At 43.1% G+C, this 72,089-nt stretch overlaps 1 long non-coding RNA gene across 1 annotated transcript; it reads left to right on the top strand.

The window, feature by feature from the left end:
• The first annotated feature begins 63,964 nt into the window (after positions 1-63,964).
• Positions 63,965-68,629, top strand: LOC121041795 (uncharacterized). Its single transcript, XR_005795852.1, has 2 exons — positions 63,965-64,085; positions 68,093-68,629. It is a non-coding gene; the product is annotated as an uncharacterized LOC121041795 (long non-coding RNA).
• The last annotated feature ends 3,460 nt before the right edge of the window (positions 68,630-72,089 follow it).

Raw genomic sequence — 72,089 nt, 5'->3', positions numbered from 1 at the left:
CCTTGAGGCATAGTGGTTTAAGACGTGAATGGGCCCGGCTGGCTCTGATTATTCAGTAAAAACTGCCCTTGGCAAGACTGAGCTTAATACAGGTGAGTTTCAGTTTTCTTTCACCCTCTGGAGAAATTCTTGTTGGGGTGTGGCATGAACCCAGGAACAGCCAAACGTTCTCATGGGTTTGTGGATTGAAGGGCAAAAGGAGAGCTTTGCCTGGGGCTGCCTCTGCCCAGGGGTGTTAAACACAGGGCACGGGCTCAGTCAGTGATGTGGGGACCACTAGGCTGGCCAGGCAGGCTTCTAGGCTTGGATTTCAAAGCATAAGAGCTACCTACATTTCTGGCAACTTTTTATCACTACTCCCACTCTCTATATAAAGAGAATGCAGGTTGGGGGAAGTTTGAGGCTGTACTGTTTTAATGATTTTAGCAATGTTTTCCACTATCTGAGAAGCATAGCCGATAGCAGTGATGAAAAAATCCTTTCAATGGTCTTTCCCTCTAGGCACACAGGTATTTTGTTCTTAACTGTATATGGCTCTGTTACATATTTTAAAAAGTTATGTGTGAACAAGACACCGTTTACTGAATATAGAGACGAACAATTTGATTGAGCAGGACAGGAAATGTAAACAATGTGTACCTTCAGGCATGAGTGAGAAAGTATGGTAGAAATAGAAAAGTCTAAATATATGAAATCAACTCACATTTATGTTAAATAGTCTGGGACCACAGTGCAAAGAATTTGGCATTAATTTAACTTAGTACTTAGGGCTGAAAACATAGGGTTTTGTTTTTAGAATGTGAGGAAATCTAGTCTCTGTTTACCTTAAAGTCCTAGATGTCTATGATTACTCATACTTTTTTGCTCAGTTTGAAGCTGGGAAAAGGTATGGGTGTTAATAGTACATGAAAACTTCTAAAAACTGATTCTAAACTTGTGGTTGTGAAGTATATTACGGCAGAGAATACATAATGCATGTGTACAGTTTGAGGAATTAATGACACCTACCCTTCAGCATTAGCAATTGAATGTACTAATACTTTGAAACACTCTGTGAATCCTCCCCTCTCCCTGACTACATCCTTTCTTTTAAGACGTAATAGTTATCTGAGGGTTGATGGGGGGTGGGAGGGAGGGGAAAGTGGGTGATGGGCATTGAGGAGGGGACCTGTTGGGATGAGCCCTGGGTGTTGTATGGAAACCAAGGTGGCAATAAATTTCATGTTAAAAAAAAGACATAATAGTTATCCTAAAATTGGTATCAGTCATTCCTTTGCTTTCCTTCACAGCTTCGCACATGGGTATGGAGACTTGTATTGTTAAGCTTTGCATGTGGTAAAACTTTATTGTAAATGGACTCACATTGCACGTGTTTTTCTGTTAGCAGCTTTTATTTTTCTTTCCACATTGCTTTTGAGGTTTGTTAGCTGCCGTCCATTCATTTTCAGTGGCACTGCATTACTCCATTCTAATTACACCATCAATTTTAACTCATTCTGCTCTTGACGGGATTTAGGTTGTTTCTGATTTTGTGAAATTACAAATTGACTTTTATGAATTTTCCTGGTGCACATTTTTTAGCTTCTCTAGGGTATACCTAGGAGTAGAAATCCTGGGTCTTAGGTATGTGCGTCTTTAACTCTATGTGAGTTAATGTTATGTGGGCGGTTCCCAGCCAACTTTTTGTGAGTGAAACTGACAGTGTGAGCCCCAGGCATGTGGCACTACTAGTAATGGCCTTCGGGGGCAAGCCTCTGACTGGTGGTGGATGAAGCCCATGGATAAATGTCTCCCCCTTTCTTTTCACCGTGTATAATCAAAGGTGCGTTTTATGCAGTTTCTCTCTCTCTCTTTTTTTTAATGTTTATTTTTGAGAGAGAACGCAAGCAGGAGAGAGGCGGAGAGAGAGGGCGAGAGAGAGAATCTCAAGCAGGCTCTGCACTAACAGCAGAGAGCCCAATGCCAGGCTCAAACTCAGAAACCGTGAGCTCATGACCTGAGCCGAACTCAGACGCTTAACTGAGCCACCCAGGCGCCCCCCTCATGCAGTTTCTCCAATGAGGAGCCAGAGCATCTCCACTAGCAGCACAAAATGCATCCTTACCCCACTCTCACTCCTTTCCTGCTTCCATTTCCCCTTCTTTTCCCCCTCCAACACCCTCTCCAATTGAATGCTTTAAGTGGGCTATACTTTCTAGGAAACCCAGGCTAAGATACTTCTATTCTATTATACACTTTTACAGCTTTAAATTTTCTTCTGCGTATGCTCATTAGTTGTATCTCAGCACGTTATGATGTGCAGATCTTTTAGGGGAACGAGTAAATTCTAAGACTTTCCCAATTTTCACTATTATTTCATCATGGACCTGTTATTTATATGTGTGTCTTTGTATTTTCAATTGCATGGATTTTAAAAGTTACACTTTTGTTATTAATCTCTATCTTAGGCACATTGTGATTGATTAGAGAATGTGTTCTGTTAGACACTGGTTCTTTGAAACTTACTGAGACTTGCTTTATGGCTTACAACATGGTTGATTTCTATAAGTGTTTCATTTGTGCTTTAAAAAAAAAGCCATTTCTTTGGTTTTGTTGCTACAGTGTTCTATATTATTGTTCTCTTCAAATCCTCTGTATACTTACTGATTGCTTTCCTATATGTCTAATCTGTCAATGATGGAGAGGGGGATGTTAATATCTCCTACTATGATGCTAAGTTTGTTACTTTCTCTTGGGCAGCCAATGTTTGCTATATGTATTTTTGCTTTATATAGTCACAAAAGGTTAGTCAGGCCTAAAGAATGGAGTGGAGGACAAGAACATGATTGCTTCAGCATTTCAAATTCTCCTAGGCTGTTTGGAAAGGAAAGACATGGGTAAGCCTTGGCTGGGTTAGTTCTTTTTTAAACTAAGTAATGGGTGCCCAGGTAAGGAAAACCACATTTGTCTGTAGTAAGTTATTCTATGTAAATACATGGATTTTCCACAGAGCTGAAGTTCAGGCCGATTAGATACCTAAACCTTTTGAAAAATTAACTGTTTTCCCTCCCCATCCTTCTGTCTTGAAAAACTTCAACTCTGTCTAAATTTGAAACCAGTACAATGAAAGCACACACATTCTTCTAAATTCACCAATTGTTAATGTTTTGTCACATCTGCCTCCCCCACCCCCTGCATATGTTTGAGTTGAGCCATTAGAAATTAAATTGCAGGGGCACCTGAGTGGCTCAGTCGGTTAAGTGTCCAACTTCCGCTCAGCTCTGCCCCTCCCCCACTCATGCTATGCCTGTCTCTCAACAGCAATAAACATTAAACAAAATTTAAAAAGAGAAATTAAATTGCAAGCCTCCTAGCTCTTCACTTCTATGTATTTTAGCATGTGTCTCCCAAGAACAAAGATATTCTCCTAAAGAACCACAATACCATTATGACATCTAAAATTTTAATAGAGTCAATAAGATAATCAATAGAATCATCTGAGATATAGTCATATTCACATTTCTCAAATCAAACTCCAAAATGACATTTGCACTTGGTTTTTATTTTTTAAAACCTGAGTATTCAGTTAAAGTCCCCATTGTATTTGGTGGTCATGTTTTCTTGGTCTCTTATTCAGATGGCTCCCTTCTCCAAACCTGTTTTTGGTCTTTCAAGACATCAATATTTTAGGAGTCTTATAGAATGTCCCATTGGCTGGATTTGTCAGATAGCTTCCCTATGCCGAAGATAGGGTATTTTTAGCAAGAATACTGCAGAGCTGATCCTTCCCATACCTGATATCTGGAAGCAATGATGTCTTAGGTTTCCATTATTGGTGATGCTAATTCTTTGATTAAGCTTATTAAAGTAAATTAACACAAAACGTAGTCTTTTTGGTGTCTATACTTCCATGAGTTCTGGATAAATATATAGGTACATACCCACCATTTCAATCTAGATATGGAGTATTTCCATCATCCTCAAAAGTTGCCTTATTCCTTTCTGTCTTCCATCCCTTCCCCACCCCCAAATCCTGGCAGCCACAGATCTGATTTCTGTCACTCTATTTTTGCCTTTTCGTGATTGTAAAATAAATGGAATCATACATTGTATAGCCTTTTGTGTTTGGCCTCATTCATTTAGCATAATGCTTTTGGGATTTATCCCTATTGTTGCATGTGTCAATAGTTCATTTCTTTTTTTTTTTTTTTAATTTTTTTTTTTAATGTTTAGTTTTAAGAGAGAAACGACAGAGCGCAAGCAGGGGAGGGGCAGAGACAAAAGGAGACACAGAATCCGAAGCAGGCTCCAGGCTCTGATCTGTCAGCACAGAGCCTGATGCAGGGCTTGAACTCACAAACGGCAAGATCATGACCTGAGCCCAAGTCGGACACTCAACTGACTGAGCCACCCAGGCACCCCCGCTAGTTTGTTTCTTTTTATTGTTGATGAGCATTTCATTGTACGGATATAACACAAGTTGTTATTCCTTAGCCAGTTGATGGACAATGAGTTATTTCTAGCGTTTAGCTATTATGAATGAAGCTGCTGCGAACATTCATGTGGAGTTGTTTATAATTCTCTAGAGTAAAGACCCAGGAATAGGGCTGCTAGGTTGCATGGTTAAATATATGCTTAACTTTGTACAAATCTCTCAAACTGGTTTCCAGCGTGGCTGTACCATTTTGCACACTGCCAGCAATGTATAAGAATTTTAGCTGCGTTATATCCTGGGTAGCACTTGGTATTGTCAGTCCTTTTCATTTTAGCTATTCTGGTTGATGTGCAGTAGAATCTCAAGACAGGGTGATGCTAAATTTACTTATGTGGCAAAGCAGTGCCCATCACACCTGTCCATTGTAAATGCTCCTTTGTCATTAATATGCAATTGTTAGGTGACACGTTGAGATCTTGCATGTATTTTCTTTCATTCAATTGTTTTGGTATCTATTAATGAAATTTGCCCGAGTCAATTTTATGATGGTGATTGCAAAATAGTGATTTAAGAAAATTTTTTATTATTTTTCTGCATTAATTGAAGCTCTTTGGAAGAAAGAGTTTCTCTCCCTTCCCTCTCACCCCTTCGGATTTAGTGTCTATACAAATAGATTTCTTTGTTATATTGTCCATCATAAGCCATTACTGCCACTATTCGTTTCGTTGCCCAGATTGTCCTGGATTTGACTATGGGACCTATTCAAGCTGGCTCCGGGGTCCTTTTGACATGTCTCCATCAGTCTTTGAGCATGCCCTTCCTTTCTAGAACAATAAGCTTTTCCAGACTCATCTTATACTTTCCTGGCACTAGTTATTTCTCTAAGGAGCCTGCTTTCTTTTATTGAGGAATGCTATTTAAACAGCAAATTCTGAACGTCCTTGTTATGGAAGTATCATTGTTTCTAAGTCTGTGCAGTGGGTAGACCTGGAACACATACTATATTTTAAAAAATAATATTGAGTGTTATTAATACCTCCAATTCAAATCCTATACCGTACGGATCTTTTTCATCTTCTCATATTTCACATTCTCCCACAGTGAGAATCTCTGTTCCCCAAAATACCAATATATTTACTTATTTTTCTACCCTACAATTACACAGAAAATAGTTTCAAAATGTTCACACTGGTTGTTTTTCTAACAACAAACCTGTTGAGTACACTCAAGATTTCTTTTGCAATTCTTTTTGCCCTCAGGAGGTTTTCAGCTCAGTCAGATTATATTGTTTTCAAGAATTACTTGGATTATTTTTTCTCGAGTGCTATGTTTGTTAGCAATTTGATATACAGTTAAATTCATGTGTGTCTGAATTTTAGAGTTTGATTCATTCATCCTTTTAAACTTTGTTTTTGAACATAGAAATACATTTTCTTGGTTTAATAATGTAGGCCTTATCTTGTTTTCAACAAGATGGCTGATAAACTTCTCCTGATAACTTCAGAGAAAGTTTTATCTGTACAACCATCCCAACCAAATATTGGAATATGGGTCAATCTAATTTCAGAGGAAGGTTTCAAGTGACAACCATAGGACCCTGTGACACTACAAAAATAGTTATCAGTACCCTTCCCTTAGATGGTAAGCTCCTTTGGAACATGGGCAATGTCTTTGAATCCCCAGAACCTGACAAATCATCAACACATAAAAGTTGTTCAATAACTCTGCATCGAATGAATGGAAGGATAAACAAACAATTGGGCAGAAGGAAAGAATATCTCAACAAACTCAAATAATGAGCTTGCACCAACTACTTTAAATTTATTAGGACTGAATGAAGTGTGACACTTACGTTAGAAAAGTAAAAACACTTGGGCGCCTGGGTGGCACAGTTGGTTAAGTGACCAATTTTGGCTCAGGTCATGATCTCACAGTTTGTGAGTTCGAGCCCTGCTTCGGGCTCTGTGATGACCGCTCAGAGCCTGGAGCCTACTTCGATTCTATGTCTCCCCCTCTCTCTACCCCTCCCCTGCTCATGCTCTGTGTCTCTCTGTCTCTCAATAATAAGTAAACGTTAAAAAAAATTTTTTTTAAAGAAAAGGAAAAACAACACTTGTACACATGTATAGAATATGGGATTCCTGGCTTAACAGCAATGTAAACAGACCTGAGAGCTTTTGTTGATGCGTTATTATTGCTTAAAAAGCTCAAAACCCTGATACATTTTTAGACCTTGTTAAAATAAATATTTGTTATACTTGTACAATATCCAGATAGTCCCACTGCCCACTGCCCTGGTCAGCTGACCCTTAAGTGCTATATCCAATTCTAAATTACTTACGTTTTAAGCAGGACAATGACATAAACAAAGGGTTTTTAGGGGGGTGACCGTGAGCATGGGGGTCTGAAAACCACATCAAGGTAGCAGATGGTGGAAGGTACCAGAGAAGCTTCCCTTGGAGAAGACTTTGAGATGAAATAACAACTCAACAAATTTGTGAAAAACATGGAAGAAAAAGATCAATTCCTCTGTGGAGCTTCAGATTGCAGAACTAAGATCAATTCACGTAGGGTCTAGAGGTTCACTTTAGCCCAGTATAAGAAAACAGTTTCTTACAGACTCGAACAGAAAGGGAATGAGTTCCCTCAATTTGGTGAGCTGCAGAGATGGTGAGGTCCGTGACGTTGGCCAACACTGACTGTGATCATCTTTTCAGAATGTTAGAGGGGCATGCCCTGCTTTGAATAAAGTACCTTTATTCCAAAGGTACTTGAAGGAACTGTCCCACTGAAAGATTCCACATCCTAATCCTTTGAGTCAGTGTCATCATTAAAGGTCATTGGTGTTAGACATCATTGGTTTGGAGGAATATTTCCAGTACGAATAGATGTGATTTCTGTGTCACTATGTCACTCTGTGGCTCCAAGCTGTTTACTAAATCTAGATCACAAAATACCCATCCTTGAGATGCTTCGTGTAAAAAGGAATACCTGATGACCAAATCCATTTCTAAATTACTGCCTAATACAGTACTCTGAGAAATTCACAATCATTCACAACATATTAGAGGATGTGAGAAGAAAGTTGTTGTAACTTGAACTCAGAATTTCCTAAAGTTAATTGCCAGTGGAGCTCTCCATTTTTAACAAAATAAATATCTCTTCTTTAAAGGTTCCTTGAGGGGCACCTGGGTGGCTCAGTTGGTTAAGCATCCGACTTCGGCTCAGGTCATGATCTCACGGTCCGTGAGTTCGAGCCCCGCGTCGGGCTCTGTGCTGACAGCTCAGAGCCTGGAGCCCGTTTCAGATTCTGTGTCTTCCTCTCTCTCTGCCCCTCCCCTCTTCATGCTCTGTCTCTCTCTGTCTCAAAAATAAATACACGTTAAAAAAGAAAATTTAAAGCTTCCTTGATAATGCTGCCTGCCTCCTTGTTTTTCTGTCTCGTCCTTCTGGGGTCATCCTCAGATGTTTAATGCCGTTTCTGCAAGCCTGAAGCTGCAAACACAATTATCTAAATCAGCCACAAGGTGGCTCTGCTTGTCTTACAAAAGAAGGCTACAAACACTTTGCCGCCTCGGGGTTTGAGTCTGTGCTACAGAAGGTGGCAGGAACCCAGAAAACTGGGGTGTTACCTGTGTACACAGGTTAAGTTGGAAATATTGTCATCTGACTTGGATGGGTAGTTTGCAGAAGAATGTTTTAATAACTGGGGTTCTCTGGTCATCTGTCCAAATTTCTATTTTTTTAGGATAAATTTCCATGAAGTTCTTGAATGTGACTCTTTTCTTCTAGGTGCCTGAACAGCGAAACGCCTGCAATCTGGGAAGAGCCTATTCCTGAGAAAGTAACTCTTTCCAACTAAGCACATTTTCATTTCCTTTTAGATATTTGAGAACAAAGGGATGTTGAAGCAGGAAGCCAGGACTGTTGGCACTGAGCTCTTTTGCATCATAACCTCCGGCTTAACCCTCTGTGCTGATGAATTCATTTTAATTAGCAACAGCAGGAAGAATTCAATGGTGCTCTGATCCTGATTGCAACCCTTTTTGAAGAATTGAATTTTGCAGGTGTATGCATTTGTGATGAATGGGAAAAATAATTGTCCTCAAGGCTAAGAAAAGGATATTTCTGACTGAGTTGAAAGAGCTTCAATGGGCTGTGTTGTGGGTGGGCAAGAAGGGTGAATGATTTCTAAGGGCGCCCAGTATCCTTGTGGTTGATAATCCTAAGGTCTTGTGTTCATGAATGATAACTTCAGATATCTCTAGAAAAATCTATCTTTTTATATCAGTTTTTTTTTTCTGTGCTGTCCACTCTGTTCTTTCTTTTAAAGTCGTCTCTCAACTTTAGGATTGCATTCATTCATTTATTTGAAAACTTTAGCACTTACTCTTTGTAAAGCGCATGTGCTAAGTGCTATAGGGGATTCAGGGATGAATTGACATGAAGGCTGGGAAGTGTGTGATAGACAAATACATAAAAAGTAGCAAGTTAGGAGCCAAAGGTCCAACAGAACAGAAAATGGATGCTGAATATGGAACTTTCAACCTGTAGATTCTAAACTAGAACACCGCATCCTGACGTGAAAGAGATCTCTTTAAAAGCGTCTCCCAGGGGCGCCTGGGTGGCTCAGTTGGTTAAGTGTCCGAATTCAGCTCAGGTCATGATCTTACAGTTCATGGGTTTGAGCCCCACGTCAGGCTTTGTGCTGACAGCTCAGAGCCTGGAGACTGCTTCGGATTCTGTGTCTCCCTCTCTCTCTGCCCCTCCCCTGCTCACGCTCTCTCTCTCTCTCTCTCTCTCTCTCAAAAAACAAAACAAAACAGAAAGCATCTCCCAGAGGGTTATCTGGGCTCACTAACCATTTATCCTGTTACATTGTCTACAAGTTCTCAAATAATTAAGGAAAGGAGGATCAGTGCTTTGTCACCTCAGGGTTCCAAGAAGGATATTACTGACAAAAAGGTAATAGTATCTGGAAGACGACTTAGCTGCTATTTTGGTTGACCAAAGACGTTTTCTTGATATTTCTGCCCAGCATTGTATGACATTTGATATAGAAATATTTTGTCTTTTTCCAAATGGCATTTTCTTTTTTTAAAATTTTTTAATCTTTATTTATTTTTGAGAGAGAGAGAGAGAGAGCACAAGCAGGGGATGGGCAGAGGGAGACGGAGAGACAGAATCCGAAGCAGGCTCCAGGCTCTGAGCTGTCAGCACAGAGCCCGACGTGGGGCTCGAACTCATGGACCACAAGACCATGACCTGAGTGGGAGTCATACACTCAACTGACTGAGCCACCCAGGTGCCCCCAAATGGCATTTTCATTCCAATTTTTTGTTAGTAAAAATTCTTAAACCTGTAAGAATAGTACAATGAATATGCATTTCCTCAATACCAACATCTAGCTGTTGCTAACATTTTACCAATATTAGCTTTATCTCTGTATATGTTTCCAAAATGTCTTGTTTTTTAAGTTTATTTACCTATTTTTTGAGAGAGAGAGAAAGAGCAGAGGGACAGAGAGAGAGGGAGGAAGAGAGTCCCAAGCAGTCACCGTCAGCACAGAGCTCAATGCGGAGCTTGAACTCATGAACAGTGAGATCACGACCTGAGCCAAAATCAAGAGTCAGATGCTTAACTGACTGAGCCGCCCAGGTGCCCCCCCAAATGTCTTTTAAAGATGCATCCCTTCAAACCAGGATCCAATTAAATCTCATGCATTACATTTGTTTATTATGTCCCTCTAGTCTCTTTTGAGCCAGGAGAGTCTCTCTTCTTTAAAAAAAAAAAACAAACTACTTTTTGAAGACAACATATCAGTGGTTTTACAGACTAGGAATGTCCCATTTTCTACATCCATCTTATGGTTTCCCGTTGATGTTTTAAGACTTGCTCCACTGTCTTCCTGTATTTCCTAAAAATTGCAAAGTTAGGTCTAAAGATGACCCTGCACGTCATCTCTCCGGCTTACATTTTCTAAAAAATACATCTTTAGTCCTTTCATCTTTTGCCTGGTTAGCACAGGGAATCTGGGATTTTCCTACACCTTAACGACGTTCAGCCAGTGATGGAAAGGACAGCAAATGTTGGCAAGGACATGGAGAAAGGGGAGCCTGATACAATGCTGGGGGAAATGTGAAATGACGCCGCTTTGGAAAACAGTTTGTTTCTATAAAAGTTCAGCACAAATTTACCATGTAACCCAGAAATTCCAGTCTTAAGTATCTGCCCAAGAGAAATACAAACATATGTCCACGCAAAGACTTGCGCGTGAACGTTCACTGCTGTGTTGCACATAATGGCCAAAAAGTAGAAGGAACCCACATGTCCATCTACTGATGAATGGATAAACAAAATTTGGTGTGTCCAGACAATGGAATATTATTCAGCAATCAAAAGTTAATGAATTATTGCCATTCTTAAACAAATAGAACTACTATAATCTAGCAATCCCACTTCTGGGTACATATCCAAAAGAACTGAAAGCAGAATATTAAAGAGATATTTGTACGCTCATGTTCATAGCAGCATTATTCACCATGGCTAAAACATGGAAGCTGCCCAAATGTCCATCAAAGGATGAATGAATAAACAAAATGTACATATACATACACATACATATACATATACACATACATATACATATGTATGTATACACACACATACAATGAAATGTTGTTCAGCTTTATAAAGGAAGAAATGTTGTCACGTGCAGTAACATGGATGAATCTTGAAGGCATTGTTTTAAGTGAAATAAACCAGTCACAGAAAGAAAACTCCTATGTGATTCCGCTTACATGAGGTACGTAAGGTGGTCACATTCATAGAAACAGCAAGTCGATTGATGGTTACATGCCTCCTCGACCTCCAGATTCTAGCTGGGTTCAGCCACTGGGAGGCAGTGGTAGGAGACTGGAAGGCAGGAGGGGAGTGAAGCAGGGTACTGATTACTCCAGGTACTTCTTGAACAGGTTGCTGTGGACTGGTGGCAACCTTCTATCCAGGCCATAGCTGTCAGGTGGCCCTCTCTATAAGGATGTTCTCTCAGGATTCTAAGACCTAGTCCTTTGCCTTGTTCTTTTAAATCCAAGAGTAGTCATTTTCCAGGGCTACTGCATTGTACCTTGCCAATTTCTTTAAACTCTGCAATCGCTCTTGCAAAAATAATTCCTTTATTAAACGTACTTAAATTGCCCAGTATGAGTGTGCAATCTGCTTCCTGGCTGGGTCCTGAGTGGTTCATTGGTTTGCACCCACATTTTGGTGGAACGCTACGTAAGTAGCTTCCTATGAAAAAGTAGAAGTATGAGAATTAAAATTTTGTAGATTTTGTGGATACGGTGTTTGGCTAGACAACATCCACTCTACTCTAGATAATTAATTAGTTCAAGACAATGATGCTAACTCCACCCTTGTATCAGTGACTAGTTCAAAAGCGAGCATGGGACCCAACCTAGGAAAATGAGATGTAAGGAGAAGTCTTTGGGCGGGGGATTCTGGTGAAAGTTTTCTTGTTTTTAATAGAGAATCACAAACAGATACATAGTACCAACTTCCTCTTGATACTGATGTGCTTGGAATGCCTGTGTTTATCTTACTAGATAGATAGAAGATAAAATAGCTGAAAGATAAAGTCAATAGCAAAGATATGAGTGGAGGGATGGAAAGATCCCATGTCCTTGATGTCATTGTTGAGCCAGTGAATTCGTGCATTCTGGAGCCAACCGTACCTCTACAATTCCTTTCTGCAGAATAATCTTTTTGAAAAGTTATTTTTTTAATTAAATTTAATTTTTTTAAATGTTTATTTTTGAAGCAGAGAGTGCAAGCAGAAGAGGGGCAGAGAGAGGGGGACAGAGGGTCTGAAGAAGGCTCTGTGCTGACAGCAGTGAGCCCAATACAGGGCTCAAACTCATGAACCACGAGGTCACAACCTGAGCTGAAGTCAGATGCTCAACAGGCTGAGCCACCCAGGTGCCCCTATTTTTTAAAATTTACATTCAAGTAGTTAACATACAGTGTAGTCTTGGCTTCAGGAGTAGAACCCGGTGATTCTTCTCTTACATATGACACCCAGTGCTCATCCCGGAAAGTGCCCTTCTTAATGCCCATCACCCATTTAACCCATCCCCCACCCACCCCCCCTTCCATCAACCCTCAGTTTGTTCTCTGTATTCAAGAGTCTCTTATGACTTGCCTCCCTCTCTGTTTTTATCTTATTTTTCCTTCCCTTCCTTTACGTTCATCTGTTGAGTTCTCAAATCCCACATATGAATGAAATCATATGATATCTGTCTTTCTCTGCCTGACTTATTTTGCTTAGTATAATACCCTCTAGCTCCATCTATGTTATTGCAAATGGCAAGATTTCATTCTTTTTCATCACCGAGTAGTATTCCATTGTATAATCTAGCCTGAATCTGTGTTTCTGTAAATGACAGCTGATTTGTTGAATGTCTAAACTTGTCTTTATTTTATCTTCAAACTTTAATGATAGTTTAGTTATAAAATTCTAGACTGAAAATTATTTTCCATCAGTATACTGTAGTAGTTTCAGACAGACTCTGAAGTGGGATTTCCAAGGTTCAGATCCTGGCTCAGTCATTAACTAGCTGTGTCTCTAGACCAGTACCCCATGCATCAAAGATTGCCAGATTTAACAAATAAAAATGCAAGATGCCACGTTACACACAAATTATTTCTAATTGCCTATGTAATGTACACAGAGGTAAAAGAAAAGTGTTGCTTGGAGCATGTTGGAACTAAAAATTATTTTTTATCTATACCAAATATCTGATGTATCTAAATTATGTGCTTCTTTAATTATATTTCCCTGATGATTTGGCTCTCCTCTAATGGATCTTTGTTTTGTAGAACTTGCTTATAAAATTCCTTACAGGCACAGTCTAAGTTCCACTGCTTTGTAAAATAGCTTCTACAGTGGTCACAGCTAACTCCTGATACTCTTTCGTCTACTGAACATTACTGAACATTAATGAGCAAACACACTCAGTATTTGCATGGTGAGTCAGTTTACTGAGCACATACTGGCATGTAGAGTTAATAACTCTGAGAACTGCTCTCCAAATTTGATTTGGTGAAACACAATACTATCTTTTCTGGTATCAGTTGCTTTTCCATTCTTCAGGATTGCATCAGATCTTTTGATGCATGACTTTTATTTTTTTATTTTTTTTTTATTTTTTTTCAACGTTTTATTTTATTTTTGGGACAGAGAGAGACAGAGCGTGAACGGGGGAGGGGCAGAGAGAGAGGGAGACACAGAATCGGAAACAGGCTCCAGGCTCTGAGCCATCAGCCCAGAGCCTGACGCGGGGCTCGAACTCACGGACCGCGAGATCGTGACCTGACTGAAGTCGGACGCTTAACCGACTGCGCCACCCAGGCGCCCCGATGCATGACTTTTAAAAATGCTCACTGACCAAAAAAAAAAAGAGTATTGTCATCAAATTTTATTTCATTCTTTAACACTGCACATGAAAATTTTCCTTGCTCCCATGCTGGAAGAGTATTTAGTAACTCTATGAAAAATAATAAAATTCTTCAAGGCATTAAATCATTTTGAAAAAGAGTCATGGCAAGAAGAAGAATAATTATCCACTTCAAGTTGAAATTTTATATATACTTTTGTTTCTTTTAAGAACAGCCTTGACATTTAAATGGATCAATATTTTGCCAATATTTTCTTTAATGTATTTTAAATGCATTCAGCAATGGAGTTCTAAAATAAAGCTGTTAATTCTTCTTTCAGCATGCATAATCCTATTGCTAAAGAGATTGAGAATTAAAAGCAAGAAATAAATAGGCTTCACACAGAGGATTTTTGGAGCCTTTTCTTTAGCTTTTAACTATTATTTCAGTGCTTGAAATAAACTGGCATTCTCACAACTATATTTGTTAAGAGAGCCAAAGGAGTTTTGAATACTAGAGAATTGAAGAACACTGAATGACAACTGTGTCTGTGTCAGGGGTATGAAAGACCACCCCTACACTCAGAAATTTACTAATAGAACTTACCAGACACCACATATAGTAGCACTCATTATTACGACTTATTATAGTGACATACTTAAAACTCTGAGATCAAGAGTCGCATGGCCTACTGACTGAGCCAGCCAGGCACCCTATAGTGACATACTAAGGATACACAGCCAGGTCATACAGGAAAAAGACACCAACGGAGGCTGGAAGAATCCACACACAGGCGGCCTTATTCTCTCTTCCTCTTATGGGGGCCACACAGAATGCACTCTTCCTCTAGAAGCGTATATATAATATTTCTTCCCAGGGAAGGCCATTGGTATCTCAGTGCCCAATGTTTTTTTTGTTTTTTGTTTTTTTTTGTTTTTTTTTAACGTTTATTTCTTATTGAGACAGAGAGAGACAGATATGAACGGGGGAGGGTCAGAGAGAGGGAAACACAGAATCTGAAACAGGCTCCAGTCTCTGAGCTGTCAGCACAGAGCCCGACACAGGGCTCAAACTCAGGGACCGTGAGATCATGACCTGAGCCGCAGTTGGCTGCTTAACCGACTGAGCCACCCAGGCGCCCCACGATGGTTTTTTGAAAGTGAATTTTTCCTTTTAGAACAGTTTCAGATTTACAAAAAAAAAAATTTACAAAGATGGTAAAGAGTCCTCATTCCCCCATATATCTATTCTCCTCTTTATTAACATCTTACACTGGTATGGTATATTTGTCACCACTAATGAACCAATATTGATACTCTCTTATTCATTGAAACTCATACTTTGTTCAAATTTACCTTAATTTTTTACCTGATGCCCATTTTCTGTTCAAGAATCTCATCCAAGATGCATTATATTTAGTTGTCAAGTCTCTTCAAGCCCTTCTTGACTGAAAGTGTCTCAGACTTTCCTTGTGTATTGATCCAATTATTTTTTTAATTAGTGGTGGTTACTTTCTGGACTTGGGACTTTGGTTAAAGGATAGTTTTTCCAATGAATAAATTATGAGAATAAAAGGCACCACACAGGGAATATAGTCAATGATACTGTCATGCATTCTGTGCTGACAGATGGTGGCTGCACTTGTGGTGAACATAGGACGACCTATACAGAGGTTGAAACACTATGTTGTACACCTGAAACTAATGTAATAACATTGTAAGTCAACTCTACTCAAACATTTTTTTAAATAAAAAGAATAGTTTTTTTTTCCCTTTCATGAATATGAAAAATAAGTGCTTTACTTGTTCCCCTCTTTTGGTCTTCCTTTAGCTAAGCCGGTAGGAGAGACCATAAGGAAATGTCCATCTCTTTGTTTGGGGTGAGAGGAGGTATATGATTTTAGTTGGTGTTACCCTTTAAGTGATGCACACACCAATAACTGGCAGAAAAGGAAAGCTTTAATTACTAAAATGTGTAATTTATTGAAAAAAAGCTGAATATAAGACATTTAGGATATTCTGACAAGGTCAACATAGGATCTGAGATAAAATCATTAAATATAAGGACATATTCTGCATATTCAGGACATCTGGGAACCCTACCTTGGGGTGACCACCTCGGACCTTCCTCTGGCCCGGGTGAGGCTTGCTCCAACCCTAAAGATGGAGACAGCCTGGGATGCCGGGGATGGGTGGCCAGCCCCGGGGCCTCCAGTGATGGTAGACTTCCTCCTTTCATCTGGATTCTGGCCCTGGTAGGAACCTTGCTGGTACCCATGGGCTCTTAATATTTTCCATTCCTGGCTGTTTTACAACAATTCACCTCACCAAAGGGTGCACCCTTCCAGTGAGAGGAACCCAGGGCTGGTGAGTGGAGGTGGCCCACTGCATTCTGGGCTCGGGGGAGCCCCAGCCCAGTGCTTTGAGAAAGAGGTGGCAGAAATGTCTTCCCAGCCAAAGGAGACAAGCTCCCTGGCCAGTCTGAGGCCTCACGGTCCCACAGGAAGCCTGGATCCACAGCAAGCAGGGGGACACCTTCTTGGTTCTATGTGGGACTCCAGCCCCATCCCTTCTAGTTGCCTTTACCTCGCTGAGCCCTACTGGCGCCTCTGCACAGTGAGGATGACGACAGTGCCCGTCTTTCAGGGTCCTTGTGAGGCTCGAATGCTGCACATTTGGGTCATGCAGGGAGCTTTAAAACACACCCGGCCCATGCCCATCAGAGATGCTGATTTAAGGATAAGGGTGCAGCCTGGACATCAGTATTTTTTAAAAGCTCTCGGTGATTCACTCCAGCCACAGCGGGAACCACTTGCTTGGATGGGAAAGCACTGTCCTGGGGACTCGTTACAGGTACAACTGCTACTTTGATGAGCAAGGGCACCACACCGCCCATTTTCTCGAACATGCAATCCCATGGATGCCTGAAATCCCCTGACAGAGTAAAGGGAAAAGCACTTTGAAAAGGCAGGTGAGGGGTCCTGCAGGTTTACTCTGTGCCTTTCCAAGTCCACCCTGCCCACAGACAGATGCCTCTGAGCCACCAGCCCGGTCCCACGCTGGAGCCCCACAGACCTGCCCTAGTGACCCCTCTGCTGGGTGGGCCAGGTCCACCCCAGAGGGACTCAGGCCTGTGGCTCCCTCCCAGACACAGGCCCTGAACCCGAGAGTGGAACCGTGAGGTGGAGGTGACCCCGCTCCCGTCACCCCTCACTGCATGTTGGGGTAAAGGGCAGCTGTCACTACAGAATTAACTGGGAAAGAGGCAGTGCCCCATACTGGGGAGGAGAGGATGTTCAGGGGCCCGGTGGGGAGAGTGACATCTGCCTTCTTCACCCGCAGAAGGTTCCACAGCCCAGAGGAAGAAAACAGCTGGAGAGCTGGGCCCCTCAGGGAAAGCAAGTGGGGAGCAGCACATCTTCTCACAGTGACCCACCCCCCAGGCCACCCCTTAGCGGCATATCCCAGAGTTAGTCTGGTCTTGGACACAGGAGGAGAGAACAGGTTCTCCCCAGGGGGGCAGCACAGCCCCTGCCTGAGGAGCTTCAGCCAAAGTCCAGGCTCCCAGCAGAGGCCAGAGCCCACAGCCTAGCTAGGCCTGAGGTTCTACAACAGGGCAGTGAACAGGCCTGGGGACTGGGGTCACAGGAGAGGTGGCTGGTTTTCCTCAGGCACTCGCTGGAGAAGTGGTTCTTCTGAGGTTTACTCGCTGTCCTGTGACCCCGGCTCCTGGCCAGGGTAGGGAAGGAGAGGGAGGGAGAGGAAGGGGGTCCTGTGTGGGGTCTTCATACCCTTATGGGGGTGACTTGTAGTTATGAATTCGCAAAGGAGATTTTATTTCCCCTTGAAAGTAGCAATTTAAGGTAGGTACTTTTCTTTGCAGTGTGTTGGGAAGTAACAGTGCCTTTTATGCCATTTGTCTATTTACTGAGGGTATAGTCCTTTTAGGTCCCAATCTTTTGGGAGAGGGGGGATAGGGTTTTGTTAGATTTCTACCTTGAGTGTCCTGGTTTCTCTCCTATCACCTCACCTCCATGAGGCTGTTCAAGTTCACTTTCAAGACCGGGAGGTGTATCACAGATTGGCTGACTTTACAAAAGTCCTTATGATAAAAGCTAGTTTCAAGGCTTAGATTATCTCTCCAGATTCTTGGGTTTGGGGCTTGAGTAGTTCTTATTTTCTTCCCAGCTCATCAGTGTATTTAAGAAAATTAAAAAAAAAAAAATTCAGAATTTGTTTTCAAGAGGAAGCTTACTCAGGGTACTTAGTCTAGTTTACCACCAAAAATGGAAGTATTCCCAGTTTCTTAATCTAGAAGTTGGGATAGCTGGACTGGAAAAGAAGGTCCTAACATTTTGGGGACAGAGTCTTGAAGACTTGAAAGAAGTTAGGGTCTGGGGACTGACTGTCTTTCCAGGAAAATGTATATGCAAATACACACAATGTATGCACGTGTGTTCCCCTGAAGGTGTTCACGGGCTCAGGGTTAAGAACTCACATGCCAACTGTTCTCTTGAGATTTTCCACAGCCTTTCCACCGACTTCCACAGCCTTGCAGTGTTCTCTGTGGGGTTGAGGGCAGAGACTTTCCATGTCTCTTTCCATGTCTCCTGATAGGTCTGAAGAGCCAGACTTTTGTTTCTGGCCCAGAGTTTCCAGCACCTTCAGGACCTGCTGGGGAAGGAATCTGCAGGCTAAAGGCTCACGCAGAGCTGGAGCAAAACAGAGCTTGTCATTCATTCCCAAAAGATTTACTGAACTTGTTCTAATGACCTATTGCTGTAAAACAAACTGCCCCCAAACTTAATGAGTTGAACCAGAACAATTATTTTTATCTTTCATGGTTCTGTTGGTGGCAGGGCTCAGCTAGATGGTTTTCACCTAGGATTTTTCATGTGGTTGCAGTCACGCAGTGGCTGGGGCTGGAGTCGTCTCGAAGACTTAGCGTGACGGCTAGACATTGATATCGTCGGCTAGAATCTCAGCTGGAGTTGTTAGTTGGAACCCCTCATGTGGCCCAGGATTCCCCACAGCAGGGTGGCTGGGTAAAGAGGGTAAGTATCCCAAGAAGTAGAAAGCTGGGTAGAAGTTCTATTACACTTTAGGACCTAGCCTTGGCAGATGCAGGACACTTCTTGATGGCAGAAAAATTAAAGAATATGCAGACATGTTTTAAAACTACCATCTACCCCTTCAGCACTAGACAGACACTGGACAGGGCACTCGGAACAGAGTGGCGAGTCATAGAAACCCTGCCCTGATGGTGCATATGGTCTAGTGGTGAAAATAAATGCTAACAGATTATTACAAATAAGCACACAACTGTAAACATTGGCGAACACAGGGAGCCATGAGAAATTATACCACACATTTGTATGATCTGAGCCAGAGACCCAAAGGAGAATTTCCTCAAAAAGAGACATAAACTGCCAGCAATTATTGTTTAGTTCTTAAAGGCTTTCTCAAATCTGTCCACTCCTCTCCAATTCCACTGTCACAAAGCCACCAGCATCCCTCACGCAGACGATCACCCCAGGCTCCTGAGGACTCCCTGTTTCTATTCCTATCCCCAACAGTCCCTTCTCATGGCAGTCAGAATGTGTTAAAAAAAACACCCCAAGTTAGATCAGGTTGCATTTTTGTATGTCTTTATTGAGTTATAGTTGACGTACAATAAATCACGCATTTTTAAGTGTAAGATTTGACGAGTATTAACATATGTACACACTCATGAAGCCATCACTACAATAAAGATAATGAACATACCCCCCAAATTACTCATGACCCTGTGCAATCTAACCCTCCCTCATCTCTAATCTCTAGGCAATCCCTAATCTTCCGTCACTACAGGCTTGTTTGCATTTTCTAGAATTTTATATAAGTATATATTTTATACGTACTCTTTGGTATGGTTTAACGATTTCATTCTGTTATCAACAGTAGTTCCTTTTTTATTGCTGACTAGTGTTCCTTTATATAGACCACACTGTGTTTCTTCATCTACTTTTGGTGTACATTTGGGTTATTTCCAGTTTTTAGCTGTTACAAATAAAACCGCTGTAGCATTCACATAGAAGACTTGTGTGGACATACGCCTTTCTTTTGGGCAAATACTGGACAGTGGAATGGCAGGGTCATATGGTTGGTGTCATGTTTAGCTTTTTAAGGAATTGCCACAATATCTCCCAAAATAGTTGTACTATTTTACCCTCCTACCTGAAGTGTCTGAGCTTTGCGATTGCCCTGCAGGCTCTCCAGCAGTGGAAACGGTCGGTCTTTTGCATACTAGACTTTCTAATATAGGGGGGTAGTGGTGTCTTGCTCTGGTTTTAATTTGCATTCCCCTGATAACTAATGACATCGAGCATCTTTTCATGTGCTTTTTGTCAAGCTCACACACAGGTGACAAAGCCAGGACTGGATGATTCAGCTTACGATACGAGCCACTCCTCAATTTAGATCATTACTTACATAGACAGTGAATAGAAGAGTCAGCCAAAGATGTCAGCTCCCCATGGGTCTTGCCCCACACAGCAGAAAGGAGGACATGGAGACAAAAGGTGCCAGATGGCCGCAATGTGACATGTGGGAATCCCTGTTGCTGAGGAGCCATTTCTGGACGACAGCTAAGAGGCTTTATATTCTGCAGCTCTATTCTGGGGGTGAGTTGGAGGGCAGAAAGCCAGATCAGAACCCAAGAGGAGAGGAGAAGCAGTCTCATGAAAGCTTCTCAGGGGAGACTGCCGTGAGCCCCTCACAAGCCTCCCATCCTCTTCTGTTATGGGAGGATCATGAGGCATTATGTCAAGATTCAGGCTGTGGTTCAAGCCTCTGTCTGTGGGGTCCACAGGGTCATGGCAAAGCTGTTCCCCAATGCTTATTTACCATTCATAGATCTTCTTTGATGAAGTGTCTGTTGACATCTTTTGCCCACTTTTATTTTTAAATTATTTTTAAAGCTTTAATTCTGGTTAGTTAACATACAGTGTTATACTAGCTTCAGGTATGCAATATTGTGATTCAACACTTCCATACATCACTATCTCTTGCACACTTTTACAACTGGGTTGTTTGTCTTGGGGCACCCGGGTGGTTCATTCGGTTAAGTGCCCGACTCTTGATCTCGGCTCAGGTCGTGATCTCACGGGTTGTGTCTGCACTGACAGTGTGGATCCTGCTTGGGATTCTCTCTCCCTCTCTCTCTGACCCTCCCCTGCTTGAGCTCTCTCTCAAAATAGATATTTAAAATAAAATAAAATAAAATAAAATAAAATAAAATAAAATAAAATAAAATAAAATTGGATTGTTTGTCTTATTATTGAGTCACAAAGGTACTTTAGTATTCTATATACAAGTCCTCAATTGGATGTTATATTTTGCAAATAATATTTCCCAGTAGGTGGCTTACGTTTCTTAGCTTTCTTAGTGGTGTCTTTTGGAAAGTTCAGGTTTTGCTTTTTGATGAAGTCTGGTTTATCAAATGTTTTCTTTTATTGCTTGTGTTCTTTGTGACATAGCTAAGGAATCTGTGCCTGGCCCAATGCCACAAAAGCTTTCTCCTGTGTTTTATTGTAGGTTCTAGAAATATTATGGTTTCAGTTCTGACATACAAGCTTGTGATACATTTTGAATTAATTTTTGTGTGTGATTTGAAATAAGAGGTTCATTATTTCCCCACATAGATACCTGGTTGTTCAGTGCCATTTCGGGAGAAGGTTTCCCTTTTCCCTATTAGATTACCTTGGGAAATTTGTTGAACATCAATTAACCACATACACATGGAACCACTTCTATACTCTTTTCCATTCCATTGATCTGTATGGTTATCTTTATGCCAGTACCACACTGTCTTGATCACTGTGGCTTTGTGCTATATCTTGGAATCAGGCAGGGTAAAGTCCTCCAATTTTAGCCTTCATTTGAAAAACAATTTTGGCCATCCTGGATTGTCTGTCATTAGTATGCTTGTTTTCAAAAAATAGTTGGTGGCTTTTCTTCTTTTTCTAAGTTGCCTGTCTATGCAGCAGTTTTCTACAGTTTGAGCAGAAGTCCTCCATGAAACTTTCTAGGCCCGATGCATTTTTGAAGGATAAGTAGTTGCTGTGTGACAGTTTCCCAAAAAAGTATCGATTTTCAAGTATGTTTACCTAGAGGTGAGAAAAAGAATCCCTTGTAATTCTAGTTATCATTTTTTTCCCATTGGTGGTTAATTGTCTTATTTGGGGAAGTATTTGTGCCCCTCTTTTTCCTTGACTAGGTTATATAATTTATTTTTCAGAGTTAATGTGCTTTAAAGTGTCATTTTTTAAAGAACTGACTTTTAGATTTATCCTTTTCCTGTTTTATGTAATATAATGCTTTTCCATTTTATTTATTTTTATGTATTTATTTTTTTTAGCAGGCTCTATGCCCAACATGGGGCTCAAACTCATAACCCCAGAATCAAGAGCTTCATTGACTGAGCCAGCCAGGTGCCCCAATGCTTTTCCATTTTAACCTTTATTAATGAATTACTTCTTTCTGCTTTCCAGATTTTTGAGCTGAATGCATTAGATCATTTTAATTATTTTTTACTCAATAAAAGAATTCACGGCCATGCATTTTATTCTGAGAAAGGTTTTTCCTGAATCCCATAGGTTATGATACTTGATGTTTTCATTGTTATTATTTTATGGATATTCTACAATTTTAGTATTCATTGCCTGTTGTACTCAAGAGGTAAGAAAGGTCTTTTACCTTTAATAAAGTGATCCTTTAAGAAATACTTTGGGTTCCCCGGGTGGCTCAGTCAATTAAGCGTCAGACTTCACCTCAGGTCATGATCCCCCAGTTTGTGGATTCAAGCCCCGGGTCTGGCCCTGTGCTGACAGCCTGAAGCCTGCTTCAGATTCTGTGTCTCCCTCTCTCTCTGCCCCTTCCCTGCTCACACTCTGTGTCTCTCTGTCTCTCAATAATAAATAAACGTTTTTTTTTTTTTTTAAAGAAATACTTTAAGATACTTTTAAAAAGTGATAGTTTTTTCTATCTCTTTTAGTTTTGTTGATTATATCCAGAGAATATTGTCTATAATATTTTCAATACAACATTTCTACTTTGGGAAATCTACTGAGATTTTCTCTGTGGTATGAGAAATGGTCAATCTTATTAATGTTTCAAGGACCTTTAAAAAGGTGTAGTCTCTCTTTTTTCAATGAGCAGAGTATACCATCTATTAAGATTTACCTATCTTTAAGTTTAAAAACCAAGAAGGTATTTTTATGTTTAGTGGTAATATACTAGACCTTTGCCTCACAGCCCCTTAGAAATCATGAAGTCTTACCTATTTTTCCCTCACTTGCCTGTTTGCCTCTCTCTTTCTCTCCTATCTATTCTAAGTGAAATAAGCAAATTAGTTTGATTTTTAAAATTAGTTATTTTAATAACGGAAAATAACAAAAGTTCCGTGTTCTTGATTCAAAAGGCATGTGTTGAGTAGAATGGTTTTAGACTTCTTCTATTATAAAGAAAAGGTGTATATTGAGCAGTTAGTTTAAATTCACATAGCTTCCCACTCCTTTTTAAGAGATAGTGGACTTGCACATGTGTAAAAAAAGAGACCATCTAGGAGGAGGGTCATTGGGGTGATTGTAATAGGGTGACAACCTAACACATCATCAATATGTTTATGGAGTAGTATGCATCGGTCAAGAAAGAAGAAGAAAGACTCACCTATATGAACATGCGATCATCCCAAAACTCTGAGTGAAAGATGGAGCATATGTGTCCATGCATGTTTGTATAGACAGAAAAAGTGACAGATGAGCAAGAGGTTTTGGCAATCACTACTTCAGAAGGGTAGGGGGGCAATAAATTGTACATTTTGCCTTTTATGCTAAATTCTTCCTAATTTCTTGATGTTTATATGAGACCGCACAAGTACAGTGTTTTATTATTTTAAAAAAATGTCCAGGCCTTCAAAAGTAGAGGATAAAAGTGCTCGTATCTCTTATCTAGGTGTAGCACGTATGGCAGTACTATGGAGTAGACAGTTTCCTTTCTCCACTCTTCAAAAGACCTCTCGATTCTTTTTTCATACCCCCTTTCAGAAGAGTTATGGCAAACCCACTACTCCTCTCAACTATCTTTGGCTTCCAGAAATCATCAACCTTGACGTCAGTCCTTAGTGAGGGTAATGGGCAATGTGTAGGTCCACCCCTACCCTTTTCCCCTAAAAAAATCTATGTCTCATTAAGTGAATATGGGGAGTAATATAGTAATATATACAAAAGGCTACCTTGAAGCTTTTCAGAAGCAGTAATCATGCATGAATATTTTATAAAAAGGTAAATAATGAAATACGCTAGGTAACTCTTAGAAAAGACAACGGACCCAACTCAGTACGAATGACCATTTCTCAAAGGTTTCTGCATCCCTTTGACACCAGCCTGGGGATCTGGGGTGCATGGCAGATCCTGCCACATGGGATCTGAAGTACAAAGGCTATGTTGGGTAGCCTGCTGATTGTGCAAGTCTGAAGACACAAGCAGGCACGCCTTGCGGTTTAGGCGCCATTTGGATGGTGATGTGCAAGATGAGTCTGGCGGGTAAGGCCATGCCCTGTAGAGACGTAGTCCTGATAACTTGGTCGTGGACCTTGGAATGGGGGGCAGTCCAGCTGGTTTATCAGTTTCTTGGAGCGATTCTTCCATTTCCTTCACCTTGGAAGTTTCTGAGCAGCAGGCTTACTCTCAGAACATTTTCAGGGATGAAGTCCCTAGAATCTAGAAATCTTAGGCAGAAAGCACCTTTTCATCCCAATTCTTTTTCATTTACTATAAGGATCTAGGTTCGCTTTTACCCTGCTTCCTAAGAGAACTATATCATGTGAGAGTCACTGAGGGACTCTGGGAAACCACAGTTCATCTTCTTATTTTACAGATGAGGTCACTGAAGGTCGGTGAGGGGAAGGGGCTTGCTCAGTGTCAAACAGCTGACAGTAACACAACGTACGCAGACTTGCTGCTTTGTCTTCCAGCTTGCAGGCAATCAGATCCTTTATGCCAGTGAGCATGTCACTGATTTTCCCTAATAGTTTCATTTTCAAATACTCTACCTCACCCTCAGACAACACTGTTAAATTTGCTAGAAACTTAGACCTACTGGATGAGGCTGATGACGAAATCAAGGGTTTAACTCTCAAATTCCAAATCGGAAACGTTTTTAGATGTTGGAATCTTGTGGGGAATTTGGATAAAAAACCCATAAATCTCCTCCCCAGGAAAGTCCTACTCACGTATGCAAATACATGTCTGCATACAATTTTCAGAGTTTTATAAGCCAACGTCTGCAAAGCACAGGTTCAGAGTGCCTGGGCCCCAAGTAGACGTTTGATGGAGGAGCATGGAAGCATCACGGTAGACAAGACTGTGCAAACGGGAGCCCGCAGCACTCGCACCATAAGTACTACAATGACAAGTGACATTCCCTGCTTCACACCCCACAAAGAGCCTTTCAACTTTTACCCCCCCTCCCCTGTGTGGTCAGTGGTAGCATACCAGTTTTGTCCATGCAGCAAGAGAGGATCAGAAAGCTCGGGGGACTACTCCCTTTTGCTGGAAAGCGGCAGAACCAGAACTAAAACAGAATTTTGCTCCGATCTAGCGTCTCCTCAGCTCTATGCTACTTGCCGCTGTGTCTCAGGATCCTTCCTGAACAACTAAATGCCAGCCTCTTTTTTAGCTACAGATCTTTTCGAGATCTTGTTTAAAAAACCCTTGGAAGAGCAATATCAGAAAGAGGTTTATAAAATAACCCCGGAGAATATAACCCTGTAGGCGATCCTCTGGGCTATCTTTCTCTAAGACCCTGGGGCAGGTCCCAGAAGAGACTGGCTGTGACTCAGGATGAGTTCTCATGATCACCAGGGCACATTCTGCCAAGGAAAGGGATTTAGGATCCTCCTCATGACTGTGCTTTCTCAAGAGTTATCCTAAGAAATGGTGCCTGACATGCCATCATTACAACTTCATTAGCATAGTTCAGAGCACGGCCATTGTTTTGAAAGAAAAAAGAACTTTTCTAGCATATTCTCGATTACCTCGTTCTTTTTCCCCCAAAGGAAAATTGAGAGATGGGCTTCCACGTGGAGGAGGCAGAACACCTGTCACAATCTTAGAGAAGGTGAGGTAGGAGAGCAAGAAAAGAAATTTTAATTATTTCCCAAGCGAAAAAGGAGTCTAAAACAGGATGGTGGGACAACACAGAAGTCGACGTGTAAGTCAGAGATTGCAAAAGCGGTACCAGTGACCTCTGCTATAATACTGCTCACCAAGCAAGTGGGAACAGTTCAAGTCCTGTATAAAGTTCAAGGCTCACTACTTATGATCACTGGGCCCAACACTTGCACATAACTTGAAGAGGCCAAATGGGGAGCTATATGCCTTTTTCACGGTGGTGTGAATTATTCCGGCCTTATGCCAAAGGACAGATGAGGGTTTTATCCGGAAGAAGTCAGCAGACTAAAATACTGTAAAGCCCTTGTTAGAGGAGAATGGAAAGCAGAGCTTTATGGGGAGGTAGGAGACACAAAGCTTCCTCATTTTGGAAAGAGATCAAGGGCAGTCCCTGAATAAAGCTTCTGTGCAAACCTAGAGATTCCCCTCTTCCTGCACAGGGTGGCACGTCCCAAAGCAGAGAGGTTGAGGGCCCAGAAGGTCTACTGAGAGTGAGCAATTTCAGAAGAGATACATTAGCCGTATCTGGTAAGAGGGTTAGGGTTCAGATTCCTGTATACTTCAGGCTGGATTCTTGGCGATTGGCAACAGCTTGGAAAGGGAGAAAGAACAGGGATGGAGGACTTGGACAGTCTTTTTGCCTTTAGTTATCTGGTCCTTTCTCCAAACATGGACGAGAAATGGTTTTGAGAGAGGAGTGGGAGACAGACCATGAAAGCTCTAGACACCCAAAAGAGGGCTGTGAAGAGTAACGCGGCATCAAAACGGGAGGTGGAGTAGCTGGAAAACAGTCAAGCGTCCTCAACAGGTCTAGGGCAGGCTGCAGGAAGGCTCCATACAGATTCCAGAAACACCTCTACAGAGAACATGGTATAGCATTAAGCTTGCAGGACAGGGTTCTACAATCCATTTGTAAGCCAGATTATTTCAAAAATGACCCCAATGAACCTCCCCCAGGAGTGGGAGAAAAGTGCAGACCCCCAAGAGCTTCAGGCTACATTCTTGTCGGTCCATCCACCTCTCCCTTGGGAACCAGCTCAACAAATCGCAAGCGGTCAGGGAGAGAGCTCTGGTGTTCACCTTAGTGAATTCTCTGGCCTCCTAGAAAAATGACAACTTGGGAGGTGATTGTGCACAGGTGGAAGAGAATATCAAGGGAGTGGATGAACATACCTAGGAGGTGACTGGTAAGAAAGTAGAAAGTAGTGTACATGCAGTAGCTAGGAGAGCAAACAGCGAAGTTCCTATATTTCCTAACAAAGTCTAGAGCAAGTCATGGGACGGAAAGATTCCAATGCCCCAGAAATACCTTCCACAGGAGAGGGTGGTATGTTCCAAGGCAGGGCATGAGGAGGACGCAGAACATGTCAGTCAGAGGGTTTTGAAGGGGCGTCACCTATCTTGCTCCCAGAAAGGAGAAAGAGTAGATCTGTGTAAGCCATTCATGAATTTCAACCTCTGTTTCTTACGGATTTGCTCAAGGAGAGGCACACAGAGCTGTGCGACACTGAGGTGGCTTCCAAGGTGCCTGAGCTGGATTGGTGGAGTGGATGTCAATCCCAACCCAAAGAGCAAAGAGGATCCAGGGCAAGGTGTTCACTTGGTGCCAGCAAAAGGAGGAAAGAAAGCGTTTCCTGTATTCTGACAGTCCTTCCTGTTTTGGGGTGTCAAATGTTTTTTTTTTATAAAATGACCCGATAATGCAAAGCTGCTTTGCTGTCTGAATTTTTGTCACCATGTTCTCGCCGGGCTAGGTAAAAATTGTTGAGCCCACAATAGTTCTTTTCTTGGTTTGTTTACATTTCCTTTGTCCATGAACTCTGAGACCAGCTGAGCTAGTCCACGGTAGCCTCAGCTGACTTTTAACATCGCCTCAGGAAAAGGGTTGTCGGGAGCAGGGAACATTTGACAACTTCTCCCATATCAACATGCATCTGCCCTTCCCCTTGTTTTTCTCTTCCGGGAGCAAATGGGTTTCTGGACCCAGGATTGGTTTGGAAGCATCTGCAGGTCCTTCAGATCTCTAAGGTGCTACCCAGGTAGGGCTTGTTCCCCTCCGTCACCACAACAAACTCTACCTCATTTCCAAAGACATCACTGCTCTATCTACAGTTAATATGTAGAAAGATGCTGCGTAACATTTTCTTCTCTTTTCACAGGGACAGTGGGATAATTTGGAGATGGAGACGAAAAGAAACAGGAACCAAAGGAAGGAGGAGCACTGACTACCAGCAAGAAGCGTTCCCTCGTACATAATGGAGCCCACTCTGCTCCTGCCTGGACTTGCTCCCAGGGTTTGAAGGGCCACTCCAGGAAGCCATCTGCTTCCAGCTGTGTTGGGGGTGCAGGCCAGGCTCAGGGCATTAAGGTGCCTTCAAATACTGTCAGCGGGAGCAGCCAACGTCAAGAGATTGCTAAAGAAGGAGTTACTGATCTGACCATCTGACTTTACAACTTTGTTTCTCAAAAGTGCCTTCTGAGGCACCCTTCAGTCCCTGACCGTGGCCTGTGTCTATGCTTCCGACCGAAATATAACACAAAATTTGAATCTCTCAGAAGACTGACTTGTCTAAACACCCTCTTCACAGAGTCCCAACCCATCCATGAAGTTGCATGGATGGTCTACGAGGGAGACTCACAATAGTATCCCCATCCCCCCAAGACCCTTCTCCTGAGGGGCAAAATCAAGGATAACAGCCGACCCACCACACATCTCACCCCACAACCCTATGCGAGACCCTTTGAGAGCAAAGATTCTCGACCAAGGGTCCATCTACTAGGTTAGAGGCCTAGAAATGGGGCTCCAAGTATACATAATACTTTCTTCTCTTTCTCTTTATAGAGTACTTTCTATTACTTTAGGTTAAACTGATCTTTATTCTCTTCTTCTTTTGTGTTCACCAGGTTCCCCACAATTTCCCTACCCTGTTCTCCTTCATTCAGGAAAGACCAGACAGTGGAATGGCCAAAAGAGAAGGGCCCAGAGGAGAGGTAGAGCTTTGTGACACGCCCCCCCCAACCCCCAGTAGAGGGGGACAGAATCAGAAAAGGAGAAAACATAGTTCCCCTCCCCCTGCTCCCTCTCTGTCTCGGGATACGGAAGTGAGAGCAGGAAACATCCATCACCCTGTCCCCCACACAGGCCCCTACACAAGAGCCCTAAAAGTTACCCCCAATTACCCCCAGGGGAACATGAGCACCTTCGGAGGGCTGACCTTGCAGCTAACACCTATATCACTTGACATCCTGCCCAGACACTTTTATCACCCAAGAAGATAAACACAGACCTCATTCTAGGGTTTGGTAACCAGTAGTCGGTCCTTCTCCCACCTCTGACACACCCATAGAAAAAAGGCCAGCTTGGAAAAGGCCCCTCCCTCTGCCATAGTTTTATCCTCAATTTAGCCTGAAGCCAAAGATTTCAGAAATAATACATGACCCCTCTCCTGAGATTGGGGTGGGGTGTGTGTGTGTGGGGGGGAATCCAGCCACAATATTGGTCAGAAAACAAACAAAAAAATAACACAAGAAGAAGTTGTATTTTCTACTTTTGTAAGAGTTATATGGCTGCATCCCAGAGGACAACCAAGGGCTTGTTTGAATAAGGGGAGAGTGAGAGCACGAAGGCTCTGGACACCTGACAGGAGAGTTCAGTGAGATCAGTTGAGGGGTCGAGGGGTGGGGAAGCCAGAAGACAAACACCTAAACTTCATGGCAGTCTACAGCAGGCCCTGGAAAATGCTCCAGATACAGCTGGTAAGGGTGCCACCTGCCACAGAAGTCGGGGGCCAAATGGAAAAGATGAGATCCCATAATCCACCCATGAGTCAATGGTTTCAGAAGTGACACCAGTTACTCCTGTCTAAGAAAGGGGGAAATGTGTAGGTAGATCCCCATAAACCTCTGATGACATTCCTAATCCCCAGAGAACTCCTTCCCTAGGAACAGGTTGTAAGCAAAAATGGAAGCCTGGGGGTCTGTCTGACCATAATGCTAATTATCTGGCCTCTTATTGAAAACAGCTTAAAGCAGATTTTGACAGATTGTTGCTGAGAACACCAAGACACTGGGCATGAGGTAGGAGGCTGCTAAGAAAATGGAAGAGAGAGTGTAATGCCCGAAGTTCCGAAACCTCCCACAAAAGACCACCAGAGTCATAAGTCAAAGCCAAGCGGCAAGGGTCGTTTATTGCAGGTTCGAACCTGGACCTCCGCTCACTCATTGCCGGTGACGCTAAGAGGCAAGGCCGACCGATCGGGACCAACATTCTTGATAAGAGTGTGGCTGACCGATCGGGACCAACATTCTTGAAAAGAGTGTGGCCGACCGATCGGGACCAACACTCCCAACAAGAGTGTGGCCGACCGATCGGGACCAACACTCCTAACAAGAGTGTGGCTCCGAACAGCCAGGGTACAGAGTTTTTAAAGCCAATCACATCGTTTTATCATTATCTGGGAACAGAACAGAGAAACAGTTTCTAGATGAGTTAGAAATAGTTGCCGGATGAGTCAGAAACAGTTATCGAATGAGGTGATTATTTTAGACTTTCTGCCACTAAGTTGCAACCAGTGGATCTCCTTGACCTTGTCTCTGATGCTCTTTTTTGAGCTTTTGTTTCCTTCATTGGTAAAGCCTGATTCACAAGAGTAAAAGCAAGGTTGTTATCTTTTGACCTTCAGTGTCAGAACAAAGTTATCTTTCAAGCTAAGCGTTAGCCCTACAGTACAATTTAACCCTTACAAGAGGTCAGAGGGGAAGGAGAACGAGAGCAAGAAAACAGCCTTGCACATTTCTGAAAGGAATTTAGGGAAAGTGCTGAGGAAAGATCTAACCATACTCTATGGATACAGTGAGGCCTACCGCAAAGCAGGCATGACAATAACAGTCCATCTGTGTTTCGGAGATTTCAGAAATGCATCTGTCCCCTGTCTCCCTGGAAAGGGAAAACGTGTAGATCCTGGTAAACCCAGGTAATCTTCCTGTTTGCCACTGCAGCCTCTCTTGGGCACTAAGATGAATGTCAAAGGAGGGACTGTGGATCTTCTTCACCTTGGTTTGATGATGTACCTGAGCCCTTGCAAAGGATACCTGGTTTTTGGTTTTGATAAGGGAGGAGACAGAATTTGAAGGCACTTGTTGACCAAAAGGAAGACTTGAAGAATGCTCCAGCATTGAAAAGGGACCTGGAAGAACTAAGAAATAACAGCCACACTTTGCAGAAGCTCAAAACAAAAAGACCCCCCTGTAGACATGGCCCAAAGATGCCGCAGCAGGAGGCATGTCCAAACACAGGCAGAACGAGAGCGCTTCATGAACCTGTGGCTCAAAGTGACATCAGCTACCCCTCTGCTGAGACGGGGAAGCCATGTCCTTGTGAGACCTAGACCTCCGTCTTTGTCCCCATGTCCTCCTTGGGCAGTAGTTTGGAAAGACAGTAAAGGCAAAGGATTTTTATCTCACTGACTGTGACTTATGTGGGCTCTTGCCAAGGACAGCTGAGAGCTTAGCAGGCAGCAGGGATTACGTGAAGATCAAGGAACTGGGCTCCGCAGAGGAGCCTGCCATGTAGAATGCTGACTGTATAACAGAGGCAGAGCGGGAGCTGGATTGCAACACCCAAACCTCATAGACTCCAAAGCCCATCTCGGGAAAAGCTTCATATACAGACCTAGTGATGTCATCCAGAGCAGAGCAGGCAAGCTCCAAAGAACATGGGAGGCAGACCATAGTTTGGTGTTGAAATGTCTTATCTTTTATCAAACGACAATGACAGTACACCACAGGTGTGTGTGTGCATGTGAGTGTGCATGTGTGTTGTTTAATCCCCTTTAATAGATACTGATCTAGGAAAAAAGGAAGAAATGACCTAATTTCTCCCACAACGTATGTGTGGGAGGATGAAGCAGTCCCTGCCCAGCGCTCATAGAATACCCCATTAACACAACATTTTCGGGGAGGCCAGAAACTTTAACAAGTCTCCGAATCTTTAGCTACTACCCACATCATTGGGTTCCCAGTCCCCGGCATAGTCTCAACCAACAAGGCAGCTGTGGACCCAAATTTAGGGTGATAAAAATCCATCTCTCCCCAGTGTATTCACAGAGTGCCCTGCCCCCACCAAACCTTGCCTCCAACCACAGCCCAACCCCAAGTTCTTCTGCATTACTCCTGTCCTTTGCAGGGTACTGTGCAATTCACTAGCAGGGAGTTTAAGTGTAAGTAGATGGTTTCATTTATCTTTCCCCCCTCCTTTCTAGCCTAGAGCATGGCAAAGCCCAGCTCTCAATATTTATTTATTAAGGAATAATGGGAGAAAGGAAGAGAAGAAGGGTTGGAGAGCAGACAGAGACAACATGCTTATATCTAAATAACATAGGAGAGGAAGGATTCTGCTAAGCACACTCTTTCCCTCTTAAAGGACTCTTTTTGACCCTGTGCCTTCTTTTTCTTTCTTTCTTGCCCTTCTTCTTCCAGTGACAAATTCTCTTTTAGCTTTTAATGTCACTTTATCTCTTCCTGTTTTTGCTTTATTTCTACCCTTATTTGTTTTCTAGATATTTCTACTATTCTTTTTCATTCTCTGCATATCTCGTCTGTTTCTCTTTTTTCCTCCTTGAGCTCTTGTTCTATCATCTGATAACTCTTTTTAAACAGCAATGACAGGGCCCCAGGAGAGTGAGAGTTTCAAAGAGTGGCTAAGTGTGAAAGGACACCATCTAATAGTTTCCCAAGGGCACAGGACCCATTCATCCTTCTCCCCTTGCGTTGTCCCATTGAAAAAGGAAGGACCCTTCAAGGCTTGTCCTACCCTCATCTCCCTCTGGGCTCCGGCTGCCCTTCAGATCTACCAGTTACCATCAACAGGGGAGCTAACCCTTCCAGGCACAACCTGGCCCTCTGTCTGTCCTGTACTCTACCACCTCAAAGAGACTGCCCCATGTCCTGAGCAGCACAAAGACCCATATTCCACAAAAGTCAAGAGAGCTCCCTGGTTTTTTTTCTCGTTTGCTTCCCCATAAGCTGACCTCTGAGAACTTCACACGCCCACATCTGGTCTTGGTTCAGAAGCTTCTAGGCCACTTTGTCAGACATGCGCAGAGGCTACCTCTCACAAAGGGGTGACTCCCTAGGTTCCAGCTTCCAAGTGCAGCTTCACCCTGAGGTAGCTCCACTGACCCCGAAGAGCCCTGACAGGGCAGTGCTATGTCTTGTTCATCCTTGAATCCCAGCCTCATTGGGGAGTACCTCGCCACGCTAAGTTCTCCCTGAAGAATAATATGATTTCCCTAAAGGCATTAACTTGTATACAAGTTCATTTTCTAGAGCATTATAATACAGAATGGGATGAAGAGAAGGCAGAGACTGTGGCTACTAGACCCTAGTGGTGGTAAAGACATGGCTTTATCTGGAGGCTCAGATGGCAGGTTTTCAGACTGCAGTCAGTGACTGTCTGTGAAACTCCTGCATCTGGGATCCAATGACATAAAGGTGCACAAAAGGGTCTTCCTCCTTTCAGAACTTTGGGTCTGCAGCTGGCAAAAGGATCTTAGCAGGTGCAAAACCTGACAGGTAGAGTCACCACCTGTCTGATATTATGACCCTCAGCCGATGACCCATGCTGCTCAGACACCAACCCCTTGAAAAGAATTAACAGTCTGACATTCCCCCAGCTCTTAAGATCTCTGAATAGCTTTGCTTCTGGAATTTCTTGAAATAATGTGTGTGGGTTTAATTCTTGCATTGTTGTTTAGATTGTCATACATTGACTCTACTGATTTGCAAGTGTGTTCCACAGTACCTCTTAAATTTAAGTAGGGAGGAATTGTGTAACTATCTTATAGGTTTTGACTCCCAGACCCTGGTGATTTAGCTCTTGTTATTTGTTATTGAAGTTCCTGGTGTATCTGCATTTCCATCCTCCTCATGTTTGCTTCCATTTTTAAGAGACTCCTACAGTATTCAGTCATTTTGCTCTCTGGTCTTGAACCCCAACATGCAGAGACACCATGTCTGTCCACATGGGAGGTGTTTTCTAATAAGTAAGTAGCTCCTTCCTAGTTGGTTGAGTCTAAAACTGTTCCTGACCTTTCCTTAGATCCTTCAGGGTCGGTTCAGTTTGGGCACTGGACAGGGTGTGAATGTGCTTTGGTGATCAGCTCTTAGAAGGACAAAGTTTCCATCCTTGCCAAAGTAAGGTTCCCAAATGCAATGGCCTGTGACTAACTGAAATTTCATTATTATCCTCATTTCCCAAAATCAAGCTCTTGCCCTTTGGATCAAAGTGAACAAAAGTGCAAAATGGTAGTTAAGAGCATGTTTTGAGGCCAAGAGGGAAAGAAAGGAGTGAAGAACAGTAGGTACACAAAGGAGGGGTGCCCAGAGGATGAGAGCATACTTGACACTCCATGCTCCCCTTGTTTGCTTGCTCCCCTTGCTCCCCTTGCCTGTGAAAGCCATCACAATGCAGGCAGAGGTGTCTCCTGGGAACAGCCCCATAAGGCCAGAGAGCCTAGTCAGCTACTTCCAGACTTATTCCAGTCCCTCTGTCTTTATTCTCATCATACCTCACACCTTATCGATCTCTCTGGCCATCTTCTCTGGTGTCATCCCTTTCCCTGACCTCTCAGATGCCTCTCTTTGTTATTGACACTCCCTCCTTCTCTGTTTCCCTCTTTCATTCTCAGGCTTTCTCATGGTTTCTCAAATTGTGTCATGATCTGCACCTATACAAGAACAAAAGACAGCAAAAGGAAGGAAATGATTTCTAATTTATGAACTGCCTCATGGAGCCAGGTTGATTCTGTAGCCCATGCTGCATCCTTGTTTCCTTTGGTCTTACGCCAGGTTGTTTTATGGCCCTTCCAAATTCCATCATCATGGAAGCTCCACCACTTTGGAAACGGTGACCTCAGTCAATCTTTAACCTTCAAAAAGAATGTTCAATTCCATTCCGGAGGCTAACATAAGATTTGGCTACTTATAGTCTGGTTTCTTCACACATACTTTTGCCCTTTTTCTTAGATCAGGTGTCATGTCTCCCAATTCTTGCTCCTACCCAACCCCAAACACCAGTTCAGCAGACTAGCATCTCTGCTGATTCTCACACCCTGCCCTGAAGCAAAAGGATTACATGGTATGAAATATTTCAAGGATCAACCTGTCAAGGCCATGTCAGATGTTGGCCCTAAAAGTAGACAATCCTGAGACTTTTATGCCATTCTCATACCAGGTGAACTTTAACGCCAGATCCCTTGCCTTATTAGAAAGTCACATTAGTTGTTCCACTGGACAGGGAATTCTTTGAGGCCAAAAACCATGGTTTCATTCCTCATGCCTTGCAATGAGGCCAGCAAACTCTCTAATTGATTGAAATAATTTCTCCAAATACATAAGAAAAACAATCAAAATTTATTTTCTATAGTGTTTTATCTAGGTTTGATAAGATATAAGAGGGAAAGCATATGCTTCTGCTACATGATCCAAGGCATGGAATGAATGGGATTTGGTTAGTGAGGGGAGAAGGGCAACAGGTGAATCCCAGACAGAAGATACTCATGGTTGCAGCAGAATATGCATGGGGCACGGATGTTCATTTTTGGTGACCCCAACTGCATCTGGGAATAAAGAAATCAGTGACCTGGAGATCCCTAAAACACAAAAAGTAGGTTTTCTTCCCATTAGTCTCTTGTATTCAAGACAGCTACTGGAGAGACAAGAGACAGCTCCCCTTGTATTGGAGGAGAAAATTACCTCCGTATGTAGCTAAACAAATTATCTGCCCTTCCTTTGGTCTATATTCATTCAATTCTATAATAGAATATAAAATAATATAATAATATGATAAATCTATTACATTCTATCATACATTTTTTCTATAACAAAGTTTGAGTTTGGAGGTTAAATTTGAGGCCACTACACACTGACCCTACTAAGAGGCTTCACAGAGTTGAGCAGTTTATACCTACTTTCACCCCAAGGTCAGGATCTCCTGAAGACCACTTCCTACACAGCAAAGTGTGGGCTCAGTTACATTTCAAGCTCTCAGCTACCAAAGCTTTTGGTTTCCATCTTGAAATTTCTAGGGGGATCCCGTTTATGGTAGGGGTCCCTTAAAAAAGGCAGTTATCTTTACCAGGCCCTTTGAACCAAGAGTAACTAAAGTAACAGACACATTTCTAGAGGACCCCACTCTCTAAGGTGTGATAAGGTCAGAGTTCAGAGCTTACATTATCTCTTGACAGGCTTCCTGGCAGGGGCCATCATGTATCCTGGCGACATTGCCAAGTTTTCCTGTTAGGATCTTAGGGCTTCTTGACTGGAGTTCTGGGCATGGTGGTTCGTTCAGAAAGTACAGGCCCATCCCCTCTAACAGTTCACTGTTTCATTCATAAAGCTTGTTGTGGATGGATATCTACAGCATGCCTCTCAGTGAGCTTGGCAGTGGGTATACAAGAGGACAAAAAGGAGGAGCTGAGGGTCATCCCTAGCAATAGCACCCAGGGCTTCCTCCAGCCTGAGGTGGTTTCCAGAAGCTGTTCCTTCTTCAGTTCACAATGTCTACAGTGTTTATTGTCTCTTCAAACAACTCCAATTTCCTCTCTTGCCTCACTTCTTCCTTCCCTGTTTTCCTAGATCTTTTTTTTTTAATTGTGGTAAAATACACATAATATAAAAGTTACCATCAGTGACACATATAGCCCATTCCCAATGGTGTGCAACTGTCACTACCATTTACTTCCAGACCATTTTCACCACCCCAAAAGGAACCTCCGTACTCCTTAAACAGTCGCTCCCCATCCTCCCCTACTTCTCCCTCTTCCTCCCCCCACCCCGTCCCTTTTGCCTCCCTCCCCTCCTCACCATCTCCTCCACACCACCCCAAGCAGCCACTAATCCACTTTCTGTCTCTTTGAATTCGCTTGTTCTAGATATTTCTTAAAAATTGAATCATGCAACACGACTTTTTGAGTCTGACTTCTTTCACTTAGCATAATGTTTTCAAGGTTCATCCATGTTACAACGTTTGTCAGCATTTCCTTCCTTTTCATGGCTGAATAGCATTCTATTGTACGGATATATCACATTTGTTTATCCATTCATCAACTGATGGACCTTAGGGTTGTTTCTGACTTTTGACTGTTGTGAATAATGCTGCTATGAGTTTACAAGTTTTTGTTTGAACACCTGTTTTCATTTCTTCCAGGTAAAAGTCTAGGAGTGGGATTGCTAAGTTATATGGTAATTCTAACTTATTGAGAGATTTCCAGACTTTTTCACACAAGCTGTATCATTTTGTAATCCAACCAGCAATATAAGAGCGTTCAAATTTCTCCACATCTTCACCAGCACTTGTCCTTGTCCATTTTTACATTATAGCCCTCCTAATGGGTGTGAAGTTGTACCCCATTGTGGTTTTCACTTGCATTTCCCTAATGCCTGATGATCTTGAGCATTGTTGCATGTGCTTTCTGGCCATTTGTATATATCCTTTGGAGAAATATCCTGCTAAGTTTTTGCCCATTTTTTAATTGTTTTGGTTTTTGTCTTTTTGTCGTTGAGTTATAAGACTTTTATATACTTTGGATAATAGATTCTTGTCAGGTACATAACTTTAAAATATTTTCTCTTATTTTGTACGTTTGTCTTTTCATTTTCTTGATAGTGTCCTTTGATGCACAAAGCTTTTGATTTTTTTAATGAAATCCAGTTTATCCATTTTTTTCTTTTGTTGCTTATGCTTTTGGTGTCATATCTGTGAAACTATTTTCAAATCTAAGGTCATCAAGATTTACCCCTGCAGCGCCCGGGTGGCTCAGTTGGTTAAGCTTCTGACTTCAGCTCAGGTCATGATCTCATGGGCTCATGAGTTCGGGCCCTCACGGGGCTCTGTGCTGAGAGCTCAGAGCCTGTAGCTTGCTTTAGATTCTGTGTCTCCCTCTCTTTCTGCCCTTCCCCCACTCGTGCTCTGTCTCTTTCAAAAATAAACATTAAAAAAAAAGATTTACCCCTATTTTTCTTCTAACAGACTTATGGTTTTAGCTCATATTTAGAGCATTTATCCATTTTGAGTTAATTTCTGTATATAGTGTGAGGTAAAGGTCCAACATCATTCTTTTGCATGTGGTTATCCAGCAGTCCCAGCTTCCCCATTGAATGACCTTGGCATACTTGTCAAAATCAATTGACCTTAGATTTATGGCTATATTTCTGGAATCTCAATTCTAGTTTATTGATCTATATATCAATCTTATTTCAGTACTGCATTGTTTTGAGGTAAGCTTCATCGTTTTGAAATCAGGAAGTAAGTGTTAGTCATCCAAATTTGTTCTTCTAGTTCCAGATTTTTTGGCTATTTACAGCCCCTTGAAATTCCATATGAATTTTGGAATGAATTTTTCCATTTTTGCAAAAAATATTTTTTTATATAAAAATTATATTCAATCTGTGAATTACTTTGGGTATTATTGCCATTTTTTAACAATACTAAGTCTTCTAATCCATGAACATGAGATGTCTTTCCATTTATGTCACAGTCTTCTTTAACTTCTATTAGCAATGTTTTGTAGTTTTCTGGTCACAAATCTTGTACTACCTTGGTTAAATTTATTCCCAAGTATTTAATTCTTCTTGGTATTATGTAAATGGAATTGTGGTCTTAATTCCTGTTTGGATTATTCATTTCTAGCATATAGAAATAGAACTGATTTTTGGTTTGTACCCTGAAACGTTGCTGAATTCATTTATGAGCTCTTCTAATGATGGCTTTTTGTGGGGAGGGGAAGAGGGGAGTTTGGTAAACTCTTTAGGATCTTCTGTATATAGGATCATGTAACCTGTGAACAGACTTTTCGTTCTTTTTCAGTTTGGATACATTTTACTATTTTTTCCTTGAATAATTGCTCTGGCTAGAACTTCCAGTACATGTTGACCAGTAGTAGTAAAAGTGAGCATCCTTGTTTTATTCCTGATCTTTATGGAAAAGATTTCAGTCTTTTATCATTGAATATGACATTAACTATGCATTTTTCCATAAATGTCTTTTATTATGTTGAGGAAATTTCCTACTATCATTCCTAGTTTTCTGAATTTTTCTTTAATCACTGAAGCGTGTGGGATTTTGTCAAATGCTTTTTCTGCATTAATTGCAATGCTTATGTGTTTTCCTTCTTTATTCTATTAATGTGGTGTATTACACTGACTGAGTTGTGTGGACAAATGTCCACATTACTGGGATAAGTCTCTATGGGTTTTTAACACTCTAAGCTGTTTATCTCCCTTTTCTAGTTCTCCTATTTTACTTATTTCTGGCTGTATGTATATTATTTCTGGTTCATCTTTCTTAACATTTGTCACTCAGTCATTATTCTGTTTCTCTTTTATTACTTGTGTGTCTTGGGATCGTTATCTCAAATAATCGGTTTATATTCATCCTACTGTCACAGACAGATAAGAACCAAATTAACGATGGAGGGCAGAAGGACTCAAGGAAGAGGACACTGGTTGACCAATTACGGGGCAGAGCCCACTCATCTAAGACAAGACGAGGTCACAATGTCCATCTTTCCCCCATGCCCAATCCTTATGGGTCAAGAATGTTGATCCAACTGGAATCTTTTAAGATTTTGCCCTAAAAGAATGGGGAGAAGGGCTACTATCTTTAGGGTATTGTCATGGACTGCTGATAGTCTCCCTAACCAATGAGAACATGTGTACATAACAGCATTTGGGGAAGTTTAGAAGCATCAGGAAAGCCTCACTCTCTGAAAGAACCAGACTAATACCTGCTAATAATGCATTCAAGTATACCATTAGAGTTTCATTTCTTAGGTGAAGAGACTGACCTCTCTTAGAAATGTAACACTCTGGTAGATCAGATATCAGATATCTGGTAAACCAGATATTTTGTAAATATACATGAACAAGTCCAAAGAAAGGAAGAGAGCAAGAAGCTCAGGTGTACATGAGAAGAGGTTTTAGGAAAAGGGAAGAGAGTGCACAAAAGAGCAGGTTGGGAAATATGTAAACATACTTCCCCATTGTACAAATGGGCCCAGGGTGAATTCTGAGAAAAGGATGCAAAAGACAGAAGTTACCTTCTGTATGCTGGAGAGGATGTGGAGAAACGGGAACCCTCTTGCACTGTTGGTGGGAATGCAAATTGGTGCAGCCACTCTGGAAAACAGTGTGGAGGTTCCTCAAAAAATTAAAAATAGACCTACCCTATGACCCAGCAATAGCACTGCTAGGAATTTACCCAAGGGATACAGGAGTACTGATGCATAGGGGCACTTGTACCCCAATGTTTATAGCAGCACTCTCAACAATAGCCAAATTATGGAAAGAGCCGAAATGTCCATCAACTGATGAATGGATAAAGAAATTGTGGTTTATATACACAATGGAGTACTACGTGGCAATGAGAAAGAATGAAATATGGCCCTTTGTAGCAACATGGATGGAACTGGAGAGTGTGATGCTAAGTGAAATAAGCCATACAGAGAAAGACAGATACCATATGGTTTCACTCTTATGTGGATCCTGAGAAACTTAACAGAAACCCATGGGGGAGGGGAAGGAAAAAAATAAAAGGAGGTTAGAGTGGGAGAGAGCCAAAGCATAAGAGACCCTTAAAAACTGAGAACAAACTGAGGGTTGATGGGGGGTGGGAGGGAGGGGAGGGTGGGTGATGGGTATTGAGGAGGGCACCTTTTGGGATGAGCACTGGGTGTTGTATGGAAACCAATTTGACAATAAACTTCATATATTGAAAAAAAAAAAAAAAAGAAGTTACCTTCTATAATCAGAATGTGAGTTCTCCATAAAGAAGGCAAGTGCCCAGATTTGTCCAGGACAAGTCATGAGACACAGGTTTCATAGTGGATGCTGTGAAAACATCTCTTTTGAATGAGTAACAGTTCAGTTACCAGTTTCCAACTAAGTTACATTTAAGCTTTGCCAGTTTCCATTAACAAGGGAGGGAGCAGCATAAAGTATTTTAGAGTCTAAATTCTCACCTACCATAGTGGTAATAGTGTTACCAGCTCTCAAGCTTTCAACATAAACCCATCAAGGAGTCAGTTTCTGGCTCCAATCCTAGGTCCCACTTTACACCCCCCACAGATTTGACTACTATAGGAAATTCCTGTCACATCTTTTTTTTCCTAAAACTTGTCTCATCCAAAATTCTCAGATTCTTAAAAAATTGTCATGTCTAGGGAAATACTAACCCCTAAACCAAATATATCAGCTGTAAAAAATATCAGAAAGATCATATTCCAGTCAAGTTTTCCTATTTGAAATTGCCTTTAGCTTTTAATTTGCAGTCATTTCTTCCCTGATTTTAGGTTACTAAGCCATTTTTCTGCTGACAATTGGATCTGGTCCCAAGGATGACTTCCGTGGTACATGTCATGATGTCACCATCTTTGCCAAGCCCCTGTCAACCAGGGGAATGGACGTTCATTTCCACAGGGAAAGATGGAGAAACCAAAATAATCTCATGTCCATGTTTGATCTAGGAAACTGGAGTGGCTGAACCCCAGTGTTTAGAATATGAGTCATCTCAGGGTCTCATTATTTGAGAATCTCTCCTAAAGTAGCTTTTATGTATGAATTTAATTCAGTGTTTAAAAAAACTATTCACATAGGCTTCAAACTTGTCTACCTCCGTGTGATGTTTAGATCCCTTCAGATGATTGTGAGTGGTGACCCAGAGGAAAGGGATGGCCATAGGTACCTAAGAAATGGGGAGAGGGCGCTGAAGAAATCAGCAGGAGGGCGCTGACAGAATAAGTCCCTCATTTCTCCAACCCATCTGCTGATGACACCAAGAGGAGGCATCCTGTCATGCGGAGCAGGTACTCCTAACAACCAAAGGAAGCATCCCTAAGGCAGCCAAGTCTAAGGCTTGTTTCAAACAGATTATATTTGAGATAAGGTAGGGAAGGATGTCAGGGTTCAGAAGTGACACCAGGACTTTTCTCATTTTAAGCCTAATTGGGAACATTCTTGACAATCACTAAGCCTCATTTTCTCCACATCAGAGCCACTTAGCAGTACACGCATTGTTTCAGGTCATTCAAATGGTGCCCTAAGTGAGGGCTAGATTTCAACTTTTTAGCTTGAGTAGAGAAGAGGCATGTGGGGAGCACTTACTCAAAGCAACTTGTACAAAAAGAGTTAACATAGCAGGCCTGAGACTGCTCTCCTTGAAAGGCCTGTGTGCAAGGTTGTCCCTTGGCAGGCATCTAAGAATGTGGGTTTTGGGAACTAGGATTTAGGGTTCTCACCACCCGAACTGGTAAGAGTGACCCACTCTGCCTAAACTGTTTGTACAAACAATGCGATTTGTGCTGAACACCTGCATTCCTTCTGTTGAGTCTGAGATTTTGATACACGGTAGGCAGAGGGTGTCTAACTAGCTCTCAATAAAAACGCTGGACACTGAGTCTCTAATGAGCTTCTCTGGCACACAATATTTCACATGTGTTGTCATAACTCATTGCTGGGGGAATTAAGCATGTCCTGTGTGATTTCACTGGGGGAAAACTCCAGACTTTGTGCTCCACACACCTTCTCCTTTTGCTGAGTTTGCTTTGTATCCTTTCACCATAATAAATCATAGCCATGAGTACAACTATATGCTGAGTCCTGGAAGTCCTAGAGATTCATCAAACCTGGAGTTGATGTTGGGGACCTTTAATACACCACCCAGTTCTTCTTTTCCTTTATCCTCTTAGTTCTTATACCTAGGAAACACTTTGAGGGGGGGTAAGATGGGAGAGGAAGGGGTAAGGAACATTTCTGTCCTTCAATCCCAATATATTCCTCCTTGTCCCTTTCCATTTCTGCTCCATTCAGACACACCCCTTAAACCACTTATCTTGCCTCATCTCTTTCCCTCAGACTTACAGAAAGAAATTCTTTGAAAGAAGCTTGCCAACCATGACAGAGATGCCTGAGGTATTGTTCGTTCCTAGGGACTATCTTCCAATTGATAGCAACATACTTCCTGTATGTTGGTTCCTGATACTGTGAGCCTTCATTTCTCAGTCTTTACTGCCTCCTTTTACTTTAATCTTCCCCTTTTAAACTTGTTTTTCCCCTTCCCTCTGCAATAGTATCCCTCTACATTTTTTTTTGTTTGCTCTAGAGCTATCCCGAAATATGTCTCTGACACAGTCTCAAAACTTCAATGTTTGTATGTCTTCTTCTCTCACAGCTGAATACATTTCAAAGAATTCTTTTCCAGGGAAGCCTAGAGAAAGAAACCATCTGAGTACATGAGTAGAGCTACTTAAATCATCTCTCTGTGAATAAAGAATATTTTTCTCTACTGGGCCCCACTGTGTGAGAAATAATTATGTAGATACTACCTGCTCCTGTTAAAATCTGTGCTTCAAACTGGTTGCCTGCAAGCTCACCAACTCTCAGCAGTAAAGTGAATATTCATAGGGGAACTGTACTTTGACCCAATACAGGAGTACCCACAGGCCAAGATCTCCATCCTTCAACCTAAAACCTCAAGAATTGGTTTCAAGAGGGGCTTCTGGGAAGGTGGCGGTGTAGGAGGAAGCTGGGCCCACCGCGTCCTGTGGATCACTTAGATTCCACCCACACCTGCCTAAATAACCCAGAAAATCGCCAGAAGACTAGCAGAATGGATTCTCTGGAGCCAAGAGGAGACGAGAGGCCCACGGAAGAGGGTAGAAGGGCAGAGAGGCGGTGCATGCTACACGGACTGGCGGGAGGGAGCCGGGCGGAGGGGCAGCCCTCCAGCCAAGCAGAGGCCCCGAGTCTGGCTTGCATAAAGCAGAGGGGCCGGGCGGAGTGTGTTCGGACAGCAAGTGGGACTTCACACCTGCTCGGAGAGCAGGAGGGCTGGAGGACAACAGGAGGGAGAGTTGTTGAGCCCCGGACAACAGAGTGCAGCTTGGCAGGGAACAAAGGCACTCGCCAGCGCCATCTCCCTTGCCCATCCCCCAGCCAAAATCCCAAAGGGAACCGGTTCCTACCAGGGAACTTGCTTGCACCTCACAAACACCCAACGTTGTGCTTCTGCGGATCCATCCGTCCGGGGGCGGGTCTGACTCCCTCCCAGTGCGGAGGGCCCCTCCTGAAGTGGATCACCAAAGGATAAGTGAGCTGAGCCTACCCCTCCCGCCCCTGTGCACCTTGCCGATCCACCCCAGCTAATATGCCAGATCCCCAGCACCACAAGCCTGGCAGTGTACAAGTAGCCTAGATGGCCACGCCACCCCACAGTGAATCCCGCCCCTAGGAGAGGGGAAGAGAAGGTGCACACCAGTCTAACTGTGGCCCCAGCGGTGGGCTGGGGGCAGACATCAGGTCTGACTGCGGCTCTGCCCACCAACTCCAGTTATACACCACAGTACAGGGGAAGTGCCCTGCAGGTCCGCACCACTCCAGGGACTATCCAAAATGACAAAATGGAAGAATTCCCCTCAAAAAAACCTCCAGGAAATATCGACAGCTAACGAACTGATCAAAAAGGATTTAAACAATATAACAGAAAGTGAATTTAGAATAATAGTCATGAAATTAATCGCTGGGCTTGAAAACAGTATAAAGGACAGCAGAGAATCTATTGCTACAGAGATCAAGGGACTAAGGAACAGCCAAGAGGAGCTGAAAAAATGCTATCAATGAGCTGAAAAATAAAATGGAGATGACTACAGCTCTGATTGAAGAGGCAGAGGAGAGAATAGGTGAACTAGAAGATAAAATTATGGAAAAAGAAGAAGCTGAGAAAAAGAGAGATAAAAATAATCCAGGAATATGAGTGGAAAATTAGAGAACTAAGTGATGCACTAAAGAGAAATAATCTACACATAATTGGTATTCCAGAGGAGGAAGAGAGAGGGAAAGGTGCTGAAGGTGTACTTGAAGAAATAATAGCTGAGAACTTCCCTGATCTGGGGAAGGAAGAAGGCATTGAAATCCAAGAGGCACAGAGAACTCCCTTCAGACGTAACTTGAATCGATCTTCTGCATGACATATCATAATGAAACTGGCAAAATACAAGGATAAAGAGAAAATTTTGAAAGCAGCTAGGGATAAACGTGCTCTAACATATAAAGGGAGACCAATAAGACTAGTGACGGATCTCTCTACTGAAACTTGGCAGGCCAGAAAAGAATGGCAGGAAATCTTCAATGTGATGAACAGAAAAAATATGCAGCCGAGAATCCTCTATCCAGCAAATCTGTCATTTAGAATAGAAGGAGAGATAAAGGTCTTCCCAAACAAACAAAAACTGAAGGAATTCGTCACCACTAAACCAGCCCTACAAGAGATCCTAAGGGGGATCCTGTGAGACAAAGTACCAGAGACATCGCTACATGCATGAAACCTACAGACATCACAATGACTCTGAACCCATATCTTTCTATAATAACACTGAATGTAAATGGACTAAATGCACCAACCAAAAGACATAGGGTATCAGAATGGAAAAAAAAACAAGACCCATCTATTTGCTGTCTACAAGAGACTCATTTTAGACCTGAGGACACTTTGAGATTGAAAATGAGGGGATGGAGAACTATTTATCATGCTACTGGAAGTCAAAAGAAAGCTGGAGTAGCCATACTAAATCAGACAAACTAGACTTTAAATTAAAGGCTGTAACGAGATAAGAAGGGCATTATATAATAATTACAGGGTCGGTCTATCCATCAAGAAGAAGAATTGGTTTCAAGTCCCAGGACTTGACCAGTGACAAGGGCCAACCTTCCCAAAGTCTCCACCATTTTGACCAAAGATTTGGAAACACCACACCCTTTCCTTTTTTGGCTAGCTCCTCTGGGTCCAGGTGACTGAGACACAGCTACTGTTTTGTTTTAAAACTAAACAGTAATAACCTTCCTGCCCATCCCCTACTCCAATAGAAATCATTGTTGCAAAGGCAGAGACAATATGATAACACACATGCTGGGGTCTCAACCCCAGAAGGCTGTCAACTCCTGGCGGTGTTTCCACGGCTTCCAGACAGGGGTCCAAAGCTTTCTGGTAGGGTTTCCAAAAATTTCAGATGGGGGCTTCCAGGCTTCCTTTTAGAAGTTTTGGGATTTTATATTAAGATTTCAAGGAATTCTTTGTAGGAACTATCAGACGTGTCCAAGTTTCCAAAGCTTCTGCACAGAGGTTACAGGGCTCCCTGGAAAGGGCCATAGACTTCTTCTATGAGCTATTCAGAAGTTGCAGACAGCAGCTCATAGCATTGTCTTCAGTGCTAAGGATTCAGGGAGAAGCTGATTATTTTTATAGTCAGGGAAGCTTCTAGAGGGTCCTATCAGCATATGCTTTCCTCAGCCACCTCCTTTCATTCATTCATTCAGCAAACATTTAGAGAGTATCTACCACATCCTAGCACTGAACTGGGTCAAACTTATGACACATAGCATCAGTGCCAAGGAGCTCACAGACAGAGCTGCTCCTAAGGCTTTCCTGCGGGTGGGGGCTGCCACCATCCCTTCCTGCCTTCAGCTCCCACAAGCCCCCTAGTTTATACATAGCTGCGGTTCCCTTCCAAGCTGAACAGCTCAGGGTTAATCTTTCAGTTCTATGGTTGGAGAGGAGCTACTCATGATGAGAGTCTCCAGCAGCAATTTCGTTCCAAACTCCTTCAAAAAGTTTCCTAATACCTCCTACATGGAGTGGCAGTTGGAGAGCGAATCTACATCAGCCCACCAACTATAATTCTTAGGCCCTCTGTGACTTCTTGGCTATACTCTGAAGCAATGGTAGGGCTCTTCAAAGAGCAAGAATCTGAAAAGGCCATTTAGCCAAGCACTAGCCCTACCAGCCACACTTTGTTGGCCTGCTGGCAATACTTTTCATGCATTTTCAAATTTATTCCTGGAATATTTTCACAATCCACACCAAAAGAGGAATATGTTCTTTAAGGCGACACATGTGGAGTAGTGTTAAGGCCTTCTCACCTTCAAGAGTTTTGCTCTGCCAGAACCTTCTTCCATATAGCCAAGATTTCAGCCAGCTTCACGACTCTATTCAAGGGACTGAGTCCTACTACAATGAAAATCCCCAGAAGATGTCCAGCTTTTGTCAGACTATTTCACACTCCTACTGCGAGTGAGCAGATCCTTTCAGAAAAGATAAGTGAGGGAGGGTGCTGCCATTTGAAAGGAAGAGAAAAAAACAAGATGCACTGGGCACCTGAGAGGGAGAGGCAGCTTCAAGGGGTAAGGACCCCAAATGGATTTCTCTATTGAATAGCTGGCCATTGGGTCAACCCTGAGAACAAGATCCAAGTGAGTGCTAGAAGTGATCCCTTTAAGCAGGGGACACCCTGTCTAAGAGAAGCAAAGCCAGGGTCCACTGAGCACGGTGGGCTTCTAAACAGGGAGTAGGTCATCTCTGTCTTCTAAACGCCCAGTACTAGTACCCCCTAAACCCAGACTGACACTCCTCTCTGCGTATTTCCACACCTCTTCCATCCAATAGACCAGAAAAGCCCTGATGAGGTCTTTGAAAGTGTCACATAAGGGTTCTGGCACTATGAGAGGGAGAGATGAGGCTCCAGTAGAGGAATAATAACAGCTAACAGCCACAGCAGTATAACCCCTAACGCGATGAAGCATTCTATGTATTTTGAACTCACTTCACCTATGCAGGATGCCCATGAGGTCAGTACTCTTTATGATTTCATTCCCATTTTACAGTTAAGGAAACTGAGAAACGGATTTTAAGTAGCTCATCCCAATGGCACACCGCTGGTATAATAGCAAGACTTGATTGCTGCAAGTCCCCCTCCTGACTGCTCTAACCCCTGGCCCTCTCCCCGGTGACTAGGAATTTCTCTCACGAGACTTACTTCCCATCACTTTATCTTCCTTTTAGTTTTTCGCACATTGTAGGAGTTTAGCTGCTGGAGACCGCTCTGGGTCCCCTCATCATCCTGGAACAAAAGTTTCTTTCACTTTTCCATCCCTGGCCCAGGTTCGTCAATCCCTTCTAACTTGGCCTTTGTTCCGCTACTCCCTCCTGAAACTTGAAGCCTTGCACACAGATCTCTTTCTCCCCTTGTTTGGAGCTGGGAACTGAAGCAGAGTCTGCTGTGGCAAGAGAGCCAGCAGCCCAGGTCAGAGCCCCTGTGTGGCCAGCAGGGCCTGAGCGTGCCCTGTCTCTGGCTTCTTTGGCCTCTCCACTGTCCCTGACCTTGTTCACCTTGCTTTTCATTGCTCCTTCTCTGCTACCAAGCTTCTGGCCCGTCGGTCCTCCCACGCCATCCATCGTCCTTTGCACCTTTTTACTGCTGTATCTATTTGTTTCTCTCCGCCTTGTTTGCCTTCTGCTACAGATCTGTCTCTGGAATATTTTCTTCTCAGTTTACTCTTTCTGTATCTAGCTGAAGGTGTATCTGTGTCGGTTGTTGTTTTTTTTTTAATGTTTTATTTATCTTTAGAGAGAGAGAGAGAGCAGTGTGTGTGTGTGTGTGTGTGTGTGTCTGTGTGTCTGTGTGTGTGTCTGTGTGAATGAGAAGGGGCAGAGACAGAAGGGGACAAAGGATCTGAAGCAGACTCTGGGCTGACAGACTGATAGCAGCGAGCCCGACACGGGGCTCGAGCTCACGAACTGCGAGATCATGACCTGAGTGGAAGTAGGACGCTCAACTGACTGAGCCCCCCAGGTGTCCCTATCTGTGTCTTTTATTGCCTTTTGTTTTTTCTTTCAGGCTGGCCACAAGAGGGGAGCAGAGGCTCCCTACCCCAGGATAAAATCTGTTGTCTTTTAACATGGTTTCAAGGCCTTTGCGTCTGTCTCCAGGGCCAACTCTGGCCACTTGTGCCCTCCAACATGGTGCTGCAGCCATAAGGAACTTAATTGTTTCCCTGAATATGCTCTGCCGTCTGCAGGTCATTCCTGCTGCTGGAGAGACTTTATCACCCCGAACCCAGTACTCCCCTAACTCCCGTTCCTTTAAGCCTCAGACACTGCTTCCTCCAGAAGGCCTTCCTGGCTGAGGCATGTCTCTTAATGACTGTTTCCATCCTGTATTTCTACACCTGGAGCAACGATCACATCGACTTCATTTTGCCTGTTTGCTTATACCTTTCCCCATAGACTTAGATCTTGGAAAGCAAAGATTTACTCCCAGACTTCCTTCCTTTCAACACAGTACAGCAAACGGCTTCTGGTATCGTTCCTTCCCAGCTATTCTCTCCCCATACCATCGTCTGAGACGCTGGCTCATTTTTGCCTAATTTGGGGATTCTACAAGTCCAAGTACTATCTGTTTCCTCCACACAGGCTCAGGAGACTTTGATCCCCTGGGCAGGGGGGAGGTGGAGGGTTCTTCTGGGGCTTCTCATGTCAACCTCTATTTTTATAATTAATCATGAAAGAAAGTGACGTTAGGTAGAGATTTTGTGGAGTCCATCCTTTTTTAAAAAATTTTTTTAATTAAAATTTTTTTCACATTTATTTATTTTTGAGAGAGAGAGAGACAGAGACAGAGAGACAGAGCATGAGCAGGGGAGGGGCAGAGGGAGAAGGAGACACAGAATCTGAAGCAGGCTCCAGGCTCCGAGCTGTCAGCACAGAGCTGGATGTGGGGCTTTAACGCCTAAACTGTGAGATCACGACCCGAGTCAAAGTCGGACGCTTAACTGACTGAACCACCCAGGTGCCCCTTATGGAGTCCTTCCAATAACTGTGTTGGTGGCTCCACTTATACGTAGGAAACCTGGATGAAACCAATCACAGATGAGTGACGGCGTCCACTGTCCCTAACGACAGTGTGCCTTCCTCCAAGGCAAGCACCACGTTGCATTCTTTTCATCCCTCGCCCAGTGCCCTGAGAAACATTTGTTGAAACACTTCGTTCATATGTGTATGTGTACGTGTTGTGTGTGTACATGGATGTGTGTACATACCTACACACTATCTACATGCATGTATAGATACTTCTTTTACATAGACACGTTTCATTCATATATATCTATACACACACACACACACACACACACACACACACACAATTAAGTAGGAGTACAGGTTAGGGATGGGATATGGGTCCTAGATGACAGACACCCTCTGGTTTTTCTGGATGCATCTGAGAAATTGTGTTTGGGCCATGAGTTGGGTTCAGGGAGGGCCCAATCAGTTTCAAACACCTTTAAATCTAAACTGTGAATGCTTGTATAGTCTCCTAAAGGAAAATATCTTCCCTAGCCGCTGTTGCTGAAGAAAAACTACCTCACTGCCTGGCAGAAGTGACATCCCAGTACCCTGCCTGTAGTCTCTGTTTATGAAGTGAGTATTTGAACATTGTCCAGTCAATTCACCTCTTTTCATCTCCGGATGCTCCCCGTTCCTAGAGAGGGGATGTGAGCCGTGGTATACCAAAGTTTCTAATGCTGGCTTCCCCACCAACCAGTGCCTCTGGCTGGACCCATTCTGCTCTGGACGCCTCTCAGCAGAGGCAGCCTCCTGCCGCCGACCCCAGACCCTGCTCCAGCAGCTGAGGGCTCGCAAGTGCCCCCTCTGCTCCGGCATGGCAGCGCCCGGCTGAGGTGCCCGTGGACACTTCTGTGCTCCAAGACTTTGCTCTCAGCTTTCTTGAGGAACTTAGGCCACGTCACATGACGTCAGTCCCTCAATAGTCTTCCTGTACCTGATTTGTCTTAGCTATTTTATTTTATTTAGTTTTTTTTCTTCTTCTTCTTTTTTTAAAATATGGAATGCTTCATGAATTTGCGTGCCACCCACACCCAGGGGCCATGCCAATCTCTAACGCCCAGGTGGCATCCCGATTTTACTACATCTGCTGCCGGAATGAGCACTTTTCTGAGCTATTTTAGACATTTACTCTACCCCCTGAATTCCAGGATCATCATATCCAATTTTGGAGCAAGAAACAAAAGGATTCATGAGGAGGTTTTTATATTTATTTATTTATTTATTTATTTATTTATTTATCATAATTTATTGTCAAATTGTCAAACACCCAGTGTTCATTCCAACAGGTGCCCTCCTCAATGCCCATCACCCACTTTCCTCTCTCCCCCACCCCCCATCTCAACCCTCAGTTTGTTCTAAGTATTTAAGAGTCTCTTATGGTTTGCCTCCCTCCCTCTCTGTAACTTTTTTTTTCTCCTTCCCCTCCCCCATGGTCTTCTGTCAAGTTACTCAAGATCCACATATGAGTGAAAACATATGGTATCTGTCTTTCTCTGACTAATTTACTTCACTTAACATAATACCCCATGAGGAGGTATTTTTACCTCCCCCACCGTAATTTTGTTTTAAAAATCAAGTTCTCCCTGCATGTCTAATAGTTTTTGCTTGATACACTTAGCTGCTGGATTGTTAGGTGTGAACATATTTTTGACAATTAACTCAACCTAGCGCATCGTGATGTTGCTATTTCTGCTTTCTTGTATATTTATTTGCATTTGTCCGTTTCTTTATCTTCTAGGTTTTGGAAGCATTTTGTTTCAAGTATGTTTCTTTTTTTTTTTTTTAACTTTTTTCTTAACGTTTATTTAGTTTTGAGGCGGCGGAGGGGCAGAGAAAGAGGGAGACACAGGATCTGAAGCAGGTTCCAGGCTCTGAGCGGTCAGCATAGAGCCCGACTCGGGGCTCGAACTCACAAACCCTGAGATCATGGCCTGAGCTAAAATCAGGTACTTAATCCCGACTGAGCCGCCCAGGTGCCCCTCAAGTATGTTTCTCATTTAACAGCATATAACAGGTTTTTCTTTTAAACCCCATCACATAGTGTCTTTTAATACAGGAAAATTCAGCCCAGTAACATCTTCTGATAATTATGCTATTATACTTCCTTTTATTCCTTTCATACTACTGTATGTTTACCATTTATTTAATTGTATATTTGTGTGTGTGTGTGTGTGTGTGTGTTTCCTTCTTTTCCATGTATTCTTCCTTTTCCCCTTATTCATTTAGAAATTCTGTGTTTTTCCATTCTGCTGTCATTACCTGCCAGTTACCCAACACTCATGATCAAATGTATGTTTCTTTACTGGTGAACAGCAACAACAAAATGTAAATTTTCTGCCATCCGCCCCTCATATTCCACACATGTTGTCATGAAGAAATCACCAGGCCCAGCTCTTCAGGCACAGCTGGCTGGGGGGGCCAGCAAGCAGAGTGGGACTCTAGGGGCCCCATCAAGTCCCTGTCTCCACAGACAGACTAGATCTGACTGTTCCCAGTGACTGATACCCCAAACCCTACTTTTAATTGTTTTTTTATTATTTTTAATGTTTTATTTATTTTTGAGAGAGACAGGGTGTGAGTGGGGGAGGGGGCAGAGAGAGGGAGACATAGAATCCTAAGCAGACTCCGGGCCCTGAGTTGTCAGCACAGAGCCGAATGCGGGGTCAAGTTCACAAACAGCGAGGTCGTGACCTGAGCCGAAGTTGGGACGCTCAACCTACTGAGCCACCCAGGCTCCCCCCAAAACCCTACTTTTAAAGCTGGAAGTGCCTCTTTCGGCCTTAAGGGACGAGTCGCTTAGAATAAATAAGGCCAGATGGGACTGATTTGGGAATGAGGAGATGAAGGCTGCCAGGGCTACTGGGGAGGAGGATGAAGGAAGAGGGAAGTGTGCTGAAGGGAAGTTCAGGGGGTGTCACTGCACCATGAGGCCATTCTGCCTGGCCGTTCTCTCTCTGCAGGTACAGAAGTTCCCCAACACGAAAGCTGGTTGGGGCGTTGGGAAGGATGAGCACTCTGGTCCCAGGCACTTACAGGGAGAAGGGTGAAAGCAGGAGGGGGAAGAGCACCCCTTGGGAAAGGGGAGATAGTGGAGGATGGAGTGGTCTGGGAGGGTGGATGGAGGGGCCCTGCTGCAGAGACAGGACTTTAGGCAGATGTCCAGGACAGATGGGGCCCACAGCAGGGGCCTTCCTGCTACGGAGGAGGTGCAGTTTTGAATGCGCAGGAGAGGACAGTATCCCAGGTCCAGCAACTGAAGTGTCTCCTCTTGGAACGCAGAAGGGGCTCAGGACAGTCAGGTCAGCCTTAGGTTGGAATAAGGCGGGTCCTTTCACCCTTGGCCCTCAGCTGCATTGGGAGGTTGGGTCAGAGCCTGAATGCCCTGGGGGAAGGTGGACCCCCCCAACTGTGGTCAGATTCCTCCAGAAACCCAGGGCCCTGGACTCTGGCACACCTGAAGGGACTGTGAGAGTCAGGAGGCACCCTTTCTCAGGGTCTGCAAAGACAGCTTTGAACAGGAAAACATCTTAGCTCCACTCTCTCATACAGAGAGTGCCTGCAAAGAGATGGGAATACAGATGACAATAAGGCACATGCTAAAGGCCTTGGGCTCCTGGGTTAGATAATGATGGGAAAGCAGAAAGAGGGCTACCAACTGTTGTTCGCAGAGCACTGACTGCTTGACAGGCACCATGATGTATAGTAAAATCCTTACAAGTATCGTCATCACTCATTTAAAGGTGAAAAATCCGAGGACCTCTGTGTTTCGATAGCTTGCCCAAGGTTTCATACCTAGCAAGTGGGTGAGCTTAGATGAAAACTCATCTCGTCTGATTTCAAAGCTCAAGTCTTAACAACCTCTTAGACTCTCCCAAGTTGTTCTGAATACTTTGGTAGCCTCCATTTGGAATCTGGCCTTACACTCACCAATGAATGGGGAAGCAAACCAAAGACTGAACAAATAAAATATGACAGGGCAATCTGTGCCCAGTTCACTTCTATACTTGCTTTTCTTGTGTGCGTGCACACACACACACACACACACACACACACACACACACGTGTGTTAGGTGGGTTGGCTGGTCCCTCCCTTGGGAAGTTACAGTGAATCATCCAGGTTCCTCGGCCCTCCAAACATGGTCAGAATTGGGGCACCTGGGTGGCTCAGTCGATTAAGTGTCTGACTTCGGCCCAGGTCATGATCTCACAGTTTGTGAATTCGAGCCCTGCGTCGGGTTCTGTGCTGACAGATCGGAACCTGTTTTGGATTCTGTGTCTCCCTCTCTCTCTGCTCCTCCCCTGCTGGAGCTCTGTCTCTCTATCTATCTCTCAAAAATAAACAAACGTTTAAAAAAATTAAAAAAAAAACAACAACCATGGTCAGAATGCCCACTAACCTTTGATATACCAGCTTCCTGCACCCTGCCCTAAGCCTCTTCTCCTTTCTGTTAGAACCCCACAGTGGCAAAGGCCTTCAAGTACTAGGAAAGGTTCCCCCAGATAGTAGACAGTCCTTTGATCAGATTGTCAAAGGGCTTAGTTTGTTCTTCCTGGATCCCACAGTCTCTTCATGTCTCTGATCCTCTTTAAACTGAAAAGATCTTTTAAAATATATATGCATGGTAGAAAATACAGTTAATAAAAAGGACAATAGAAAACATCTCATTGCTCACAAATAACCACTGGCTCATCTCTCTCTCTTTACCCCAGGAAAAAATAAGTGTAAGAAACAGCTTAATTGTTCAGGGAGCAGGGGTGGTTACAAAGTTATTACAGTTTTCGGGCACTTAGATGGCTCAGTCGGTTAAGCATCTGACTTTGGCTCAGGTCATGATCTCACAGTTTGAGTTGGAGCCCTACATCAGGCTGTGTGCTGACAGCATAGAGCCTGGAGCCTGTTTCAGATTCTGTCTCCCTCCCTCCCTCTCTTTCTCTCTCTGCCCCTCCATTGCTTGTATTCTCTGTCAAAAATAAATAAAACTTTAAAAAAAGTTATTACAGTTTGAATTGCTCAAAAGTCCATTGAATTGCTCAAAAGTCTCAACTATCCTTTGTTACTGTATTTCACATACAATTAAAGCTGTCATCAATGAGTAAACGCTCAAGAAATAGCGTTTTTAAAAAATGATATGTATGAAACACAGGAGTTTAATAAACCACAAAACAACAATATAAGCGGTGAGTATTGCCATCCGTGAGCACAAGCCCTTTGAACCTTAAGGAAGAATGAGGTAACAGATATACGGTGAGACCTGGGAGAAGGCGATAAAAGGACAGCATAGAAAGTGCCAGAAAGACCTGAGGGGCCAGAAATACGGGAGTGAGAGGAGATCAGATGCCTCCAATGCTTCCAGACAAGAAGGACACAGCAAGGTTGCTGGGAGGATGGCCTCTTTATCCTCAGGGGAGGCCAGAGGTGTGGCTGGAAACCGGAGGCATAGTAGGAGAGCCTCTGAGCCTAAAGGAGAGGCAAAGGGCGGGATCACTCCATTTCCAGGGTGTAATGAGAGGTGGGAAACGGGTGCCTGCTCCGCCCTCATGATCCAGAAAAGTATTTGAGTATCCAACCAATTCGGACGAAGGAAACGGGGCTAGAAGGGCCAGAGGAGGGGGAGAGGGCCATAGCAGGGGGTGCGTCCCTGGGTCCAGTTCAGAGCGAACCTCCGAGCATCCAGCGGGCCCACGTGAGGCCGGCCCGTGTGGCCTCGGGGGAAAGGGGGAGGAAGCCGCCGCTGACCGACACGGCAGCTGGGACAGAGCCCAGGACTGGCACCGGCGAGCTTCCACGCTGCACCCCCAACGTCTGCAGCCCAGCCAACGCGCAGGGAGGTGAGGTCTGTGCGCTGAAGGCGGGACACACTAGCGCACGGGGGCGGGGCTGCCGAGGGGCGTGGCCGCTCGTGCCAGCAGCACACCGGCTCTGCCATTGGCCAGGCTCCTGCGAGGAAGCCCCAGAAACCCCGTCCTCACTGGCTAGTCCCTGCCCCAGTCACCCTGGAGACCCCAGCGCCCTGAGGCCCCCTGGCTGCCGTTGGAAGGCGTTGGCCACTCTCCTCCTGGCTTCCTGCCGTTGGGTTGGGTTCGCTGCTTGAGGATCACGTGTTGCTCCTGCAGGCCCACGGGGAGGCTCAGCGGAGTTGCAGAGCCCCAAACCTGAACTGTTGCCAAGACCTTGAACCATATATTCTTGTGGTGACAGTGGCCTTAGGGGAAAAAATTCTCTCTCCGGGGTGACTAGGTCAGAGCGGCGCAAGCCTTCTTAAATAATGCAACTGACCTATGTGGTGGCCTTTGGAGGGACCACGGGTAACTTTCAAACCCTGTCATGGGAAGGGGGTGGATTACAGAATGGATGTTAAATTGGGTGACATTTGTAGTTACACCCATAAATACTGAGTTCGAGCTGCCAACTAGGCAGATAACTTCTCTTTAGGTCAGGCTGAGGATTTTTCGCCAGCTTCTCTGCAAGAGGGAAGCAGACATGTTTCCTGCTCTTTTGAGTGATGTCTGTGAGACACTAGTAGTCGTTTTAGTAAAGCCTGCAGCCACGTCACCGACTCAGCCTCTCCACCCAGCTCACAGATTCCTGTCACCACCAGAGAAGCCTAGGGGTTACTACCATCCAGGATATGACCTGTTTTCCTTCTGTTCCTTTCTTTTCCCTATCAAAACCCTCTCATTCATCTCTTATGGTAAAACCACGTACCCCTCACTGCCCACTGCTTCTCACTAGATAGGGGTAAAACTAACAAAATTACTTTTAAATCATTTTGATGTCATTGGAGAAGTCACTTAACAGTTAGGTGTGCTGTTAGGTCCAAGGGATTAAACAAAGGATTATTGCCCTAAGTGAGTTCCCTCCCTAATGCAGACATTCTGACTGGTAAGGTTAAGTAGGGTGTGTGAGCTGCATAGGGCTCCAATATTTGTCTGTTAATGCGGCAAATATTTTTGGTGGTCCTGATTTGGAACCCTGAGATATTAGGTTGAATCTAGATGTGGGCTCCCCAGAGTTGCTGGGCATTGTGGGATTGGGGGGGGGGGGGTGTGTTTCTTGAAGCCAGAACCTCTGTAATGAAATAGATACCAACTGGAGTAGTAAGAAAGGTGGGGGAACTCTTAAACCCTGCTTTAAAATAGGCTAAACCTATATGTGAATGTTCACATTCATAGTAGTGGTAACTAGAGAAGACTTAACGCAGTCCTCAGCGACCCAGAGGAAAAGAGGACGTGACATCATTGGGTAGTCACTTCTGATCTCAGGGACACATGTGGACTCAGAAGAAAATCACTTCTTCCTTTCTCCTCAATTAGCACCCTGTCTCTGTAAGGGGCCTGGAAAATAGAGATGATATTGAAGGTAACTAAAAAGCAGTCCAGATGTAATTTTAAGAGCTGTTAAGAATTTGGGATCCAATCTTAAGACTGAATACCCTTCGGTATGCAAGGTCTGGAGAGGGGTATCAGAGTTGCTGGAGTCCTGGGTGGAGGGTGTTATGTGATATTCACTGTTAGGCAGGTAGTCACTGTAAATGGCATCTCCATGGTCTGCTTAGATGTTCTTCCTAATCAGAAGGATACTGGATGTATGATCAGTTGTACATCCATGTTCTAAAATGGAAAAGTCTTGTTTGGTGATTTGCTTCTTTCGTCTCTTAGCTCTCTCCCCTCCGTGTTATCATCACTGAAGTGCCTAAAGTTAGCATGAGCTGTTTGTTCCACACTGAAAACCTGCCTTCTGTGGTGCTGGGCTGGGTGGTCAAGAGTGCTGGATTCTGGTGGGAACCTGCAGTTGAATTCCTAAGTATCCTAAGTTCTGTCCCTTCCTCCAACTGTGAGATCATCTGATGAGGCCAAAAGCCTCTGAAACCCAAATTAGAGCTGGCAAGAGGGAGCTTGCTGAGGTATCAGCCCTGCCAGAGACGGGAAGATGGGGCAGGGACATGAAGCACTGGTGGTGGGGTGGAGCAAGGTTTCTTCCCCAGTTTCTGGGTGCTGGTTGGGGCCTTTGCTGTCTCTTGAAAAGAGGACCCGGTGCTGCCTCTTTGGAGCAGAGTGCTGAAAGACAAAAGGCCGGTTGTTCCCATGTCGCGTGAGGATGCACCCTGTTGAAAGTGTCAGTTCCTCTGTTGATGGTAACTGGAAGAACTTTTGGGGTGACTTTGAAGGAGCCAGAGAATAGGTTAGGAAACACAGGAAGAGAAATTTCTCATCCCTCGGGATAAGGCAAGAGGGAAAGGGAATTAACTACTTCTATTTACTGGACCTATGGGCCTTGCCTTTTTGGATAGCACATGATACTCTTCTTAGCTTTCTACTTAGGCAGAAACTCTGTGAAAGATAAGTTAACATTGAGGAAAGGGCACAAACTTAGAAGAAAGAAGGCTGTGGCAGAAGCAAGAAAACCAGAAGCAAAACCTCCTTCCCTCTGTGTGTGTTTCCTTCTTTCTTCCCTCCTTTCCTTCCTAAAAACACGGGAGTGTCTACTGCATGCCAAGTTCTAGCTAGGTACTGAGGATAAACGATGAGCAAGACTCATTCCTGGCTCCAGAAGAGCTCATACGTAGTGGGGAGATAATGTCATGGCTGACTGTAGGGCGTGGGGGTGAGAAGTGGCTTTCTGAGGACTGCCCTCTCTGTGTATGTAAGGAGGGGGCTAAGAAAACAAGAGACCCCTAGAGTGGGTTCTGAAGTTACCTTTGTAATTGCTACAGGGCTGAGGGTGGAGGACCAGGCGACACACATACACAGAGGATTCATACCGTCCTTGTGGCTTCTTTTTGGATGGTAGCTGGGGTGGTGGTAAGAGGGACTGAATGGGAGTCTGAAGTGAATCAGGGATACCATGCTTCCTGTGTCCCCCGTGCCACACTCAGAGGCACAGTGGCAGGGGTAATGTTATCAGCTCTCCCCTCGCTGAAGTATCTGTGTGCTGCTGTGAGTTGTCCGGCTGCAAATCACCTTGAGTCCTTCCTTGGTCATCATGCTATGTGCACAAGGGAGAGCAAGGAAGTTGAGAGATCTGAAAAATACAAAACGAGGAAGAAAGAAGAAACACCCTTATCCCAAAATAACAGCGGCAAACCTGAAGAAAAACATTTTGGTGTCCTGTTTTTAGGTCCCGGATGTCCAGGAAGCCCAAGGACCAGAGAGCAAATAATGCTCTGATTGGAGAATCTTCGACTGACGTTTAAGGGCAGGTTAAGGGCCTCCGCTGAGGCTGGGGGAGAAACAGAACAAAAAGCTCCTAGGTTTTCACCCTTTGATGAGAGAACCTCTGTGGGGGGAAGTGCTTTTGTGCAGGGATTTAAAAACTTCCATATTCTTAACAGGTGCGAGGTACAGAGAGTTCCCAGAATGTAGGTCTCCTGAGGCAGTCGTGTTTGTTGTAAATCTAGTTTTGCTTTGCAAATCAGGCATTGAAGAGTAGCTGTAAGTTTCCAGAGTTTTGGGATGTCACCAGATTGGTAGGTCCTAACTGGACCTGGGAGACCTTTCCTACATGGTTTATTTTGAAAGTATTCACTGCTGTTAAAGCTAATTGGAGGAGGGACTTAAGGTTGCCTGGCCACAGCCTGAAAGAACCTGGAATTAAGGCAGTATCTGGATAGATACTCCAACCCATAGACACAAAGCCAGGTGAAGGGCATTGACTCTTAGTGCTGTCATTTGGCCAGATGTTTCGAAGAGTGTTTGGGGTACTAAGGTCCAGTAATGACGGCCAGTGCTTTAAGTTGGGTAGATATCTTTACTAAACCACAGTGCCATATTTTTCTCAGTTGACATGGGCCATTGAAAGCTTTCACAAGATTGCCACAGTCCTTGGACAGCATTTGATTGCCACTGATCTAGCTCAGCTCTACAGCCTTACCAACAAGGGCAAGTCAATAGCTTTCCCATCTTTGCTTCTTTGAGCAGATGGCCAAGAAAGGAGTTCTGCATCATCAGGAATATGGCCTGAAACTTTGTGGAGGTTCTGAAATTTCTAGCTTACGGATTGCTTAGGCGTTCTCACCCTGCTTCCCCCATAGGAGGTATTTCTCTATGGCTGTTGAGCAAATTTCCCAGCGTCTTAATCTTTTATAAAGTTTGGAAGTTTGTTTTCTGGCTCTCATATTTCCCTTTTGGTGTGTGTATTGCATTTTCTCAGATGATTTTGGCTCTTCTTCCAACTGACTTTCAGCTGTTTTTTGGGAAAAAGGCCAGACAATTGACTACATTGAAAAAACAAAACTAAACAAAACCCCCAAAACCTGTGTGTTTTACCACTTCTGGCATCTGGTTTTGTTTTGTTTTCCTTTAAATGGTGGTTAGTTTCTGTACCCAAAGGCCTGTACTTCTAACGGCATACTTTATGGTATCCTTGCCTGGGAATAATGCGCGATGGGCTACAATCTGTAGTCTTTCATGGTCCCCTCATGCTTGTTTACTTTTTAAAAACCCTTGTTGAGGGGCCCCTGGGTGGCTGAGTCGGTTAAGCATCCGACTTCAGGTCATGATCTCACTGTTCATGGATTCAAGCCCCACGTCGGGCTCTGTGCTGACAGCTTGGAGCCTGGAGCCTGCTTTGGATTCTGTGTCTCCCTCTCTCTCTGCCCCTCCCCTGCTCACACACACACACACTCTCTCTCTCTCAAAAATAAATAAAACATTTACAAAAATTAAAAAATAAAAACCTTGTTGAAACAGCTTGCCATTGAATTCCCCTTGGGTAGCCAGGAAGGACCCCAATTTCAAAACTGAAAATATTAGATGTGAAGATGTTTTGAACAAGGAACAAAAAGCCTGTATTTTAGTGCCGGCACTGCCATTATTATCCATGTGAACTCTGGCAAATCTCCAGATTTCTTTGGGTTGCGGTTTCCTCATAGGTAAAATTGGGATATTAATACCTACCTCACAGGGTTGTCATGAGGATTAAATGTGCTCTGTAAACTGTTGTGCTATACAAATATTTGCGAATTTTTGTTATGATTTAAGAGCCATTTGAAAGTATTCCATGACCACATAGCAGACATGCTAATATTTGTACTATCTGATCAAGGGTTTTCATGGTCATATACTGCATATTTAAATTGCTGGAACAAAATTTTATGTTTCTGTATAAATGTTTTTGTGTGGAGAGGTCCCATAGTTTTCACTGGTTTTCTAAAGGGGGTCCATTATCCCCAAAAAGTAAAAGACAGTGCTTTAGAATTGAAAAGTGGAATTCAGTAATGGAAATAAGTGTATTGCTTCCATAACCCCCCACTTATCACATCTGCAGTAGAAGTTGCAATGCTTTTTGGATAGCGAAATTGCTAATGTGGCCTGGCGACTGACTGTACAGAACATTTGAAATTGGGACAGAAAATCTTGGCCATATGGTCATGGTAGCCATTAGGTTATCCAATTGCCTGCCGTGTGAAGGTGGAGGTAAAACGAACTATTAGCTATGTGGCCCTGAGAAAGTCACCTTACCTCGTGGAGTCTGCTACCTCATTTGTAAAGTGAAGGATTTGACTTAAAGATTTCCAAAGTTCCTAGTTTGAATTCCCTAGGGAAGTGAAATCAAAGTCCTTTATTAAATACATCATATGCAAATATGTTCTCCCAGTATGTGACTTGTCCTTTCATTTAATAGTGTCTTTTAAAAGAGCAAAATTTACTGTCTTTCTTGAAAATAAATAAACTTTAATAAAAATGGGGGAGCCTGGGTGGCTCAGTCAGTTAAGCATCTGATTCTTGATTTCAGATCAGGTCACGATCTCATGGTTCATGAGTTCAAGCCTCACATCCAGCTCTGAGCTAACAGTGCAGATTTCTTTCTCTTTCCTTCTCTCTCTACCCCTCCCCCCTTTCTCTCTCTTTCTCTTAAAAATAAACTTTAAAAATTGAAAAAATTCATAATTTTGATAAAGTACAGTCTATCAGTTTGTTCTTTTATGGATTGTGTTTTGGTGTAGTGTCCAAAAAATTGTTGTCTAACTTAGGGTCACAGAGGCTTTCTTCTGTTTTCATCTAGAAGTTTTATAGTTTTAGATTTTATATACAGTTCTATGATCCATTTTGAGTTAGGTTATAATTTGTATATGGTACTTCAAAGTATGGCTCAAAGATTTTGTTTGTTTTGCATATTATATCCAATTGTTCCAACACCATTTATTGAGAAGACTATTGTTTCTACACTGCTTTTCAACTTTGTCAAAGATCACTTTCCCACATATGTGTAGTTTATTTCTGAACTTTCTATTGTCTTCCACTGATTAATTGTTGATTTTAAAAAAAATTCAGGGGCGCCTGGGTGGCGCAGTCGGTTAAGCGTCCGACTTCAGCCAGGTCACGATCTCACGCTCCGTGAGTTCGAGCCCCGCATCAGGCTCTGAGCTGTCATCACAGAGCCCCACGCGGGGCTCGAACCCACAAACGCTGAGATCATGACCTGAGCCAAAGTTGGACGCTTAATCAACTGAGCCATCCAGGCGCCTCTAATGTCAATGTCACACTACTTTGATTACTGTAGCTTTATAGTAAGTCTTGAAATCACATGGTATTTATTAGTTGTCTGATTTCTTTTTTAAAGTTGTTTTGGCTATTATTCTAGGTCCTTTGCTTTTCCACGTGAATTTTAGAATATACTTGTCAAAAATGCTTGCTGGGATTTTTATTAGGATTATGTTGAATCTATCTATACCTTAACTTTAGGAGAATCGCCATTTTACTACTGAGTCTTCTGAATTATAAAACATGGAATAGCTCTCTATTTAGATTTTCTTTAATTTCTTTCAGCAGCATTTTGTGGTTTCAGTTACAGGTTTTACACATCATTTGTCAGATTTATCCTAAGTAGTTCATATTTTTTAGTGCTGGTAGTAATAGTACTTTTTAAAATTTCAATTTCTAATTGTTTGTTGCTCATATTTACACATACAACTGAGCTTTGCATATTGATCTTGTATTTTGCAAATTTGCTAAACTCACTTATTCTAATAGTTTTTTGAAGATGGCATCAGATTTTCTATAGAGGCAACTGTATCCTCTGTGAATGGACGGTTTTATTCCTTTTCTAATATGGATACTTTTCTTTTTCCTGCCTTATTTGACTAGTTAGAACCTCCAGTACATGCTTTGCAAGTTTATGTATAATCCTTTTTTTTTTTTTTTTAACATTTATTTATTTTTGAGAGACAGAGAGAGACAGAGCACAAGTTGGGGAGGGACAGAGAGAGAATGAGACACAGAATCTGAAGCAGGCTCCAGGCTCCGAGCTGTCAGCACAGAGCCCGACACAGGACTCAAACTCACAAACCGTGAGATCATGACCTGAGCCGAAGTCAGACACTTAACCGATTGAGCCACTCAGGCACCCCCAATCTGTGTGTGGCAGGCACTAAAATAAAATGTACATTTTTGGCCTGACAAAGAGTTTACGTGTATAGTATATCTTACAGGGACAACACAAGTTCAATAATATGAGTTCTAATTGTAACAGTCACAGATGTCTTCACGATAATTATGTGACTAGATAGTTAACATTTCCTTTCCCATTTAAATCCAGTCTGGCTTGGAGTTCTCACTTGAGGAAGTCAACAAGAGGTGTTCTGTGTTTGTCATTTCCCATGACTGTTTCCCCACCATGTGGGTGTCCCAGGCCTGACGGGGAGACCGGTTGGTGGGGAGGTGGGTGGGTCCCTGCTGGCTCAGGCTTCTCCCAGGCAGGCCTTTCTTCCCCTGGCATCCCTCACCTCGTGCTGGCCACAGACCCTTGGTGCCCCTCTCAGTACAGACATGGGTCCCCAGCCCCCTGGGTGGCCCCCTGTGTGCCCTTCTCATTATGAAGGAGGAAAAAATACTTTTACAACCTATTTCCTCTCTGGAAATTCAAGGTGTTTTTCAGAAGTTTCCTTGTTCACGACAAGGGGATTTCAATCCTTAAGGAGCAACTTGATGGCTGTCGGCCAGTCTGGAGCAGCCTCAGGAAAGTGACTGAGCCCTATTTGAGCTGGCTCACTTTCATATTTCCCAGGAGAGGAAACAATTGTACATTCATTTCTCTATTCAAGGACCAGAAGTGTAGAAGTGATCTCTGCATGCTGTGCTGGGAATAGGTGGCTCAATTCTTTTGAAGGTTTCTACTTTTTTTCCTGCTTTAGGTTCTGAAATTGGGGGGGGGGGGGGGGGGGGCGGAGGGCGCCCCTTCCCTCTATTCCATTGGGTTGGGAAGCCATTGCTGACAGACGGATCGGACAAAGTACAATTTAGCCACTGTTACGGGTTCAGATGATATGTTGAAGATCTAACCTCAGGTATCTCAGAATGTGAGTATATTTGGAAATAAGATCTTTGTAGATGTAAGGAGTTAAGATAGGGTCACACCAGAATAGGGTGGGCCCTTTATACAATAGAATTGGTGTCCTTATAAGAGGAGGAGAGACACAGAGACGCAGACACAGGAGAGAACGCCATGTGATGACGAGGCAGATATTGGTACGCTGTAGCTGCAGGACAAGGACCTCCAAGGACCAGAATTTAGGAAGTGGCAAGGAGGGAGTCTCCGTTGCAGGTTTCAGAGGGAGCATGGTGCTGCTGACACCTTCATGTTAGACTTCTAGCCTTCAAGGTCATAAGACTATAAAGTTCTGTTGTAAGCCCCCTGACTTGTGGTACTTTGCTACCCTAGGAAACTACAGTAGTCAATAGTAGGCAACAGCCCTAGGAAATAAATGTAGCAATTATCACAAAACCTTTAACTAGATTGCTCTGGTATTCTGTCTTGCAGTCATAATCTGCCCTGTAACTGCTTAGAGAGATCATCTATTCAGATCTTCTGGTGAAAAGTATTACTGTAGCTCTAGTAAATAGTCAACGTATGGACATGATTTAGGCTGAGAGGTCCATTTCTAGTTTAGTGAGGCTGAAGGAAAGCTAACAGAGTAGCCGGGGACCTGGGAAGTCACTGTCTGGATTTGGCTGGGGGCCAGGAGGGGCTTCCTTGTGGGACCCTATGTGGCTGCTCTGTAGTGTTCATGGATTCTGAGAAGGAAGCCCAAGAAAGGAATTTGAAGATTACCTGGTATCATTGACTGTCCTGTGTCATGTGGAGAAAACAAAATCTGCCTTAAGATCTTTACCCAAGGGCCAGCTGGTAAATAGTAGAGACAGGCCCGGAGTCCTAAGCATCCTCAGATGCGGGTTGGTGTTCGTGCCCCAGCTCTGGACTCCCCTGTAGGCCTGACAAAACATGATGCAAAGTCATGAAGAAACTCTGAGAAAGCTCCACACTGACTTATCAGAACTAGTAAGGGCCGCAGACTGGGCTTTGGGGACAGGTCCACCAATTTGTTGGAGCCTCAAGTAACTTCTGAAGGCAATGGTAACATCACAGACTTTAGGCTCACGTATCAGATAATAGTGTTTAGATCCTACCTCTGTGGTTACAGACCAAGTAATGTTAGGAGGCATTACTGAAACTCTCTCAGTGAGAATTTACCTCTAAAAGCTAGGTAATTGTAAGCCTGCAAGATTGATGAAGGGTCAGATAAGGGACTTTTTGCAAGGGCTTGGGCCAGAATAGGTGCCCACCAAAAGGAGATGTCTTTCTTCCTCATTTTGTTCCTTTCAAGTTCTTGTCTGGGTCTGAAAATTTTCACCTGATATAATAAAAATGAGTATAGCAACAAAATTCAGTTGCTACTTTTACTACTATGACTACTACCATAAAATAGGTAAGAATTACTGAGTAGATGCCAGACAATGTCTCATAATGGCTTTACATGGATTATTAATCAGCATAACCCCAGGATATAGTTACAATTGTTAACCTCACTCTATAGATGACAAAACTGAGGCTTACATAAATTAAGAAACCTTCCCAGGCTCACAGAGCCAGATAGTGATGGAGGTGGACCCAGACAGGCCGTGACTAATAGGAAAAATCAAAATGAGCATCATTTAGTCTCCTGTATCCATCAGGAAATTAGAGGAGAGTCATGTTGCAAGGCAGGAGGACCAGAGGCTGTTTACATCTGATTCTTTACAGTTACCAAAGTCTGTCCATTTATTGCATTTGCTGAGTCATTGGCAGCCTTAAAAGACTTGTGGCTTTCAAATAAGAGCCAGAAGGTGAAGTGTAGCCCAGATAAGATAACCCAGTAATTTGAGATAATATGTAAAATGTTAATGTTTTCAAGGAGTAGTGGCTGCTGTACTCAGATCCATGACCAGACAGACAATATGGTTTATACATCTACATGATCGTGGAATCCAACTTGTAAGATCTCTACCTCAGGATTGTCCCGGCTATTTGAACACACTCAACGATAAGGAGCATACTATCTCTTAAGGAAGCCCTCCTTACCTTTAGGGAATGCTAACTAAAGATTCTGCCCATTGGTGGATGAAAAGCCTAAATATGAATAAGCAAAACTTTTAAAACATCAGAAGAAAATTAAGAAAAATATCTTTATGATCTAGGGGCAGGGAATTATTTCTTGAGCAAAATCACAAAGGAAAAAGTTGATATATCCGATTACATTCAATTTTTAAAACTCCCGGGGCACCTGGATGTCTCAGTCCGTTAAGCCTCTGACTCCTAATTTTGGCTCAGGTCATGGTCTCACAGTTCACAAGTTCGAGCCCCATGTCCGGCTCTGCACTGACAGCGTGGAGTTTGCTTGGGGTTTCTTTCTCCCTCTCTCTGTCCCTACCTGTTCTCTCTCTCTCTCTCTCTCTCTCTCTCTCTCTTTCAAAAAATAAATAACCATTAAGATTTTTAAACTACTATTTCCCAAAGAGATCGTAAAGTGTCCAACATGTATATATATATGTATAAAAGAAGGAAACAACAAAATAAAAATATAAAAAATGAAAGACTTTTAAAATAAGTTTAGGGAAGAAAACTGAATGGCTAAATAACATATGGAAATTTGCTCAATCTCAATTGTAAACAAGAGATATACAAATTAAAACTTTGATTTTTAACTTGTTGTATTAGTTTGTTAGGGCTGCCATAACGAAGTACCATAGGCTAGGTGCCTTAAACAACAGAGATTTCTTTCTCTCTCTTTTTTTTTTTTAATGTTTACTGATTTTTGAGAGAGAGAGAGAGAGATACAGAGTATGAGCAAGGGAGTGGGAGAGAGAGGGAAACACGGAATCTGAAGCAGCTCCAGGCTCTGAGCTGTCAGCACAGAGCCTGATGGGGGAGGGGGGCAGGGCTTGAACCCACAAACCCTGAAATCATGATCTGAGCCGAAGTCAGATGCTTAACCAACTGAGCCACCCAGGTGCCCTTTTTTCTCTTTTTTTAAACTACTGAATTCCAGTTAACATACAGTGCAATATTAGTTTCATGTGGACAATATGATGACAGAGCTTTATCTCTGCACAGTTCTGGAGGCTAGAAATCCAACCCCAGGTGGTGGCAGCATCAATTTTTTCCGAGGGTCTTTCTCGTGGGCTCGCAGATGACCGTCTTCTCCCTGTGTCTTCACATGGTCCTCCTCTGTGCATGCTTGTGTCCTAATCTCTACTTAGAAAGACACCAGTCCTATCAGATTAGGGAGCATCTTAATGACCTAATTTAACCACAAATACCTCTTTTTCTTTTTCTTTTTTTATTTTTTTTTTAATTTTTTTTTCAACGTTTTATTTATTTTTGGGACAGAGAGAGACAAAGCATGAACGGGGGAGGGGCAGAGAGAGAGGGAGACACAGAATCGGAAACAGGCTCCAGGCTCCGAGCCATCAGCCCAGAGCCTGACGCGGGGCTCGAACTCACGGACCGCGAGATCGTGACCTGGCTGAAGTCGGACGCTCAACCGACTGCGCCACCCAGGCGCCCCTCTTTTTATTTTTTTTTTAATGTTTATTTATTTTTGAGAGAGACAGAGACAGAATGAGAGTGGGGGAGGGGCAGAGAGAGGGAGACACAGAATCCAAAGCAGGCTCCAGGCTCTGAGCTGTCAGCGCAGAGCCCGATATGGGGCCCGAAACCACGAGCTGTGAGATCACGACCTGAGCCGAAGTCGGGCACTCAACCGACTGAGCCACCCAGGCACCCCAACCACAAATACCTCTTTAAAGACCCTACCTCCAGATCAGTCACATTCTGAAGCAGTGAGATTTTGGACTTCACATACGAATTTTGGGGAGACACAGCTTAGCCCACAACACTCACCATATTAGCAATATTTTAAAAGCCGATAATACAAAGGTAGTGAAGGATGTGGAACAACAGAAAATATTGTCTACTGCTGAAGAGAAATGAGATTTTGCATTAAAACCGAAGACGCAAATACCCTCTTACCAGCTATTCTATTCCTAGAGATGTACTCTCAAAAACCTGGACCCGGGTGACTGAGAAGACACGCAGACAATTATACCAGCACAAGAAACCCTGGAAACAATCCAAACGTTCATCATCGGCCAGAGTAAAGTATGTTTACACAATCGGATTCTCTCTGGTGGTGAAATGAATGAGCGAGAGCTATACATGTATATGTAAATGAGTCTTGCAAACAGAAGACGATAGACAATGTAGAATAAAGATATGCAAACTGCAGGAGAGTATTTCTAATCTTCTCATTTTTATAAAGTTCAAAAACAGAAAATAAACAATGATTTTTAGGGATATATACATATGGCATAAAACTAATATTTAGAAAGAGAGAACAATGAGCCCCAAATTTGGGATAATACTTAGCTCTGAGGCAGGAAAGAGACAAGAAGGTGGTCGAGAAGGATTATAGGGGGCTTCAACTATTTTGAAAATAGCTTATTTATTAAGCTCGCTGGTGGATAAACAAGTGTTCACTATAGTATGGTTGGGTTTTGTTTTTTTTTTTTTTACATGAAGTAAATGTCACACAATTAAAAAAAAAACCTAGAAAACCTACAAAAATTGAAGCAAATGTGAATGGGGTCTAGATATTGTGGACAGTGAAACAAAAATAAGTCTTTAACGGGAACTTTGTTTTTGGTCAACCTTCTAGTAGTTAGTGATGGAAAGGAGAATGGAATACTTGAAACTTTGCTTACTGCTCATAGAGAAAAGGCAAGTAAGTCAGTGACCAACTAGAATGAAGCAGTTGGTTGGGGATCAAGACCAGAGGGGTGCTTGGGTGGCTCAGTCGATTGAGCATCTGACTTTGGCTCAGGTCATGATCTCATGATCTGTGAGTTCGAGCCCCATGTCGGGCTCTGTGTTGACAGCTCAGAACCTGGAAACTGCTTTGGATTCTGTGTCTCATTCTCTCTCTGCCCCTCCCCTGCTCACACTCTGTCTGTCTGTCTCTCTCTCTCTCAAAAATAAACATTTTTAAAAAGAAAGACCAGAACAGTTTGGGGCACCTGGCTGGTCAGTTGGTGGACCATGCCACGCTTGATCTTGGGGTTGTATGATGGGGAGAATACTTTAAATTTTTTTTTTAACGTTTATTTTTGAGACAGGGAGAGACAGAGCATGAACAGGGGACAGTCAGAGAGAGAGGGAGACACAGAATCTGAAACAGGCTCCAGGCTCTGAGCTGTCAGCACAGAGCCCGACGCGGGGCTCAAACTCATGGACCGTGAAATCATGACCTGAGCCGAAGTCAGACGCTTAACCGACTAAGCCACGCAGGCGCCCCATGGGGAGAATACTTTTTTAAAAAGTCTAAAAAAGACTGGAACAGTTTGTTTCTTAGACAGCCCGTGAGACAGGTACAAGCTGCTCCATGTTAACCGCTGTGTTCATCAAGTTAATAAGTCATCTCAACTACTTGATTTGAGTTACCATAATAAATTGGTATCATAATGTAAATGCACCTACATGGTTGAAAGTTTGAAAGACTATTTGACCTAAGGAAATTGAAATGACGTTAATGACAATGAACATAACTCAAATTAAGCAATAACAGTTGTATTAAGACAAGCACCAAAGGAAAGAATACAATAACTCCCTTAGAGTGGAATTAAAAAGTTAATACTAGCTTCTCACCTGGTTCCTTTTTAGGCAAAAATAGGAACAATTAAGGTAAATTCTCAAAAGGAGGAAAGGGATAGATCTAAAAACATTATTCTTAACCTCAAATGAACTTAAAAATCTGTTAAAAAAGACAAGATACGTGAGCACATAGAAAAAACACCCAGTTAACTCGCAGTTCGACTGTGACTAATTTCAGCAAACATTCGACTACCAATGTGCCAGTCCTATGCATGGTTTCTGGGGTATGGAGGTGAGACACAGAGTCTCCTTCAAACAGATCTGTGGGAGAGGCAGACAGGCAAGCAAACGTTTTGAATGCCATATGAGAAGTGCTATCATAGCAGAGGGCACGGCCCAACCTGGAGAGGTCAGGGAAGGCTTTCAGGTGGAGCATCTGCTTGAACTGAGTCTTCTTCTTCTTCTTTTTTTAAAGTGTTTATTCATTTATTTTAAGGAAGAGAGAGAGAGTGAGTGCAAGCACAAGTTGGGGAGGGGCAGGGAGAGAGGGAGAGAGAGAATCTCAAGCAGGCTCCACACTGTCAGTGCAGAGCCTGATGCAGGGCTCCATCTCATGAACTGTGAGAGTGATCATGACCAGAGTCAAAATCAAGAGTCAGATGTTCGGCTGACTGAGCCACCCAGGTGCCCCTGAACTGAGTCTTAAATAATGAAGAGAACTTATGAAGGCAGATGGAAGCAGGGCTCATCGGGTAGAGAGAACAGCATCAACAAAGACATGAGGTGAGTGAATATGTGCTTTCAGAGAGCAGAGAGTCTCTGCTGAAGTCACAGGCATGGGGGTAATAGCTGGAAATAAGGCTGAAGACCGAGGTAGGGAGAGGCCAGACCGTGAGGACTCTTGTACTCCAGGCAAAGGAGTTGGGCTTTATCTAAAGGCAACGAGGCACCACATTAGGCTTGAAGTCGGGGAGTGATGTGATCAGGTGTGTTTCTTAGCTCCTGGGAGAAGTGGGTAGGGCAGGCTGACTGGAGGTGTGGGGCACTGACCAGGGCAGCCCCGGGAAGCAGGCACAAAGAGATCAAATTGAATCCCTGGAGGTAAGTCAGAAGGGGGACTTCAGAAAAACTCTGGGAACAGCAGCCTTTCAAAGGTGGGCAAAAGCAGAAGAGAGTAGCCAGAAGGAGATACACGCAAATTTGCTTAAATCTCTTGAGTAACTTACTTCCTCGTGATAATTCACGTCCAAGCTGCTGCAGCTAAGAAGCAAGCTTTCCAGTACATTTTATAAACACCTTGGGCCACAAGCAACTGAAAACATTGTTTTGGGAAAAGATCATAAGCTATGGGGTCAAGAACAGGGTTTGAGTAATCACTCAGCCAAGTGCTAGCATCTCAAAGCGCTGAGTCTCAATGTCCTTACCTGTAAAATGAGCATTCAATTGATGTGATTTTTAGAATTAAATAAGTATGCTATTTGTAAATATGACTAGAAGTACTCCGCACATGGAATACATAACGTGTACATAAATGGGATGCATCTCTGACATGAGAGGAGAAAGCCCAATAAGCTGAAGACTCTTAAAAGGTAACCACAGGGGCACCTGGATGGCTCAGTCGGTTAAGAGTCCGGCTTCAGCCCAGGTCATGATCTCACGGTCCGTGAGATTCAAGCCTCGCACCAGGCTCTCTGTTGTCAGCACAGACCCCGCTTCAGGTCCTCTATCCCCTTCTCTCCCTCTGCCCCTTCCCTACTTACATGCTTTCTCTCTCTCTCTCTCTCTCAAAAATAATAAATTTAAAAAAATTTTTTTAAAGGTAACCACAGATGAGACAGTTATCTGGAGGGAGAAGCAAATAATAGGAAGAATCTAGGCACTCCTCTTCAGGGAAAAAAAAAAGGAAACTGATAAGGAAATTGATAAAACTAACCTTGATTTTCATTTGTTAGCTTGATAAACATTTAACTGTGATAAAATTAATATTCTGCAATTATCTCAATGTGGATAAGGAATTCGTTTTTAAGTTGTTCCATGTGTTTTTCACTAGCCATCTTCCAAAGGTTTCAAATGTAAATATAGACTTAATATGTTTTAGCAAACTCAGCAATTTTGAGCATTTAACATGGGAAACTTAATCCAAGGAAATTATTTCAGTAATAATAACCAAAATTTACTGAGCTGTATTATGTCCTTTGTGCTTTCTATGTTCTCTCTCTAATCCTCACAAAATAGAGGTAAGATAAGATTAATAGATTAGAGTGGGCTCAGAGGATTTTAGGCCAAGGTCACGCCAGTAGAAAGTGGCAGAGTAGGATTGTGAACCCAAGTTTGAGAGACTCCAAAAATTCGCTGCCATGCCTTCCCTTCACTCTGTGAAGGAAGATCACAGAAAAGG

This window comes from Herpailurus yagouaroundi, unplaced genomic scaffold (genome assembly GCF_014898765.1).
Source record: "Herpailurus yagouaroundi ecotype Mexico unplaced genomic scaffold, PumYag 184, whole genome shotgun sequence".
NCBI lineage: Eukaryota > Metazoa > Chordata > Mammalia > Carnivora > Felidae > Herpailurus > Herpailurus yagouaroundi.
The sequence above is the reverse complement of the archived record's forward strand: the minus strand, read 5'-3'. Positions and strand labels throughout refer to the sequence as shown.